The following is a 72,089-nucleotide window of genomic DNA, read 5'->3' as shown; positions in this document are numbered from 1 at the left end:
GTTAAAAATAATTATAGGGATAGTAAAAAGAAGGGAGGAGTGTGTTTATATTAAGTGTGAGAGAATCATTTGAGTTTGGAAAGTTGCTCAACTCTTGTACGACCTCGAGGTTGGGTTGATGACAACATGAGTTTGTTTATTCCATATTTATGTTAGATAATTGTTTTTGTTAGATTTTGTGATTATTTTGCCTAACTTCCCCTACAGTATGATGCATATTGATTAAGAATTCAAGAGCATTCGAAATAAGAAAGAACAAAGAAAGAGAACATAAGAGCTATGTATCAAACCGGTTCAAACTAGTTGAACAACCACCACTTTCCACAACCAACTTACCACCAATCAAAGACCAAACTATAACCATAAGCTTCTAGTTTGAGTCTACTTTGTGATTCAATCACTAAATCAACGTTTAAGTGAAGGAATTTAGCAAAGATTTGATAAAGGTCTAAACTGACCGGATAGAACACTTAGCACACAGCTGAGTATTTTGGGCATAAAAGTTTCAACTTTGATTCAAATGATCTAATTCCAAAAGGAGTACAAAGCTAACATATTTGTTTACATTGTGTCCAAAAATCAGCTGATTTGGACAACTATAGCTACGCCAACGAGGCCAATAAAATAGAAGAAATTAAAATTACAACCATTACAACACATCTCCTACAAACTAGCTTAGTTACCCTATTGGAAGTTACAAATCAGAAAAACTACCAATGGAATATTAAAGTACATATATTAAACTAAATATCCCCAAAATCTTGAGCCATTTGCAGTAGGAATGATTGTTGCCCAAAAAGCTTCAAAAGGAAGGCTGGTGGACACTGGAGCTGGGCAGATTGCTTTCCTTGGCATGAAGCACTCTCCTTTCATTTGCTATGGCTTCTTTCACCCATGTGAAGTTCACATGGCTTTATACACTTCCTTAAGTCTTCATTCAGATGGAGGTGGCATCCAAAAGGCGACAAAAACATCTTCCTAAAGCTTGCTTAGAACCGGATTACAAGAAGCTAAACTAGCTTAGCTCTTAAACATGATTAGCTTAGCTTAAACATGTAATTAGGCTAGTTAATCACTACTAAACTTGATTACCAATACATAATGATGATTAAGGTGTCATTAGTACTAGTTAATCTTGCTTAAGTAGAGATTAACAAATGATTAACCTAATTAAGATGCTTAAGTAGAGTTTAGGGAAAACCGAGCTTGTTCTTGCTCATTACCACTTGGAGTAGAGCAAATTAAGCCCTTGAAAACCTTTTTTATTCTCAAAACTAACCATAACCAATAATTAAATAAACTTATTAAAAACTTTGGATTGGTTAGCTTAGAGCAGCTAGATGCGTATGCATCATACTCCCCTTCTTGAAAGAAGATTCGTCCTCGAATCGTGTAAGTGCTTTTTGGACATCGAAAGCTTGAACTTTCACCAACAACTCAAAAGTGAAGATCAAGAATTGGAAGAAGATTTCAAATTTCCTATAATATTATCTGAAAATCTTGTTTTGCAGAACATATTGAAGATGAAAAGGGACAAGAAGAGGAGATTGTTGGTGAAAGTTCAAGCTTTCGATGTCCAAAAAGCACTTACAAGATTCGAGGACGAATCTTCTTTCAAGAAGGGGAGTATGATGCATACGCATCAAACTGCTCTAAGATAACCAATCCAAAGTTTTTAATAAGTTTATTTAATTATTGGTTATGGTTAGTTTTGAGAATAAAAAAGGTTTTCAAGGGCTTAATTTGCTCTAATCCAGGTGGTAATAAGCAAGAACAAGCATAGGAAGGAAGTTCTTTACAAGCCAGGTGATCTAGTGTGGTTACATCTAAGGAAGGAGAGATTCCCTACAAGGAGAAAGAACAAGCTAATGCCACGAAGTGATGGACCTTTCAAAGTGCTAGAGAAGATCAACAACAATGCATACAAGATAGAATTGCCAGATGAAATGGGAAACATCTCTGCAACATTCAATGTTGGTGATTTAGCTCCATATCTTGCAGATGAATCTGAATTACAAGAAGACCTTTTCGAACCTGAGGAGAATGATGCAGGAGCATCTAGCTTAAACAACCAAGGTCTTCTTCTACATGATCATAAGGAGAACATGGTGAAGGAAGTTCAAATAGAACAGGAACCTTGGCATGAAGCACTCTCCTTTCATTTGCTATGGCTTCTTTCACCCATGTGAACTTCACATGGGCAAAGAAGCACCAACAAATGAGAGAAGAGAGCTTCATTGCAAAGAACTCTAAGCTGCCAGCATCTCACGTCCAGCAGCTTCATTTTCTTCTGTTTTGGGCAAGGCTTTTTACTTCTCCAATTGGCTTCAAATTTTGAAGATATTTAGTTTAAGATATGTATTTTAATGTCCAATAGGTAGTTTTTCTGTTTTCCAACGTCCTATAGGGTAACTTAGCTAATCATTAGAAGTGTGCTGTAAGAGTTTTAGTTTTTGTTTCTCTTAGTTTATTATCCTAGTTGGCATAGCAAATGGCGTCGAAATGAGATGAACTTTGGACATGTTGTAGCCATATAAGTTAACTTTGTAATCATTTTGGAATGAGATCATTTGAATCAAAGTTGAAACTTTTATGCTCAAAATACTCAGCTGTGTGCTAAGTGTTATTTCCGATCAGTTTAGACCTTTATCAAATCTTTGCTAAATTCCTTCACTTAAACGTTGATTTAGTGATTGAATCACAAAGTAGACTCAAGCTAGAAGCTTATTGTTATAGTTTGGTCTTTGATTGGTGGTAATTTGGTTGTGGAAAGTGGTGGTTGTTCAACTAGTTTGAACCGGTTTGATACAAAGCTCTTATGTTCTCTTTCTTTGTTCTTTCTTATTTCGAATGCTCTTGAATTCTTAATCAATATGTATCACAGTATGTGAGGGTGGCATCATTGATACGCACCATAGTGTGGGATAAATGGTTCAAGAGGAGGAGTAGAAGGTTTATACTCGATACGACATTTGCGGCAAAATTATATAACTTGTACGAATGTAGTTGCAATTTTTCAATTATTTGTGACTCCATTATTATTTTTGAGATACGAGTTATCCAACATGGGGACCTATTAGAGAATGACAACTCTCCTGTCATACAAAGAGTCATTAAGTCATACACGAAACGCATGATGAGGACTAGCTACAAGAGAATATCGCATGTATGTGAAGTTGTTATTATAGTAATTTGTGTGTATTATACTAATTCATTAATATATTGTTATTGAGCCAGATGCCTAAAAATCTACTACATAGTTACAAAGCATGTGTAATGTATGTGCTGAATATTGATACTGAACCAGGTGCCTACAAATCTACTAGTTAAAGTGTTTTAAAATGTTGAAACTCCACTAAACTCCAAACTAAGTACTAGTACTAGTACTAGTCTTCTTTACTTCTGTTGCATACTTAAGGTATTATATATTTTCATCCTATATGTTTACTGTAAGTTTTGAACTTAGTATGTTCATAAATGAAAAGTGAAAAATGTTATCCATTAAAAATGTGTTTGTTTCCACGTTACGAAAATGTATGTTTTTGTTCCTGTACTAGAGAATAAGCATTGGTGGTGTGAGGCGTACTCTCCTAATAGGGAAGAGGTATTAGTGATTGATTCGATGGAGCCAAAAAGTGGTTCAGAATGTCATCATATAACATTGACAAAGTTGGTATGTGGTGTTATTGGAACATGTAAACTATGAAATACATTATATGTTTATCAAACAAATTTGTTGTCAAATGTAGGCATATGTAATAGACACGGTTTTTGGTTTCGTGGCCAGCTCGTGGGAACCGGGCCGAATTCATGATTAACCCACAGTTTCATAGGACATGATTATACAAGATGACATGTATGTTTCCAAATATAATTTACTATTTATTACTAATAAATCTCACGGTTTACTGAGTTTTCAATACTAATAAACAGACAAAGTTGTGGCGTTCATATGTTGCTTGCAATCAAAACGTGCGCGGATCGCTTTGTGAGAAAGTATACATGGTAAGATTCTTACATGTTATAACTAATATATCATATTGTTAGTTGCTCATATTGCTTGATGAAAACATCTGCTAACATTGATTGCAATTGAAAGGATAACATGTTTAAGGAACGACAACGACTATTATGCGAAGATGTAATATCAGATGAGAATGAAGCGTGAGACAATGTTATTGAACTTATATCTGGTAGTGGAACATAAGGACCGACTATGAATTGTATATTTTTTCCATGAAATTGTTACGTTAGGATGTGCATCTCTTCCACTACAAAAAGGAAGTTCAATTGTCATAATTTTTATTTTTTGGGGATGATCATCTATATAAATTTTGTTGTGGGGATTTCGGCTAAAGTTGTTGATCCAAATGAATCATCACATTTATATTTATTATCTCCAAATATCAGCTGTTGGGCCAAAATTAAGTCTATTACGCAAATCACAGTATTTCAGTCCATAACAATTTTCTTTAACTAAATGGAAATATATATTTCAACACAAACTGACTTAATGGGCTATAAAACTTTGCATATAATAAAGCAAGACCATAACAATTTTCTTTTACTAAATTGACAAATATATTACAACATAAACTGACTTAATGGGCTATAAAACTTTGCATATCATAAAGCAAGCCCATAACAATTTTCTTTAACTATATGGACAAATATGTTACAATACAAACTGATTTAATGGCTATAAAACTTTGCATATAATAAAGCAAGCCCTTAACAATTTTCTTTAACTAAATGGACAAATATGTCCGAATATGTTAGCTTATGAATAAGCGAACCTAGCTAAAATTGACATTTGACACATATGTCCAAAGCCCAAAAAAATTTGCTTCTTAATAATCAGCCATCAAAGCAATTTGCTTCTTAGTAAGCAAAGATAGTTAAATGGACACATATGTCCTTACAGTAATGCCTCTATTACACCGATCCAATTGTTACAACCACTGTTTTGTGTAATAACGTTCACTTCCCCGCCCCTACGTGCGGTGGTGTTAAGCATCATAAGTCCTCCACTTGGTTGTATTGGTTGCGCACAACCCTTGTGCATTAATTTTCCGACTGCTATCTTCCCCATAATTGAACTCGTTCTAGTGTTGAGTATAATACATGCCGAAATCTTGACAATTTCAGGCGGCTATGTTGACATGTGTCATTATTTTTCGACAAATCTTCTGGTCTCTTCACACTTTCTTTTTTTCTTAGATTGATTGACGATGCTGAGCTGCAAATAATATGTCCTTCCATCACAGGCGTCTGTTGTCGTTTGCTTCGTTGCAGCAATGGCGTTTATGGTTAAAGATGTTTCCTTCAATGGAACCCGCACAACAACCACCTCGTTTGTGAAGCTCCGCATTATAATTTCGTGTGAACTCGATTCCATGATAGTCACTCTTTCCCTCAATGGAAGGCCCAGTGGTAAACATATATCCATCAAGTGAATGTTGCTGACTATGTTCTCCCTATTTGAATTTTATAGCATCCATGATATGAATATCTTCTAGGACTTAGGCAGCAAAACCAAATCTCCGATGTCCGGACACGCGTATGGGAACATGACCTCGTTTGTGCCTATGTGTACCAGGTCACCAATGGAACCTAATTCTTCATTGTTTATTTTCAGCACTGCTGAAACAAAATCGCTTATAGTTATTGAGTGGATGTCTAACCACCTTTTTGAACTATTTAGTCACCTGGCCTTGGCGATGCTCTGCGCACCAAACGCCATGTTTGCGATGACGAATTTGCGACGTCTTGTTGAAGCTGGGTTGCCATGGGCAACCGCTGGTGACAACAAACGTCACACTTTGTGTTTTCTAATGCTTTCATTTTCTATAACCATTGTATTTTGTTTTAGTGTGGAGGGGGTGATTATGGAGGGATTATGGAGTGGAGGGTCGGGGTGATTTCATTTTTATAATGGGACCTTAATGTGGGGCGCAAAAAGTTTGGAAAATTTAGTTGGAAATTCTTTTTTTGGCGGGACACCACTTCCTTGTCATGCATATTGTAATAACATGTTCTTCACTTCTTGTTTAGGACAACAAGTGAAGTTCCTAAAAGAGTTCTTATAAGGAACACAACTAGAGCGATACCTAGGTACATCCTATGAGGAACATTGAATATGAAGTTCTGGAGCAGTTCCCGAGTGGGAGCAGCAATATAACGTTTCAGAGTTGAAACAAGAAGTTCCTGAGCAGGAACTATGAGTGCGAAGTTTCTTAAAGGAACTAGCACACGAAGTTCCAAAGGTGGAGCTATAAACATACCGTTCTTGAGTTGGAGCATGAAGGCAAAAAATATGAGTTTATTTTCTAGGATATGTAAGTATGTGGAAATGTGAAAGGTAATGGAACAAGGTCTAAAGGAACTCATAAGGGCAAAGAAACTCGTGGAACTTAGAGTCAAAAGTATTTAAGAGTCAATAAATCTGATGCATATTATCTTATAAGAATTTATTTAGAGTTTTTTCTTAATAAATCTCTACTGGTTAATATTTATAAATAATATGCATTGTTGTTTTAGATTAGTTTTAGTTAGAAATAAAGATAAGTTTTAGTTTTAAAATAAAAGATAAGTTTTAGTTTTAAAATAAAAGATAAGTTTTAAATAAATAGGTTTAATAAATCATTTCTTTAGGAATCTGATTTTAATTAATTTAATTTTATCTTTTCAGTTTTTGGAAATAAAAGCTAGATTTATAATACGTATAATGAGTGTTGTTAAAGAAATTGTTTGTTTGTTCCTCTCTAAGGAACAGGCGTAGTAGTCTATTAATCTAAGTTAAAGGAACTAACTATAAAAAGGAACTACATTTAGGATGAAGCATTACAACGGTACAGTTATGTCAGTTGAGTAAATTATGCCTAGATTATAGGTAATCGTTTTATTTAAGGAAAAATTGATTTTATGGAAAATCTTTTTAAGGAAAAGATTTTATTTTTCAAAGATAATAAAATTTTTTCTTTTTAGGAAAATTTAAAGATAATATTTTTATAAAAGATTTTAATTTGTATAATAATTAAAATGTTTTTAATTAAATCAGATTTTCAATTTAATGCTTAAAGTGGTTGCTAAAATTAAGGAGCAGTAACTTAATTCTCTCCCACGTTTAACAGTGATCATGGAGATCATGGGATGATAAGGAATGTGTTCCTCCGGGTAAGGAACATCATGGGATAATGGTTTAACCACTAACACATGATTAATCCCACGTTCATTCTAAAAGACTGCTATAAATATACAAGTTCAATTGAGTTTCAAATTGTCTGACTGGTGTCTTTCCATAGTGTTAGACTTATGTCATTCCATAAGTTTGGCTTAAGGAATAGCGTTACAAAAGAATTATATTTTTTAATCCTTGTTTGAGTCAGTTCCTTGTGAGTTTCAATTCCTACGAGTGCCATGTTCCTTTACAGTTATTCAGTTTCTATATACTAGATTAAACCAAATTATCAAGCGTCTGTATTTGAGTTTGGGTTAAAGGGTTTGAGTGAACTCTTGTAATGGGAACTTGGTAAAGGGTTTGAGTGAATTCTTGTATCAAGTTCGAGTTAGGAACTTGAGTAAGTTCGAGTTGGAACTTGAGTAAGTTCTTGTTTGTATGCTAGACTTAGGGTAAGTCTATCTAGGGGTGAAGGGTTTGAGTAAAGGTGTGGGAACTCTTGAAAGACTTAGAGTTAAGTCTAGAGTATAGAGTGGAGATTGTGAGAGAGTTGGAGTTCCGAGTGGAACTTGAGTATGTAATAGGTTGAATCATAGGAGATTTCCTATTATAGTGAAGAGTTTAAATCTGAGTAGGTCGTGGTTTTTCTTCTTGTATTAGAAACAAGATTTTCACGTAAAAATCTCTCTTGCACTTTCAGTTCCTTATTGCTTATATTTTAAATTCCGCATTATTTGGGCAATAAGTTCCACACTATAATTCACCCCCTCTCTTGTAGTGTTCCTAGTGAAATAACAAATTTTATTATTCGCAGTTTATTGATAGTATAACACTTGTTACAAGTGATAAAGGAAGCTATATTTGCCATTTAAACTTGTTAAAGCGTTTGATCACTTTCATCCCCTTCCTCTATACTCTCAAATATTAACATGGCCACTTACTCACCGATCAACTATGACCCCAGCAAAGGATGGGTTTTCACTGAACACCCTGACGTTGCCATTTACGCAAGTCCTTCCCCCATGAAGGTACCAAATTTTTTCTCAAATAACTGGGATTTTCACTTGTATCATGAGTGGTTTGGGTACATAGGATCAGGCCCTGAAGACTTAAGGATGCAAGTTCGATACTCTAACCAAAAATTTCCCAGCTTTAAAGAGTTCCAATCTTTGTATCATGGAGCGAGAAGGTGAGGAAACGGTGGTTGGTCATCTTCCTAACCGGTACAACATCGTTCAGGTGACGCCGACCTTCCATGTGTTCGTGGACCGGACTTTTGATAAGATCGACGAAGAAGGCTATGCAAGAATACTTCCAGATTCACAAGCATTATATTAGACCCAAGGCCCACTCTAATACATGCAAAGGTAATTCATTTGCTATGTGAAGTTAAGGTGAAGCTTGCAATAGGGAAGTACAGAGACGCGGTTCACATGATGCATGTGGCTTGTCCATAATTAGAAATAATTGTCCATGCATCATCATCCAGCAAGTTGTGAAGAACATTGATTTCAACTTCAAATTGGTAAGTATCACAGATAGTAACACTAACTTTAATCTATTTCCACAACATACACCTATTTTATTTTGGAATACTAAGGGGGCATCAAGAAAATCCTTTGCTCAAAATTTTAGAGAACTTGTTGGTCTGTTGCAGCCAAGGTTCATTGTTCTTTTAGAAACAGGAGTGAATGAGGTCGAGTTTAGTTCTATCCATAAGAGGTTGGGGTCGGATATGAAATGGTTTTATCTCGAAGCTGATGGGTTGACCAATGGAATCGTTCTGATGTGGTGTGAGAGGAAAGTGTTGCTTGATATTGGCGGTAGATACCCCGGGCTGAGGGTCGAGATCCAGGTTAACATGAGGGTAAGACTCTAAAAATTCAATTTCTAAATTTTTTTTTATGTACTTTACATATTATTAAGTTCTTAAAATTTAATTTAATTATTTAATCAGCCTAAACAAAGACCCCTTGGCCGGAAAAGAATGTATGGAGCATGAAGACGTATGTGAACAATGAAGTTATTAGGATGAGGATGGTCATCAAGTTTAAAATATGTTATGTAGTTTTTGTATGTTTCTGTATTAAGGTATCTTATTGATGCTGAACTATTATGATCCTCTATACATTTGGATTAAGTTATCTTGTATGTTGAACTTAACTTTTATGATCCACTAAATATTTGGGTTTAAGTTGCTTTGTTATTGCTTAACCTTTATGATTCACTAAATATTAGGATTCAGGTAGAAATATTATTAGTTTACTTTTCAGAAGTTAACAAATTGGGGGTTTAGGGTTTAGGTTCCTCTTAATAGGGAATTTTAAAAACAAATAAGTTCTTAATCAGATTAGTATAGTAATAACTAATAAGGTGGTATAGTAATAACAAATAAGTTCTTAATCAAATTAGTATAGTAATAACTAATAAGGTGATATAGTAAAAACAAATAAGTTCTTAATCAGATTCGTATAGTAATAACTAATAGGAAAAATTGTCAAGAATAAGTTAACCTTTGCGTTGACCGCTTTTGACAAGTCAACCTTCATTTATTCCAGTAGCAAGTAAAGCTTGTACATGAATTAGCTTTTAACGAGTTTTTTTTACTTATGACCTGAACAACCCCTACAATTTTGTTCAGTTTTAAGTTTTTCACGGAACTTTTATAAAATTCAAGCAGTGCAAATATGTTCTAGAGAACAATTTAATGAGTTTTAGAATACACACTTTTTAAAACTGAACAAAATTGTAGGGGTTGTTCAGGTCATAAGTAAAAAAACTTGTTAAAAGCTAATTCATGTACAAGCTTTACTTGCTACTGGAATAAATGAAGGTTGACTTGTTAAAAGCGGTCAACGCAAAGGTTGACTTATTCTTGACAATTTTTCCTAACTAATAAGGTGGTATTGTAATAACAAATAAATTCTTAATCAGATTAATTAGTATAGTAACAACTAATATGGTGGTATAGTAATAATAAATAAGTTCTTAATCAGATTAGTATAGTAATAACTAATAAGGTGGTATGTAATAACAAATAAGTTCTTAATCAAATTAGTATAGTAATAACTAATAAGGTGGTATAGTAATAACAAATAAGTTCTTAATCAGATTAGTATAGGAATGACTAATAAGGTGGTATAGTAATAACTAATAAGTTCTTAATAAGTAAAGTATAGTAGTAGCAAATATTTTATTGTTTCATTTTACTTACTAGTAGATTTGCAAAATCAAGTTTGTATATATAAATTACCTCTATTAATCAGTAGTCAACTTTACCTTTATTAAAAGTGGGCTGACACGCCTAGTAGGAAGGACGAGGTGTGTTGCAGGCGTCAAAACAGTTGTAGGAGTGCATGCCATTGTAAACCAATACACACCAACTAAAAGCTGAGTTTCTGCCTATATAAATGGCCCAAACCATTATAACTTCACACCAGAATCCACTGACCCAAAACAAATCAAATTACAACTATAATGCCATAATACAATCAAGTAATGGGAAATTATTTACAGTGGCCCATGGAAACATTGAAGCCCATTTTACCAATCAACCTATGTGCAAGTCAACAAAGATTGACATTAAAATGCAATTGTGTGGACGACGTGTTAAGAGGAGGCTTTCCTACTCGTGTAGTCTCCAAATTATTTGGGGAAAGTGGAACTGAAAAAACGCAAATGTGTATTCAACTTGTTGTATCAATCCAGCTTTCACCATGTCATGGAGGGGTATTTGGGTCTGCAGTCTTCATTCATAGCAATTGTCTTTTCTCATCCAATCGACTACACCAAATCATGACAAGTTTCAAAACTTTGTACAACGATCACCAACACAATTACCTTTTTATAGACCATGTAATTGTGAAGCGAGTTGAAGAGTCTAAGGCGTTTATAGATGCCATGCACACTTTAGTACTTTTATGCGAACAAGCGACAAATACGTCACGACACATCCGAGGAATTGTAGTGGACTCAATTGCTTCTATTTATTCAATGCGACTTCAACAATAACGGTATTGATTTGGTGGCAAGGTCAAAACTCTTGTTCAAAGTCTCCGCAAAACTCAGAGAAATCGCAATGAAGTTCAACCTCGCTGTCATTGTTACAAATGATGTGCGCGACTCTATATATGACATCTTGTTTACAACAAACAAGATTGTGTTGAGGTCCTCGAACTGGCCGATTGCTCCTGCACTAGGACTTGCATGGTCAAATTGTGTCAGTAATAGGTTCTTCTCGAGTATTGGATACTAGGGGTGTGCAAAAATATCCGATCCGAAATATCCGATCCGAAAATCCGTCGATCCGATCCGAAATTCCGGATATCCGATCCGATTTTTAGATTTCGGATTTTTTGGGATCGGGTATCCGGAAAAAATTTCGGGTTTTCGGATCGGATACGGATCGAGATTTTTCAAAAATGTCAACGAACACGATCCGATAATCCGGTATCCGATCCGAAAACCCGGTGATCCGATCCGAAAAGTTCGGATATCCGAAAATTTCGGATCGGATTCGGATCGCAATTCTCCGATCTGAAATTTTCGGATATCCGAATTTTCGGATCGGATCGGATCCGATATCCGACATTGAACACCCCTATTGGATACATGCATGATAAACGGGTAAGGACCTAGCTTCAAAGTTTTGTACTCTCCATATTTGCCGAATTCAGGGTGTCGATTTGTTATTGATGAGAATGGAGTGAAGGGCGAATAATTGTTTTAATATAAATGTAGTTTTCGTTATATGTCACATAATGTAGTTTTAATGACGCCATTAGCTTTAACATTTTCTAACATTAGTTTTCGCAATGTAATGTTTCATTATTATGTCACATAAGTACTCATGTTTTTTGACCATAATACAAATGAATTATACATACAAAAAAGTACGTGGCTGTTGTTTACATTTCAAAGCACCTGAGTACACTTTCATTTACTCCTTCATCATCATAAATCGAACTAAGACCACAATGGGCTCTCTACGCCAAGTCAGGCCACGCACTCATTGTAGGTGGGCCATTCCCATCATCAACATCTTCCTCGTCAACCTACAATAAATAATAGAATGAATCATAAATCAGTATATGTACATAACATACCAAAACACTATAGTTCTTCTCCATACCTTTTTGCTCGCAGCAGCAGCTACCTTCCCCTTCTTCTTCCCAGTTTGTTTCTTCTAAATGCAAGAAGGGATACGTTCAGAACGACAACCTTTTCTAGCCTTTCGTGGAGGGTCTTCAACATTTTCACGTACATGGCCTTCTTCCACAACCGAAGACAAGTTCTCGCTTGGAATGACATTCATGGGTTTACATATTGAAGGAGGTGTAATATTTCTATTGTTCGCTCTTACTGTGGATGATGGGGTACCAACATTGTTTGTTCCACTGGCCTTCATTCTCATGGCATGCCTCTGGTGTAATCGAACATCCAACAATTGTAAGGTTTCTACTACCTCTTCCACATCCCTATAATTTGTCGCTTTCAAACATATTGGGTCAAACATCACCATTATCTTATCTTAACATATAACCTCTTCAGTTTTCGACGGATCATGGTATGCAACTTTATTTATAGTATGCTTTCGAATAAAATCCTTTCGCCACCGCGTTAGAATGTATTTTTCTGGAATATCCATGTTGTTAAGCATATCACAAAGATTAATCACTTGTCTACAATGAATCCCATGAGTCTCGAATAACTTACACTCACAACATGCTTCGGTACTAGCCACGTCAATTCTCACTGTAGGGACTTCTTTCTTTGACTTCTTGCATATCACCCAAACTGTATCTGCAAATGTGTGCTCGTGAACATTGTCATCTACTTCTCTACTACCTTGTCAATAAACATACAACATTTTCATGCACTTTGATTGGACTTTTTTGAACTTAGAATCCGTATAGACTTTTTGAAATACCAACTCCGCCTTAAACTTTGTTACACGTTGTCATTTATATCGACAAGTATTAGCATCGGCCACCTTTTCGGAGTTAGTTCGACTCTCCATTGCGTTGCAATATTGCTCGACAAAATATTAGTATTCTTGTGTACATACCCGTCAAAAAAACTATTGACACTCTCCGAGCGCTGAGTTGTCTTCATCCCAACCCAAGACAAATGGTTCAAGTATGCTGGCACCCACATACATCTCTCCTCATACAGACCTAACAGCGACAAATAACATAACATCAATTATTTACTTATACAACCAGTAACTTATTATACACTAAATATATTACACTATTATACAACTACTAACAAACCTTTTACTTATTATACAACCAATTGCAAACCTTTCAATTGTTATGCTAACCTTACACTAGCACAAAAACCAACAAAACATATTACAATTTCATATTTACTTTATATCAACTTTATATATTTCCAAACACTTGTATATTACCCACAAAAATTATGTAGTTGATATACCATCCATAAATTTACCACTTTATCTACCTATATGCATTTTCTATTTTCCACACACTTACTTTAATTTTTAATATTATACCAAACACTATATAACTACTAAATTTTACCAAAAGTATATCAACTACAGAATTTTTCAATACTATATAATGTAAATCTACGGCAGTAGCTGACTAGCTATATACCAAACTCTATACAAGAATGCATCAATAGGTTGCTTACTCTATAAATTGTTTTATCAACAATATATCAACTACACCAATTTATCATTTACTACAAACTCTGCCAAATATGCAATAGCTGACTAGCTTCATATAATGCAAATACCATGACACCATGACAAGCAACTATCATGCACTAATATTTATAATATTCATAAATATTTATATTATTCATAATGTATTACCTTCAAGCCACGTATCTTCTCCAAGACCATACTTCTCAATAATATCCACCATGATATATCAAATTCTTCTTCAGACACTCTATCGTATATGGCTTGGTGAAGCTCTTCCTTGAATTCTTTGTACTTCTTATACATCCCCAACTTCTTACTAAAATTTGTAAGTATGTGCCATAAGCACCCCCGGGATGGCATGTACCTTGCATAACATTACCTAATGCCTTACGCATCGCCACATCTTGATCAATGAGATAACATTTTTTAGCTTTGCCTCCCATACACTTCAACCAAGTGCTAAATATCCATCTATAGGTTTCCGCATCCTCATGTGATACTAATGCACAACTTAATAATATGATTTAACCATGATGGTTAACTCCCACAAAGTTTGCAAATGAAAGATCATAATCATTTCTCAAGTAAGTAGCATCAAAGCACACCACATCACCAAAATAATCATAAGCCGCCCGACTTCTAGCATCTACCCACAAAACATCCTTCATTCTACCCTCCTCATCTAATCGATGCCTATGGAAGAATTTTGATTGTTGACCGTCATTCTATCAAAGTACAGTAACATAGCATTTTCATCACCATCCTTGAATTTCAATCTCCTCTCCTTTGCAACTATTTTACGCAAATCCCTCTCCGTAAACGACACGTTCTCCAACCCATTCCTATATGAAGCTATGAATTTGTGAATCTGTGAAATCTTCACCCCTGCGGCATGATCATTAAACAACTTTCGACAGATATCTGATGTTACTTCCTCTCGACGAAACTTGCTTATGTGCCTTATCTTCCTTGGCATCGGGTTATGGTTTTGATGTTCAAGAATCACATTCCTAATTTCCCATGAACCTTCCTCGTTAACACTTGCGTACAACATTACAGGACACTTACACTTCTTTGTCTTCCTAGTTGATATTTCAACTCCTTTTTTACCAACAGTTATCCTAGTACCATCAACCCTTCGCCTTTTATCTAGCACTACAAAAAAAAATGGCTACAGAGGCACATCATCTGGCTGAGTTGCCTCTGAAACCCCCTTTTAGCATCACATAAACATAGTTGCCCCTAAATTATATGGTTTTTAGTGTCAAATATATTCTGGTGCTTCTAAAGATACATTTCAGCATCAGATGTATGTTGGTTGCCTCTAAAACCATGTTTTTAGCATCACATGAATATTGGTTGTCTCTAAATCCATATTTTTAGCATCACGTGAATTTAGTTGTTTCTAAAGCCATTCTTTTTAGCATTAACTATAGTTAGTTGTCTCTAAAGCCATGCATTTAGAGTCACATGAATTTAGTTGTCTCTAAAGCCATTTGTTTTAGCATCAATTGTAGTTAGTTGTCTCTAAAACCATGAATTTAAGTCACATGAATTTAGTTGTCTCTAAAGCCATTTTTTAGATCATTAGGTGTAGTTAGTTGTGTCTAAAGCCATGTATTTAGCATCCCATGAATTTAGTTATCTCCATAGCCCTTAATTTTAGCATCAAATGTAGTTAGTTGTCTTTAAAGCCATGTATTTAGCGTCACATGAATTTAGTTGCCTCTATAGCCTTTTTTTCGGCATCACATAGATTATTGTTGCATCTAAAGATATTTTTTTAGTGCCACTTGAATTGTGGTTGCAGAGGAACTAACATTTTGAAGTTGACTTATTTTATATTTCTAAGATTATTGCAAAAAGAAAAATAAAAAAAGGAGAAAGAAGTCATGGAAAGTCGAATATTTAAACTGTAATCTCAAATATTCTCAATCTAGAATATGGGAAAATCTTAGAACAAACAATAAACATTAGTCCAAATCTTACAACAAACAAAGAGAAAAAAAGAAAGAAGGCACGCAGGCCTCTGACCACCAGCAGAATAATACACTAGTAACACTACTGCCATGTGAGCAAGTTAGGAGCAAAAAAAGAACACTCTACTGCCATGAGAACAGCAGAGCAGAACAACAGCAGCAGAACAACATAAGCATAACAGCAGCAACAAATCAATAGCAGCAGAACAACAGAAGCACAAAAGCAGCAGCAGAACAACAGCAGCAGCAGAACAACAACCCCTGCAAAACAACACCTCCATTCCCTGAGCCCCTCTCTTTAAAATGAGAAACCTAAGAAACATCTGTGCTAGATCATAAACCCGGCTGGAAGTTTGAGACCCCCAGCAAACAATTGATGATAAAATCATGAACATTACTTGGCTTTGGAGGTCCCATATCTCATTCCAATCAAACCATCTTACAGGGAAGGACAATGAAAGTAAGGAAATTAGAAGGCCAGATGTTATTCCTATTGAGGTGTGGAGATGCCTAAGTGACATTAGTATTATTTGGTTAGTAGGTATATTTAATTAATATTTGGATGACGAATGAGTACCACAGAATTGGAGTATGAAAACTTGTGTACCTATTCTATAAGAACAAATGAGATGCACTAAACTTTAAGGGATCAAGCTTCTGAGTCATACACTGTAACTGTGGGAGAGTGGTAGAACATATATTGAGAATACAAGCTTTTGAGAGAACCTTTGGGTTTAGGATGTTCTATTTTGAAGTCATCCATCTTACAATTTACACGACAAATAATGGAATATTTCAGAGACACGAGTAAGATATGCAAATAATATTCATTGATTCAGGAAGGATAATGACAAGGTACTGGGACACATGATTTGGTAATGACAAACAAAAGATATACCATGTTTCTTAGGAATATGTACTCAGATTTGGAAACAAATATCAATATATGCAGAGTAGTAAATGATGATTATCCTACCATGATTGGACTACACCAAGGAATCTGCATTAAGTAATTAAGTCCTTTTCTGTTTGCAACAATAATAGATGAATTAATATGGTCTATCCAGGATGAAGTAGCATATCTCATTCCAATCAAACCATCACACATGCACAACAGCTCAACCACTACACACAGATTCAATACAACATTTGACTAGGAGTCCTATCTAATTGTGAAGCCTCGTGTTTCATTCATTTAGCTCAGACTCTCAGTACACACACTAATGTAAATAATTGTCAAGTGTTTGAAGTGGTGCAGTGCGAGGCCACATGACATCTCTATCCAAAGATTGCTTATATAGTTCATAAACCAGCAATATCATAGTAGATTATAGAGTCACCAATGAATTTTCTTAAAAAAAAGAAAAGATAAGGAGAAACCTGGGTGCACCTTTAATAATGATATCTAAAAAACTTCTTTAATCGTCACCGAACTCTTCAACATCATTGTGTATTTTTTCAGACTTTTCAATTAGCTCTTCCTCATCCTCTTCATCGGTCCACTGTCATAAGTATTAATATAGAAGTTAATATTTGTAATTGTTAATAATGCACATGTGTTAATTTGTTTTGCATTAAATTAAAGTTATAATCTATGACATACCGCATCCATATTGAGATCGGACATGTTGTATCCAGCCAAATTCATGAAGGCTTCTAGGGCGCGTTCCATAAGTCTGGATTTCTTTTCGAGGCCTTTCACTGTATTACTTAGAGCTTCGTTCTTCTCCTTAACCTCGTTTGCTTCCTTCTTTGCCTCACTAGCTTCATTTTTGGATGCTTTAGCCTCTTTGCGAAACTTTTCTCCTTCACTAAATGACCCAAATAATGACGTCACTGAGGGACTTATCCCCTTTTGTCGATCACGTGCACTTGGCTTGCGTTTTGGCTTAACTGTTGCATAGATTTCTTCATCAGACATTTTTGTTTCTGAAGTGTTTCTTTGCTCAACTAGCTGCTTAATTTCATTTGCATAACGGAGAAGATCTTGTCAAGTAGGAATATACTTCAAATACAACCAAAAAAAATCCAGTTTGAATAATCTTACCATTCTTGTCCTTGATTTATACGGTTTTGTCGCTTCTGTATAGTCTCCTCGTAAATTCCAATAATCCTGCATTACCTTGTCACTTCAAATGAAGGAATGGCAAACAAAAACCTAAGTAACTATTCCAAAAATTAGGACAGAATGGTGAAAACACGCGTTACCATATCTTGTGCTTTTTGCAAAACTTTTTGTTCTGCCGTATGTCCGGCATAAGGTATGACCTATTCTCAATGTTTCTGCGACTCTTTTTTATTAAATTCAATATAAACAAATTACAATTGTGTGAAATGAAATATTGAAAATAAATAAAAATCTATGCAATTACGAGGGTGCATTAACCTGAAGTCTGGAGTGCCAAAGTATAATACAAGCCACTCCCAGTCTTTTCTAACACTTGGGGGCCTATTATCTTCTTTCAGTCTGTGTCATCATTTTCTTCAGTGTCATAATATTCTCTCTTCAAACGTGCACGAAAATTCCGATACTTCTTGTTCAAAGATGTCATGATATACTTTCTCTTATCTTTTCTTTTCTTTTCACGTTCTCTTGATCTTTAACATCATCCAGCCCAATATCAAATTTGTCATGCACATGAAAAATATTCTAATTAGAAAATAAAGTTTGTAAAAGATATTGAAGGATTATCATGCTTTGTGGAAGTATTGTTCTACCAAAATGAGCTTCCACATCTTTCCTTATTCTCTTGTGGAACTTGTGAAAATTCTTCAATACGATAAAGTGGCGCATTCAGAGATCTCTGACAGCAACCACAGTAACTTGACAGCTTAGCTCTATTGACACCTATTGGTTGACCACTGACATCAAAATCTACTTTTATCTTCTCACCGGGTCTCATTTTAGCCAGTTGAAAATTTCTTGTAGGACCTCTAGGTGTTTTGGTTTTATAGACTTCTTCGTTTTTCCCTTTCCTGACACAATAATTTGAATAAAAATAAATATTGTCTTAAAAATAGGCATAGGGTATGTCTTTAAATAAATGAGCCACACCATATCGGTTTCATTAGATGCCTCCTTTTCTCCTGTTAGCATGCTTTCGCCTTTGTTCTCCATCGAGCCTTTTGACCCAAATTTCAATTTTCCGTTAAATAACACACTTTACATGTTCAAATCAATTCTCTTGACAGCTAACACATTCATCAATCAAAAAAAGGAAAGAAGAGCAATGCTCTTTAAACACCCTTCTTGGTCAATTGCTTTTTGGATTCCTTGTATTGATTCCATCACTTTCTCGCTCATGAATTCACTATCTCCCACATCAACCTTCTCAATTTCATCGGACTCTTTCATTTCTGTGAGAAAATTAAACAATCTCAGACACTATAATGCCTCGAAGTACATAATTTCATTTATCATAATAGGTATTATGTTATTAAATCCTACATTTATACATATGGACAAGTATACCTTCATCGAAGTCCATCTTGTCTTCAACTTCCTCCTCCTGTTGACTAGTGATCGTTGTATTGCAGTGCTTTCGCAACTAAGATATTAGAATGAAACTAAATCTAATGACTTTCATAATCGGAATGAGTATGGTTTAAAAGGCGAACCTTTCTGTAAGACTTTGAGGGCTGCTGTTAGATGCACATTTCCCCCTTTGTTTCCTTTCCCTTGCAAGTTTTTGTTCTGCGTCAACAAACAGCCAACTGCACCCGGTAAAATGAAGTTTCTTTTTGTCCCCTTCTTCGTACAGTCCTTGTTATGTGCCTGCCATTTTGTTTCGTATAAGAAAAATAAAGCATTTGAAATTTATTAGCAAAATAAAGGGTTAGCTTAAGTTAAGTTACATTTCGAAACATGAATCGACAAGGCATTAGCAAAAAGTGTAACAATGAAACTATAACAATTAACAAGTAGTTCATAAGTTATACACTTCTTTTGTAGTTACAATTTTTTAGGCTGAAGACTCATTATGCTATGGTTATCACCTAATTAAATACATATAGAGAACTGTTAGCATATATTACGCAGCTAAACAGTTACAAATAGAAATATATCAACTAAAGGAGGCGCATATTTCCATAACATTCATAGGGATTTTCAAACAATCTTAAAACCAAATAGTGACACCAATGACAAAAAAGAGTATGCAGTAACATAAGTATCCATACAGTAACACAATAATATAGAACCTTGCACATCAATGAGAGAATAAGGTAGCATTAAGCCTAGCTTTTGAAAGTGTTTCTTAACTTGAGTAACAGAAACTGGGCTGAACTTGGGGTTCTAAGCAAGGAGAAACACTTCCCCAAAAAGCTCATAATAGTTTTTAGAAAGTGTAGAAGGAGAAGAAACTTGGCCGAACATAAGTAATACAATAATATAGAACCTTGCACAATAATGGGCTGAACTTGGAGTTTAAGTTCCTGATGATAAAAAAGAGTATGCAGTAACAGAAACTGGGCTGAACTTGGAGTTTAAGTTCCTGATGATAAAAAGGAGTATGCAGTAACATAAGTATCCATACAGTAACACAATAATATAGAACCTTGCACACTAATGAGAGAATAAGGTAGTATTAAGCCTAGTTTATGAAAGTGTTTCTCAACTTGAGTAACAGAAACTGGGCTGAACTTGGGGTTCTGAACAAGGAGAAACACTTCCCCAAAAAGCTCAGAATAGTTTTTAGAAAGTGTAGAAGGAGAAGAAACTTGGCCGAACGTAAGTAACACAATAATATAGAACATTGCACAATAATGGGCTGAACTTGGAGTTTAAGTTCTTGATGATAAAAAAAGTATGCAATAACAGAAACTGGGCTGAACTTAGAGTTTAACTTCCTGATGATAAAAAAAGAGTATGCAGTAACATAAGTATCCATATAGTAACACAATAATATAGAGCCTTGAACACCAACGAAAGAATAAGGTAGTATTAAGCCTAGCTTTTGAAAGTGTTTCTCAACTTGAGTAACAGAAACTATAGCTCACCTTCACATTCACTATTCCAGGTATAATTACGCCAAACATTCTCGTTATTCGCCTTACTATTTCTTTTCGAACCAGCAGCCCTAACAACTTCAAACCCCTCTTGTTTCCAATACTTAAAAAAACAATCATCTAAGTCTTCCCAAGATCCTACTGATGGTGCATAAACATAGTTACGAGATCCAACTCCTACTAATGTTGCAGACTCACTCAAATTAATCTCATTTTTATGATCAAGTAAAGTCAAATTCATCTCACTTTTATTGTCAATTAAAGTCATATTCATCCCAGTTTCATTCAAATTTAGCTCATTTCCATCAACAACTTCATTCAAATCAAATGTGGGGTTTACTTCACAATTTACATCCTCATTCAAATCAATGGTGATTCTTCCACTAATTTGCAATTACACAATTACCAAGTTTATTTACATTTACTAATTTCGTCAATTACATAATTACCAAGATAATCAATGAGTAACTATAATTTCACGTGAACTATAAAATCGTCAATTATAATTTCAACTGAACTATAATTTCGTCAATTATAATTTCAAGTAAACATATTTTTACTTCTCTTAGGGCAAATACGAAAACATATTTTTCGTGGATGTAATATTGGAGCAATTGAGGATCATTTATTGAATGTAATTTTCGTGAAAACCCCTAATTCTCTTAACTTAGCTTCTTACTACTTGCTTGAACATCATTCATTACAATCATTTCCTTCTACATAAATATCAATTATTGCCAATTTACACATATATAAAGAACTCATTTATTGCAAAACAAACTCATTTATTGCAGAATATATATGGCACATTTATGGATATAATAAAGAACAGTTTACATAACAAATACTTGTTCATCTGCATTACAACTCATGCTTTCAAAGAGGAGAGTACTCTTGATTCCCACAGATCTTTATACTTTCGAACTAAACTCTAACATTCACAGACATTAATTTATCCTTCTATTTATTCGTGGAAAATTATGGTTTCATTGTGATATTTTTTTTAAAATATATCCGACAATTCAGTTTTATATAATATTATACTCTATATAGTTCGTACAAAGTGATATACTTTAGTGAAGTTATTTTAATTTTACTGTTGTCTAGGTCCTGCTGCTAAGGATTTTGCTTCTACTGCAAGGGGTTTTGCATTTTCAGTTTTTTTTTTTTTTGTAATGTTAACCCCTGACCCTTTTATATGTTGCACTTAGTTCCTTGATAGAGGGCAATTTCCCTCTAATTGATAGAGGTTTATCACTCCTCCAAGAAATACATTTCTCGTACTTCTATACATTCTTGATTTTACTCTTAACGCATTATTACTTATTAGCACCAAAAACTCTTAGGTATAATGTAACACCTTGATAATTCTCTCTTTTCCAAAAATACTTTCAAATATAAAACTAGAGAATCATCAAAGTATTATCGCCCGAGTGATAACGTATCGGCTTATTCAGAATTTTGCAGCGGAAAACATATAACTAAACTTTATAATTGAAATATAATAAATAACAAAGTCAACTTTAAAACGAAATAACAATGTTAACGCTAACTCCAAACCAAACTTAAATATAAATGTATCAACTATAAGCAATAAATAAATCAACATGCTACACAAGCTCTCCATTTTCGAAACCCCATGATGCATCATCTGCACACCTGTAGATGTTAATGCACTAGAGAAATTGCTCACCAAGAATGGATCATCACATGATAATCAATAAGGTAAAGCCATGATCAACACATACAAACAAAGCACGTAGTCAGCAAAGCTGAGTACTACATAATAATGAATAAACATTCCTAACATGATACTAAAAAGTAGTAAGCAGGGATAAATAACAACATAACAATCTACATATAACTTGTACTGAACTAAACTTTAACAATATTTTTATTACTTTAATGGAATAGTCATTGGACCGAGTTGTCTAACTAAAAACCAGCCTTCTCTTTGGAAGACGATATACGTTCGCGACTCCGTATTCTCATGACCTACGATATCGATGAACCTTTTAAATAAAAATAGGAACGATGATCAATCCAAACCCAGAAAAAGTCATGGCCCGCTCACAATATACCCCAACTCCTGATTGTCCATCTTCAGACGTGCACTAGTCTAAAGTTTATTACTATCCAAGTTTCACTTTACATGATTTACCAATTATTACTCGTTATGACACACAAGCAACACGGATAAAATATAATCAAACATTCACAACTTTACTTTTATCTTAGGATTAAATAAGTGATCATACAACTTACAACCTAAGATTAATTCCTTCTTTAATCCAATCCTTCTTATTTGTTGAACCTAGCCAACAACCAACTTACTTTTCAAGATATAAATTATAAACTTACTAAATAAGGCCCACAGTCCTCATAGAGTAGTGAAAATAATATTAAAAATGGAACACGTGATTCAATCATGATCCAAACCAATAAATATATTAATTCCCCCATGTGAATTAATAAAATAAAATTCCCAACCAACATGCTTGTATAAATATTCGATACAACCATGATATAAATCTCATAATTAACATGTTCGCACATAGGCATGAAACATGTAAAATCCAACATAATAACAATCATATATGAACTCACAAAGTTCCTATACATGATACTGCATAACTTTCCTTCCTAAAATCATGATACTACATCAAACAACACATAGGTATAGTACGTACCTTGTGTAGATAAATTGATAGGCCACTTTAACAACTTTAGAAGTCGCGTACACAGAACTCTCCACCTAAAACAATCAATATTTATAATCAATACTCCAAATAAATTACAGCAATTTTAAAATACTTTAAATCTCCTTTAAAAAATATTTAAAAGTTGTTACATCATTAAAACTTCAATTACTTATACTCCCTAGCATAGTACTACCATACTAGTCATTAAAATCCATAAAACTCTATTAATAACAACCCTTTTAAAATTCCAGCAACATATAATTTATTAAAATCTATATAAACATACTTAGACATGCTTAAACTCATTAGTTTAATCAACTATAGTTTATAACATACTACTATGATTTTTCAATCTTTAACACCCTAAAAATCCATGCTTTGATAATTAAAAATCCGATTTAAACATAATAATCAAATCTGATTTTTTTTTATTTCAATACATACTTTATATAATCATAGATTCATCATTAAAATAATAAATTAAAGCTTCTAAAAATAATTAGTACTAAAACAAATCATAAAAATATAATCTTTAATTAAAACTTAAGGAGAGAGAAAAGAAATCAAACCAACACAAAGAAGGAATAACAAGAAAGGGACGCCGGCGTGAACTAAGGCAGCAGAGACGGTCACGGTGGTGGTCGGCAGTGAAGGTGTGAAGTGGAGGAGGATTTATTGTTGAGGAAGAAAGTGTTTCTTGGGTAAGCCAACACAATGAAATGGAACTTCTAATCCAACAACATTTTAAAACTGTTTTAACTTCAAATGGTGGAGGTGATGGTATACAATTACATCATAGCGAGGTTGTCGACCTAGTACTAAGAGAGCTTCATTTACCGGCTATCAATTCGCGGGACTATTCTTTGTTGCTTCAACCTCTGACTCCGGAGTAAGTGAAAAATGCTCTCTTCTCTTTGGCCGACGATAAATCGTCAGGACTTGATGGTTATAATGCAGAGTTTTTCAAAACTTATTGGTCCACTGTTGGGGAGTGTATAATGGCAGCAGTGCAAAGATTCTTTACCACGGGCCATTTCTTAAAAGAATGGATTCAAACGCTGCTTATCCTTATTCCAAAGGTTTTCCCACCGGCGGAGGTAAATCATTTACGCCCAATTAGCCTATCTAATGTTCTATATAAATGCATGGAAAAATGTATGGTAAATCGTATGATGTCCTTGCGGCCGTTATCAATTGATGATTATCAAAATGCCTTTGTTCCGGGACGTCATATGGAAGATAATATTTTTCGCATATGAAATTACTCATATCATTAACAAGCAACGTAGGGGTGTGAATCATCTAGTAGAGCTCAAACTGGATATGAATAAAGCATATGATAGAATAAGTTAGGTTTTTTATTAAAAGTGCTTCAAGATTATGGGTTTCCTGAGCACTGGATGAAGATGATACAGGAACGCATTTCAATAGTGACGTATATGATACTGATTAGTGGGACTGCTACAAAATCTTTCAAACCTACCTATGGGTTACGTCAAGGTGACCCCCTTTATTTCTCTGTATCTCTTCTTGTTCTGAATGGATATATTGTCTCGTATGACAAGCTTGGCTACTGATATTCGCCAGTTTCAAGGTATACGTATTGGAAAACAAGGTCCAACAATATCACATCTTTTCTTTGCAGATGACTCGATGTTTTTCTTTAAAGCCTCTTAGGAATCTTGTCGTGCAATGCTTATTTGTGCAATTTCGAGTCAAATTATGAATTTACAGAAATCCTTCGTCAAATTCAGTCGAAATATTTCGCAAGAGTACTAATTAATCTTGAGTATGGAGTCACGGAAGTCAATCGGTCTCTACCTAGGAATTCCAATTGATTTTCAGAATTCCAAAGTGCATCAGTTTACTCCTCTGTTGGACAAGATCTCTAAGCGCATTGCTAGCTGGAACCACTCTAAAATCTCGGAACTAGCAAAGATGATCATTATTAACTCTATCCCCATAGGCGCTATCATGCACCAACTTGCGGTTTTCAGAATTCCAACAACAATAACTAGCAAAATCGACAGAATGCTAGCTTCGTTATTTCTTCTAGAAGGATAATCAAGCGAAAGGTATTCATTCGAAGAAGTGCGATATCATCCATAGAACCCGAGGTCAAGAGGGATTAGGTATTTGTAACATAGGGGGTCTTTAACAAAGCATTATTAATGAAAAAACCATGGCATATCAAACAAAATCCGCACTTGCTTCTTTCAAAGGTGTATCATAGATCTCGACTTCCTGGTCATTCATCATTGCGTCGCACTTCGTAATCCTCCTGGGGCCGCAACGGTATTCTTATGGCCGATAAGCTACTTCACAAGCATAATCACTGGAAGGTGGGAGATGGGTGCAGTACTGGGGTCGCTACTCACCTCTGGATGAATGGCACTCAACCTATATTTCGCGATCAGACACCGTTATCTGAAGCCAAAAACTTAAAGGTGGGAGAAGGGTGGGATATTCGCAAGATTAACAGACTCTTCGAACCTCATTATGCTCGTCAAATTAAAGGTATTGAACTACCGACTACCCTGGATCAAAGGGACGAGGAATTTCGGTCATACACCAAATCAGGGAAATACTCTACAAAATCGGGTTACGCAATTTTCCTCCAACAACAAAATGATATATGTAGCATGACATCTACCTTGAATATGAATTTCTTTCGTATTCTTTGGGGATTGCGCATCATCCGAAATAGAAGTTTTTCCATGGAAATTGTGGCACAGTGGCCTAGCCACTAAGCACAAGTTATTCAATCGTGAGATTGGTAGTTCTAGTGAATGCCCAATTTGCTTGGTTGACATAGAGGACACACAGCATTTGTTATGTTGGTGCCCGCTAGCTACAGAGACATAGGATCGTCAACAGATAGGGTTGAATCCGACCGTAGGTATTGACTCTTTATTTCGAGACTGGCTAAGTTATTGGACAATTTATTTCCATCAGGAAGACGGCAGTCATGGTTCACGGCTGCCAAAGTTTGTGGGCACACTTTGGACCATATGAAAGTCACGTAATGAACAGTTGTTTCGGAATCGACGACAAACAATGCAATCGATAACTATCCAACTCTAGGATAGCGATAGTCAACATGACACCTTCATTGCTCCTATGTACGATCCAACTCGGAATCTATGGGATCCCTATACTCCGCCAGGTTTCCATTGTGCCCACCTTGGCCAACAAATTAATAGCGAATGCCACTCATAGTACAAGTTGATGGCTCGTGGGATAAGGTAACAAATGCAGGAGGCGTAGCTTGGGTGACTAACTTGGAAACAGATTACGCACAAACTTAGCAAGGCCTATTTTATTTTGCTCTTTCAGCATTATCAACTGAAAAAGAATGCTCCTATGATTATCCTTTCACAAATATTGATTTATCATCCCTCTGTGAAACCTAGGGGTGCTAACAAGTTAGGACGGCTCGCAAACTATTCGGATTCGGCTCAATAAAAGCTCTGTCAAAGCTCGGTTCGGAAGAGCTCGATTCGAGTTCGGGATCGACTCGAGACCTTAACGAGCTGAACCTAAGCCCGATGGAGTTCGGCTCGAAAGCTCTCAAACATATTCAATAAAACTTATATTACTATTTTATATTTTAATTTTTAATCCAACTTGACATCTACTCCATTAGGCACTAAAGTCCCACATTAGTTAAGAAAACAAGCACCAACCTTATTTTCTGTATAAATAGCTATTACACCTTACTTTAACTTAGAGTTTGATCTTGTACCTCCTTGGTTAGAAACAAAATTTATACTCTATTTTCTTCACAAAAGGAATGAAGTATACTTTTAAATATTTGATAATTGAACAATTAATAATAATTGATTATTTAAATGCACTTAGAGTCTCATTGCTATAAACTTGGAATTTTTTTTATAAAGCATGATTTCCAAGTTATAAAAGCATATGTAGTGTGAGTTTTTTCTTTATGAAAACATGGAGTGTCACATCGAAATTTTAGCAATGCTAAGACGGATTCCAAGTTATAAAAGCATATGGGATGAATGTGTTTAACTTAAATGAAATATGGAGTACCCCCACATTAAAATTTTAACAATGCTTAGAGAGAAACCAAGTTATAAAAGCATGTATAATGAGTTTGTTTATCTTAACAAACTATGGAGTCCTACATTGAAATTAAATCTCAGCAATGCTAAGAAGGAAACCAAGTTATAAAAGAATATGATGGGTGAGTGAACAAGCTCAACTACTTTCTTGGGCATACTTGGCCTATATGGTTGGATCTACCGCCTAATTGTAGCTTTAGTATTGACTTGGGCCTTACACAGTTAGGCCTAAGTCCAACTTTTTCAAATTAAGTTTCAAATCGACCCTCGAGCCGAGCTTGGACTTTGTCCTCTCGAGCTCGAGCCAAGCCCAAACATTTGAGGCTTATCGAGCTTCGAGCTCGAGCCGAGCTTGACTCTCACCATTTCGAGCCGAGACTGAGCATGTCCACTCTCAGTTCGGCTCATTAACACCCCTAGTCAAACCCTAAACATATAAGAAAAAGTAGGAGATAAACACACATGTGCGCGCGCACACTTAGGGAGAGAAAAGGAGAGAGAGAAAGAGAAAACTTGTTGCAGCTGTTAGGATCGTTAGCATACTTAATTTTGTATTCGCAAGCAATAATACTATAGAATTAACTCAAGAAACAACAATAAGGATCACACAAGAAGATTTAACATGGAAACTCAAGAACCTGGAGAAAAATCACGAATCAATGATGTGTATGATACGGTGAAGTACAAGTCTTCCAAGATCTCTATATCTTACATAATCACCCGAACCCGTGTTTACCAAACACCTCACATATTGGATTTTTCTCTCTCCAACACCTATGTTTGGCATGATATAACTAAAACAATATACCGCTACAACATATTTATACTAGGGTAATAGTTAGTAATCCTGAATCACTAAGGAAACCAAAATCAACAAAGAAAACCTGTAAAGCTGCAACAAAACCCACGCTTGGGCGCACAATAATCCGGTTGGTAGACAGTCTTGCTAGGCGTTGTTCCCGTGGGTGTGGGAGCCATGCATGTGAGCTGATGTAGACCATCTTCGAGCGCGGGCGCGGGCATGAGGACCTCTAAGGTTGTGGGTTGTTGTAACGATGAGCTTTGTCGTTGCTTGTTATGCATCACACACACACACACCTCTCACCTAACACCCTTACCTTATCAAGTAGGGGTGCTCATAAAGAGTCGATTCCATCCGATTTTCCGAATATTTGATCCAAATTTTTTTATTTTTAGGATATTTCGAATCGGATATCTGAAAATTTTCGGATCGGATACGGATCAGAAATTTCTATTTTCGGATATCTTAAACATGGAAATTTTGCGAATTTTTCAGATATCCGATCCGAAACATCCGTTTTCAAGGTCGGATATCCGATGATCCGATCCGAAACTAATTCTATGAACTTTTCCTTTGAAATTTTCACTTTTTTTAGTTTTCGGATATCTAACCGATCCGATTCCAGAACGGATTCGGATCGCATTTTTTCCGATCCGAAATTCCGGATCGGATATCCGAAATGAACGGAATTCTCAAGGCAATGCTTTAACCCTTCTTGTACCATCTTTACACATCATTATCCAACAGCACCGACTATATCAAGTAACCACATTCATGCGCAGAGGCTGAGGTGAGGGGTTGTGGCAAATATCTGTTTGTTTTTGTAATTATCAAAGATTATCTTTCATAATACTTTTTCTGTCCCATTTTATAGTTCCCGTATTTTATTTTAGGTGTCTCAAAATGTTGTTCTCACTTTCCTTGTTTTCATTTTTGAACAGCACTTTTTACTCTCTCCCTCCACCTTTTCACATGGATTTTTGATACCCTCATTTAATGTTATTTCAATCTCATTGGTTAGGTATATAAAAAATATTTTTTACTTTCTTTCTGCTCTTTTTACATGCTCACTCATTTAATGTTCTAATTATTTTTCATTTTCTTATGACCATAATTTTAAAAAACACAACAACTCTCAATGCAAGTACATAATAATCATGATTTCCTTAATTACCGTGCCCAAAGTGAAACAGAAACTATAAAATGGAACGGAGGGAGTAATTGATTTGCCTTTTTGCCTTCCTATTTTTACTCTAGCTTATATAGTATAAAAAAGGCCAAAGGTTTTTATTATTAAACACCTAGAAAAATATACTCCTCTACTCTCATGCAATAAACATATTCTCTTAGCTTACGAGAATCAAGGTTGGCCTAATGGTTGTAAGACCCTTCTTCCACCCCTGTGACAGAAGTTCGATTATCACCCCTTGCCAGAAGGATCCCCCAATTCGCCCCCTTCTTTACAAGGTAATTCTCCTTACTTTTAAAAAAATATTCTCTTAGCTTACATTATTGGGTCAGTGTTGTTAAATAATCTCTCTCTTTGTTATATACAGATCGCGAAGAAGTAATAGTTGTGCATCCTTATAGGATAATTGTTAAGAGATAGTGTGTCCATAACGTGCCAAATTCATCTTTAAGGCAATCCGATGCCAATTTCTTTTCCTAAATTATACGTATTTTTTTTAAATAGCGTATTTTTTTTAAATAGCGTATTTTTTTATATACTTGTTTTGCGGAAAAATATACTAAACTGTAATCCTGCAATCCTAATGGAATTAATATGAAAAATTTATAATGTAAAATTGGGTATTGTTAGATTTCTGAAAATATCTTATTCAAGATAATATAAATAAAGATAATGTGTATTGAAGATCCTAATAAAACAAGGTAACCATGAAAAATAACAAGATTTAGTACTCACTTTCTTCATTTGATAAGGGAACAAAAACAGACTTTGGCTACTGGTATTATTATTCATAACAAAAAGTACAATTCACAAACAGATTCACATAAAAAAGTAAAACCATCAACATGCAATGATATTCAACTTAAGGGAAAACAAGAAAAACAACTGCAGCACCAAAGTCCAAAGGAAATTACTTAAGCTTGCTTCAGCAAAGCCACGACCTTTTCCCAAGCAGGCCTAGCCAAGATATCCTTGCACCAAGCACTCACATGGGGGCGTTCATCAAACAAATGCTTCACTTTTGTACCGCTCAAATTATGCAAGGCAGGCAAGTGATGAAGATCAGCCAAAGTAAAAGAATCACCACCTAGGTACTTGGACGTTGCCAAACGAGCTTCATAGACATCAAGGACCTTAGCTAACTTCGCCTGGTTCTCCTCGACCACAGCATTGTCGATTTCGATGCCGAAAAAACTCTTATAAATAAGCTCCCATAACAGCTTACTTGCTGCTGGATCGAATTGGTGAGCTTCAACTTCCATCCAAATGCCAACATCTATCATTTGCTTTCCTTTGTGTATAAGAGAAGTTCCTTTGCTTTCATAGGTGTGTGCTATGTATTGTGTAATTGCCCTTGATTCTGATTAATAAAAATGATGCTTTTATTAGTTACCCACTTGAGAAAATAAATAATTTGTATAGAACTAATCTTGATGTATGTAGATTGATCATTCAAATTAGATAGTGTGTAAGTTCAGTATTGTTTTAGATGTTTGTTTTGGTAAGTGACTTACCAAAGAGCTTATTATCTCCATCTTCAAATGCTGGTATTTGACCAAATGGCTGAAAAAAAAATCAACGAAAAATCATACCTAGCTTAGATGCCAATCATTTACAAATCACCACTAAAAGCATAATTATTCATAATAATGAATTGTCTATATGTCCTCGTATACTTCTAAACTTTTCATGAATTTCTATTACCATCCATTCATTATTATTTTAGGATATTGATAAATAAACAATAAATTTTCTTTCCAGCCGCCATCCACCACCCATGAAAAGAAATATTATATAGGGCCTTCTCAATTGGCCATGGTTCAAACTTCAAATACCTTTCCTTTTCACTTTATTCTAGGCCGTGGACTTGGATTTATCAAAATAAAAGAAGAATGCCTTTGAGATTCAATCATGATGCACTTGGTATGTAAATAAATTTGTGAAGATGATTAAAACTATATTTTTTTGAGATATATTTCCATGATCCTGACCCATGAACATTGTTATTATGAACTTGTTTTCTTACCCCAATATTACAAAGAGAGTCTAAGCGTTAAAGACAAATTATACTACATCCGAATATCCGATTCTTTTTAATTGTTACACTTTGACATTTTACACCAACAATTTTTACTTTGACCATCCTTTGTAATTTGTACGATGAATAAAAATATAATCATGTGGGATCTTGTTAGATTTGTCTTAATATGAATCTTATTTGTATGTACTTTTTATAATTTTCACAAATACAAAATTAGAGATATATGATCTCAAAAGTTTTGCATTGATATACGTGAAGAGTAAGTGTAACAATTAAAATGAAAGGAGAGAGTATCATCTACCATACAAGTCGTACGTTGAATCTTACTAAGTTGAGAAATATAGCAAATTAAATGAGCACAACTTACGTTAAGGGAAAGAAAAGGTTGTTGCTTGTGAGCACCGGACTTCAAGTCTACGGGTACTAACTCGAAATCGAGCTCCTTCTCTTCAGCAGCTGCCAATACACGGAGGGTAGCTCCGGAGTGAGGGATTCCATGAATCTTGATTCCCATGATTATATTTATGTAATATAATGTAATGACTTAAGTAATAAGAATATATTGGAGTTTGAGAGTTGAAAAGAAATGCAGTACGTTTTGATTAAGTTTATTGGCTGATGAAAGCTCAACTATCCTAAGTAGAGTATTTATAGTTTCATAACTATAGTCCTCCCATTAAACTACTTCCTAGAATAATAGAATAATTCTCTACCAAAGCAAGGTGGGAATTGTCGACTATTCAGCATTCAAATTAGATGTATTGTCTACTTGTGCTTTCATACTGAATAGTGGTAGGTGGGAATTGTCGACTTTGACTTCGCTAACTACGTCTAATAATAAGTCTATAATGACGTGCAATGGCTTGGACTTTGGACTTTGGTTCGCGGAAACTTTCTTTCTGAGCCGGAAGATCAAGAGACTCTTCGCCAAAAATTCCCCCAACAACTAGGGGTGTCAATTCGGATACTTGGATTGATTCTAGATGGGCACTTATTAGATAAGATTAAAACGAATCACTTCAACTAGTTAAATCAAGGTAGATCGGATTTGAGTGAGACAAGTCAATTTAGCCTACCAAGATGGATTAGTTTTAGAGTAATTTCCAATGGTGAGCGTTAGGGACTTGCTAGCAAATAAAAAAAAACGTTAAGCAATTAGCCCAACCATTGGAGTGGGTAGTTGAAATTTCATTTGCTAGCCAATCTAGCTTAACCAAGTCTGTTTCTGCTAAGAAATTGAGGGTGATCACAAATGCTGATGTGTGCTGAGAGACTTGATGTGGGCCCCAAGAAGGTACACCTGAGCTCCGTTATCCGCACATCGAAATCCTGCAAAACAAGGTTAGCCTACCCCAGGGGTGGTCCCGGGATCGCCCCTCCGACGCTCAAGTCAGTCAATGATTGAGGTAGAGAGAGAAAGGGATCAATGTAAAGAGAGATGCTCTGGGTTTTGCAACTTAGAATTGCTTACCTCTGTCTCACAACAAGAATGTTAGGCTTTAGCGTCCGCACAAATCGGACGGTAAAAACGCAGGGTCAGACGCTAAACATATTAGCGTCCGCCAACGGTCGCTAAAGCTCTGATGCAAAACACCTGGTCGCTAATAACAGATTTAGCGTCCGAAAGGCGGACGCTACATTTTAGCTACCGCTTTTTCAAATTTAACGTATGCTTCTAAGCCAGACGCCAATTGGCGTCCGTTTGGGTGTCGGACGCTAGTTAGCGTCCGTTAAACCGTACGCTAACTAGCGTCCGACACACAAACGGACGCTAATTGGCGTCTGTTTGGACGAACGCTATTGGGAGACAACGGTCGCTAATTTCTCGACCTCTTGCATGGTTCAACTTACTTTTGGCGAACGTTAACTTCATAAGCGGACGCTAATTTCTTTTTTTTTTTTATAACAATGCTAATTGTATTTGAATAGTTTTTAACCTGTTTCATTTTCCAACAAAATATACTCAAGCTGTCCGCTAATACGTCGAATTCTGCACTAATGACCTGTTTGCATTAAATAGAAATTCATAAATACACTAATATAAATTCATACATACATAAACATAAGTTAACGGTTTATCCTAAATTATATGTTTTCACGTCCCGAAATATATACAAGATAGATAGTGTAAGCTAATGTAGGAGCCTAAGTCGCACACACATCACCACCGCTGGTGGGGGGTCTCGAGGCCCGATAGAGGGGAATGAACCACCACACTGGCTCATCATCTGGCTGTATGTCTCCATAGTCGCCCTCAACTGTGCTAGGTACTCATCATGCACCCTGCGATCCTCCTCTCTCTCCTTTTGCCTGGCGATGCGGTCCTCTTCTCTCTCTTTCTGCATCCGCTCACGTTCCCTTTGCAACTCGGCTTTCTCTTCCTCAAACCTTGCAGGCAACTGCGAAAACATGGATACTCATTATTATAGGGACCACTACTTATTCAAAATTGGGCATTTTCCTACATGCTATAACTAAGATAATGCTCAGATGAGTCATAACTTATATGGAAAATAATGAGCAAACAATTCACCAACATTCAACTACCCCTTATATTACATTGATAATGTCACACAAAGTTATATTAAAACAACAGCTAGCAACTATAATATCAATTTGCAATTACAGAGACAGCAAGCCACATGAAAAACTATGTTGCTCGTGGTACATGTCCCAATATCAAACTCTGACTATTTTATAAAAAAGGCATTTTTGTCTTTTCTTATTTATTCATTTTATCCTTCTTTTGTTCTCTTAGTTCTTGCGAAATTTCGTTTTAATCCAAAAGGACTTTGAAAACAGTACGCATCCATGTCGTAGTTTTGAGGATTCTACACAAACATGGAACCTACTAAAATCAAAAAAGTATCTCTGAAAAAAGTCTCACATAAATCATCTGGAAAAAAACCCTCAATTTATTCATATTTAACTATCAACCACAAGTTCACTTAACAACAACAACAACAAATTCAAACACCAACAACAACAACAAATTCACTTAACAACATCAACAACAATGCAATTGAAAACACCAACAACAACAATCATCTCTCACAACAACAACATCAAATCAAATATACCAAAAATCTCAATCAACAATAAGGAATTCAAGCCAAAAATTAACAAAACTAAGGTACAAGTTCATACCTTAAGCATTTGTAGAAGGGAGACTGACGACGGCGCTGGTGATGTTCCGGCAGGAGCAGCGGCAGGTGGCGCAAGAGAGGTGCAGACAGAATAGAGGTGCAAGAGAGGTGCGGACAGAATAGAGGCGCAAGAGAGGTGCAACCCTAAGATTGGAGTGGCGGTGGCGGTCCTCCGGCGACAATGGAGGCGCGGCGGTTCACCGAGAGAGTAAAGGTCGGCTGTTCGCCGGAGAAAATAGAGGGGTTAGGGTTTGGAGTTTCGTAGAAATGTAGTCGAAATGTGATTGCAAGGGTCGTGTTTGCTAATGTTATATCCGGGTTTTTAGCGTCCGCCTGGTCCCAGTTAGCGTCCGCCAGGCGGACGGAAATTTAGCGTCGGCCAAAAAACAGACCGTAAATCTCAAAAACGGACGGTACTTTACGTCTGACTTTTCGGCGGACGCTATAGTTCAAAACTCGGACGCTATTTAGCGTCTGCGAGAAGAACGGACGGTATTTTTCGGCAGACGCTAATTGCAATTGCTATAAAGACGGATTCTTGTTGTGTCTGATGAGACAACCTCTATTTATAGAGGATAGGGGCCTCAATAAATGAGGGTATTTTAGTCAGCTCCAGCTGGTGGAGGATTTGCTTCCCTAAATGTAGGGGTATTTTAGTAACTTTGCTATAGGTGGGCTGGTCCAAGAAATGGGCCCAAACAATTAGCCCCACGCTAAGTAATCAGATTGGAAATCGCCATTTTTAGTGCGGTTGATTGGCGGAATAAGATGATTGCATTTTTGCCGATATTGGACGGGACCCTCGAAACTTCATCCTGGATCATAGAGGAGGAAATCTTCTAACGCTAGGATTAACCAAGCACAGGGGTCTCGCTAGCCTAGCGACTATGCTGGCTGAGTGCCTCCATGGGCCTAGCAGCTCCACTGGCCGAGTGCCTCCATGGGCCGAGCAGCTCCCTTAGCCGAAGAGCTCCACTGGCCGAGTGCCTCCATGGGTCGAGCAGCTCTCTCGCCGAGTGACTCCCTTAGCCGACCAGCTGCTGTGGCCGAGCGAGTCTCCCGGCCGACCAGATACGCCGGGTCGAGCCGAGGGGGTGCCCTTGAGGCTGGCCGAGCTGGTGTTCGAGGGAGCTGGTGTCCGTGGCTTGCCGAGTGGGTGCTCTGGTTGAGTGGCCGAGCAACTATCGAGCTTTGCGGGCCGAGTCCGAGCGCGTGCCCGGGTTGAGAGGCCGATCGGATGCCTTGGTCGAGATACTCTCCTGACCGACCAAGTACCCTAGTCGACCGACTCTCCTAGCTGAGCGACTCCATTGGCCGACCAAATATACACCTTGGCTGAGCGGGTACCCAGGCCGAGTAGGACTTTGTGCGGATCGGACGCCACTCTGATGAGGAGCTAATGAGCCCCATTTTGTCCGAGTGGGTGCCGATGAAGTACTTGGCCATAATTTGGCTAAGTGTAAGAGCGACTCGTCAAAGGAGAGGGGGTCTCCTAGTGGCCGAGCGGGTAGGACGCCACTCGGATGAGGAGCTAATGAGCCCCAAGCTTGTCCGAGCGGGTGCCAATGAAATACTTAGCTTGAATTTGGCTAAGTATTTGAGAGTGACTCGTCAAAGGAGATGGGGTCTCCTAGTGGCCGAGCGACTCGATTTGTTTGCACTTAGCTATTTCGCTAAGTGATAGGGTACTCCTGGCATAGCCGAGGAGGTACCGCGATATATGCTCGACTCGGGAGGCTAATGAGCCCCAAGTTTGGCCGAGGAGGTTGATTTGTTTGCACTTAGCTATTTTCGCTAAGTGGTAGGGTACTCCTGGCATAGCCGAGGAGGTACCGCGCGAGATATACGCTCGACTCGGGGGGCTAATGAGCCTCAAGTTTAGCCGAGGAGATTGATTTGTTTGCACTTAGCTATTTTAGCTAAGTGGTAGGGTACTCCTGGCATAGCCGAGGAGGTGCCGCGAGATATACACTCGACTCGGGGGGTTAATCAGCCTCATGTTTGGCCGAGGAGGTCTTCCGACGCTACTCAGATTTCGAGTAGGTTCAATTGTTGATACTTAGCCGTTTCTCGGCTAAGTTAGTAGGTAGCTCCTCTTATGACTGAGGAGGTGCCAACGTTGGGGCTTCGCGACTCGAGAGGGCTATTGAGCTCCATGGTTCCCGAGGAGGTCTTCCGACGCTACTCAGATCTCGAGTAGGTTCAATTGTTGATACTTAGCCGTTTCTCGGCTAGGTTAGTAGGACGCTCCTCTTATGACTGAGGAGGTGCCAACGATGGAGCTTCTCGACTCGGGAGGGCTATTGAGCTCCATGCTTCCCGAGGAGGTCTTTCGACGCTACTCAGATCTCGAGTAGGTTCAATTGTTGATACTTAGCCGTTTCTCGGCTAAGTTAGTCGGGGGAGGCTTCTCGATATTTCAGTGCCGTTGGAGAATTTTTTTTTATTCAGGATTGAGATTTTTTGAAAAATAGGATTTTCGGATCGGATTGGATTGAGGGTAATTGGATCAAAAAATCCAATATAATCGAATATTGATATGCATTGTATTACGTATTTGAATTGGATTTAAGTGCTTAAATGATTTTTTATTTATAAAAAAAAGCCTAGCCATAGCCTAGTAGGCGTAGCTTTTCAAACCATCCCCTAAAACCTTAACAACACTTAATTCCTCATTTCTAAATCTACTAGGCTACTGCCTACTATTGTGATTAATTTATTTCATCGAAAAACTAGAGTTTTAGAAAATCGGATTTTCGGATCGGATCCAATCTAGAATATGAAAATTCGGATTGGATTGGATCGGATGCAAACTCTAATTGGTTTGGATTCGGATTGGAAAACTCAAATCCAAATTTTGTTCGGATCGAATTGGATTAGGCCCTACTCCAAATCGTACACCGAACTTTCACCCCTAACCATAATAAAGAAGAGAGTGAATAATTCAATCCCCATAACAAAGGGGAGACGGGAATGGATGAATAAAAAGGTTGGAGAAGGCAGTAATTAGAAAGAGATAAGGTTCAACTCGAGTATATTTAGATTTTGTTCACTAAATTATTATTAACAGAAAAAATTTTAGAAATAACTTTTTAAGGAAATTTTTGTCAAGAGAAACTTTAAACCTAAAAAGATTTGTCAGAAGAAACCTGATGATGTCATTTCGACATTGATCTATATCTTCCATCGTTGACTCTGTTAATGATCCAAAAATTTGCAAGAAACGACCTTTTACAATGCCTTTTTTTTCAGATGCAACCTTTTATAAAAAAAAATTGCAAATTAAAACCTTAAACTAATTATTCTTTTGTGAGATCAACCTTACCTATATCCTGACGTTGACCAAGCCATTTGCAACGTTGACCGATGAGAGAGGCACTTGACCCCTTTTTAGTGTCACCAAACAAACTAACCTGATTCATTCTCTCTTTGTTATTTGTGATATCCCTTTTTTTTTAGCTTCTCTTATCCAAATCCTCCGAAAAAAATCTTGGTTTTGAAATTCAAGTATTGTCTATCTCAATTCAAACTAATTCAAGTATCACTCACCTTGCAAAAAAAAATAGTAGAAGATTTTAACTTGCAAAAAAATTATCAAAGGTTAATTCTGACAATAAAAAACTACTTCTTCTGTTTCATTTTAGATGCTATACTTTCCATATTGCAGATTTTTAGGCAATTTTTCTTAAAAGTTAATAAGAAGAAAGAGCATGTGATTAAGTTAATTATGAAAAAGACATTGGGGCCAAAGAGGTTAGAAAACCACCGGTCTACCACCATCACATTACAAATCTAGCACCAACACCATCAAAAGCAAGCACCAGCACAACCATATTAAAAACCCAGGAACACCACGACTGAAAAAGCACCATGACAGTCAACATCACAAAAGCACAACACTACTACAATTCGGAAAAAATTACAACCACCGCCATGAAAAGAAAAGGCAAAACCACCGCAAACATCAAGTTAGAATAGATATGGGAAAAAAAGCAACACCACCACCATAAATGAGTAACAACATATGACCATCAATCATTCAATCTTCTTACGTGGCTGACGAAGCACTAAAAGAGCACCATCAACATGCTTGATCTAGACTTGCCAGTGGTTTTATCGGAGATAACAATAGCTTCATCAAGTTCACCATAAGTAGAAAAGAGTGAATTCGGAGAGTCCGTTGTTTTTTCAGGGCCGAGGCCAGGAACGAAGAGTTTACGACGAGAAACATCGAAATCAGCAAGCGGCGAGCGGAAGAGAGGACGTCGAAGTAACAGACGATGGCGGTTTGAAGAAGACAAAGGAGCTGGTCAAGGTGGTGGCTGGTGGTCGTGGTTGTTGATTGTGGGTCGTGGAAGAACAGAACGAGTAGTTAGGAGAAATATTAAGTAGATTGATTGTTTTAGATTATAGTATATAATCAAAATTAATTTTATAAAAGGTGTTTTAAGTAATTTTACATCTAAAAACTTAATAAGGAAAGAAAAAAACATCACATCTCATTTGAAACAACTCAAAAAAAAGAATAACATCTAAAAAAAACTAATAAAAAGTTATCGCTGGCAAATTTTTAATTAAGTCAATGAAAATATTGATCTAATGCCTCATCAGGTTTCTTCTAACAGTATATTATGTTTAAGGTTTTTCTTGACAAAACATTTTATGAAAGATTGTTTCTTACAAAAAAAACTACTTATAAAAAGTTGTTTTTAACAAATTTATCTTACAAATATGAAAAATGCCCATCATTGTCTAACAATGAATGCTCCTGTAATTGTCTAACCGCCCTTTCACAGATATTAATTTATCATTCCTCTGTCAAACCTTAAACAAAAAAACAGAAAGTAGGAGATAAACACAGAAGAGGTGCGCGCACACACATGGAGAGAGAGAGAGAACAAAAACTGAGACAATTGCCAGCTGCTTTTTCTTATACCAAATACAACAGTTTCAGTTCATTCATTACATCCTCTTCTTTCCATCAAAATTCACTTTACAGATACGAGGGTAGAAAGAAGAAAATGGAGAAAAATGAGGAAATACCCACTAACCTACATCTTATAGCCTCTTTTTATAAATCCTAACCTTCATAAACAATGAAAAATACCTTACCAGTCACTCAGTAAAATCTAGCACAAAACTTCAACTAAATAAAGGCTTTCAAATATGACTGGGAAGATTTCATATACCAACAGAAAGAAAAAGAAAAAAACCTGCTCTGCTGCTCATATCACTCCAAGCTGGCTAATAATAGTAATATTTAGTCAATGGCAGATTTCATCCTATACCTGAATTCAGCACCCCCCGGAAGACACCTTTGGCTACTCCTTCGGCCAGCCTTTATGAAGTTACATCCTCACATTCAATCTCCTATAATCATTTTCAACACTTCCAGCATTCCCATTACATTTCCTGGACAACCCCAACCATTTAAAGGATATCGTCTCGCTTACGAAAATGGCCACTCACTCCAGATCAGTAGTTATTTGGCCAGTTGATCTGTGCATGCTGAGGTTGTTGATAAACACTAGCTGTTGCACCAACCATATCAACAGCCCCAGGCATGGCTTGGGACTGTTGTAGAAGTGGATGCATCGTTGCTGCTGTAACACCTTGAGCGGGATGGTAGAGGCCAGCAAAGGTACCTTGGCCAGCCTGCGTAGGTGCAAAAGTCACATGCTGACCTTGAGGAAGATTGTAGTAAGAGTTTGCTGGTAAACTGGCCATCTCACGACCTGGTGCAGGAATCCAGACTGCTGAACCTTCGCTCTGCAACATAATAATATTTCAACTCGCCAAAGAGAACCACTAGGAACGCAAGACATGACCAAGCAAATTTTTGTATGACAATGAATGGAGACGTAACACAGTAAACTTAATATGAAAAAGGACATGAATAATCACTTAAACCCATTCACACCAATAAAGGATAGCTTATAGTAATAGACATAATGTTTTAGTCGTAACTAATACGCACCCAGAACAAGGTGCCAAGCCAACATTAATCGTACCTTGTACGCACCCATAACAGAATGCAGCTCCAAACTTTGATGTATCTCAGGGAAAAGCATACAAAACATGCAAGCTAATACACGCCAATACAGAGCTTATTGAAATAGACATAATGTTTCATTGAAAAGCAACGAGTAGCATCTATAATAGAAATTGACTTCGGCATAGAATATATACAAGATTATAGCACAATTTGGCCCAGTTAGTAATTCTCTCCTCTAGGCACAAGATTGAGGACCTTGATTACTTCTCTCCCCCACCCCCACCCCCACCCCACCCCACCCCCACCCCCACCCCACCCCCCAATACTTCCTAGCATAGACAACATCTTACTAGATAAGTTGTTCTAATAGTAATTATATAAACCAAGAAGAAGAATAATAGGACGAGCAAGCTAACCTGCTGTCCAGTGAGATACATATTACTTTCTTTGAACTGGGATGCCGCAAGATCCTCATTTGCAGTTGAATTTCCAGCTGTAGTAGCTGAAGCAGGATTGTAACCAGCTGGTGAAGGCCCATATGGCCCATAACCTCCACCTATACCCATGTGCATAGGGTTTACGGCGTTACTTGCTGGCTTAAATTGAGACATTGGAAACTTAACTGCTGTAGCGGCAGCCGTTGCAGCAGGTTGCCCTGGATATACACTGCCTGCCTGAGCCTGCTGAGGGAATGCGTTATTACCAAGAAACTGATGCATGGCAGGAGGTGGGACATAGAATGGAGGATAGTAATGGCCATAGGGAATGTAATTTGGAGGGTAATGGGGAATATGAACTCCGGCAGGCTGGCGGAAAAGAGGCATCGGCTGTTGAGTGACGGCTATAGGGTTTGGCATCAACCCCCCAGCTTGAGTTGCAAGAGGAGTTTGAGCCGCAGTAGGCAATACCATAGAATTTCCACCCTGCAAATGAGACAAACAACAAGAAACTGTGTCAATGCGTTATTCAACAGAATAAATTCAGGAAGAAGTTATGAATCTGATAGAATTGATCGTAAATGACTGGTGTGAACTAACATGGGCAATGCCACAAATTAAAGGGGATATACTTGGTTTCATAAAAATACAATATGTATAACAATTTCGCTTATCTACTATTTGCAGTTTGCACTACATTTGAGAAGAGCAAGCACATATGCTGCTTATTACTATCAGTTCATAAATTCCTCCACTATGTTTCTACATCGCAGATAGTGAGTCCAGACTCCAGACAACTCACAGGCTACTATAAATTGATGCAGTCGAAACCTACTCAAGAATGGTTTCAACCAAGGCTGAAACTGACTGAGTCTAAGTTGCAAGGTCTCAAGTTCAGCTCAACTTGACACTCAGAATGCCTCTACGTACACATTAAAAAGAAGACATAATTACATGACATAAATATTGCATGTACATAGATCAAGAATCAAGATGATAGTTTGGAAAATTCATCAGAAACAAAATTGAAATTACTTAAGGCAAAAGACTCCAAGATCTAAGAAAGGAGACAGAACATTAAGTAGGAGAAAGCATTATAGTAGTTCAAGGAAAAAAAATGAAAGCTAAGTGCAATTCATTAAAGCCCTGAAGCAGCAACAGCAAACAAAAGAAAGAAGAAAGATTCGGAACAACAGGGCTGTTATGCTCATTACTAAACTTGTTGAAGAGATGAAATATAACCACGGTATATCTTTTTGATCAGAGGTTGAATCGATCATCAGAAGAAGAATTAGGCCAAAAATTAGGATACATTCTGGAAAAATCAAACTTCCATCGAAGAGAAGCAAAAGAGTTTGGATTTTGGAGATGTAAAATTAAGTTAAACAGATAAGCAACATCTTAGGTATCCTCTACCAACAAATTTCGGAAACCTCGAATCAGAGGGCTGGCAGTTCACCAACTACGTAGAAATGGTGATCTCATCAATTGGAAAATCAAACAAGCAAGGGGAGACATAACATAAAACGAGCACGAAAAAAACTACTTCTAAGAGCCTACAACGGACTCCTAGTACATATATTGAGGTCCCAGATTCAGAGAGAATCATCATCTCTGTTGCTTAACAAGGGGGTCCAATGATCAATACAAAAAAAAAAAAAAAACTGGCATGTTGTGTTTTAAGATTCCACAAGCAGAGTTCTATTCATGAGATCCTTTTATAAACACTGAAGTCAGCAAACAAACCTCTGTGGGAGATTGTGAGGTCTGTGAAGACATGACTGCAACACCCCCACTGTACTTGGAGGCAACTCCATGAGCTTGAAAAGGCGAAACAAGGCCATCACTATCTGCTCCAGAACGATAAAATTGGGCATAGAAGCTTGAAGGATCCACTGGTTGCTGTACCTTGACCAATGAACAAACATCAATAACCACATTAAAACTTGCTTAACTGACAGATGAGAACCAGGAACTGTAAACATAATATAGCAGTAAAATACATGATATAATTGTTTTTAATTCAATACACACCAATGACCGGCCCTTACATGTTACATCTGCCAGTCAACTAGTTATTAAGATAAAGCATGCGTTTGACTAATAGATCATACAATCAAAAAATAAAGCACTTACTACAAAGCTAGAAACCCTGGAAGCATCACGTCCTTGCGTTTCAGACGCTTCTAGAGATCCTAAGGGGTTTCCCAGCATTGGTGGCAAAAGACCAAAATTATAGCCAGTAGAAGAATGGGCACTGGAATGCTGAGGACCACCAACTGTCTCCTTCGAATCACTGAAATCTTGTACTGGATTAGCCAGAACACCAACATCACCAGATGCCAAGTTCTCTGCTTGCTTGCTTGGTTGTGACTGATCAACATAATCAGCTTCCTCTCCTGATGCCAATGTGCTTTGACTGCAGCAAAGAGAATCATATAGGGAATAGTTAGGCAAGATAAAATGGACAACATGATCGACAATATATCATCTCTCTACACAAAAAACTTTACATGGAATTCAGCATGCACATGTAATGTGTTAGAATGATAGTGAGCAATGCTAAGGAGTGGCACACTGGTCATCGGGGTTAAGTATTGGTCAGGTCACTTAAAATTGGGCCTGTTTCGGGCCTGTCTATATATGGGTCGAGTCTACTTCAGGTCTGTGCAACTGGGTCGGCAGACTAGGCTCGGGTCTGTTTCAGGTCAAGTCAATATTTGAATTATATATATAAATTAAAGTAAATATATTTCAAGTCAATAATTACAAACAACATACTTCCTCCGTTCCATAATAAGTGAAACACTTACTATTTTAGAACGTTTCAAAATAAGTGAAACATACCCTAAATGGAAAAAATAAAGTGACAAAATGACAAGAGTACCCATCATAAACTTGTGTAGTTTGCTTTTCTCCCTCCTACTTTTGATAACATAAAAGGGTATTTTATGACTTTTTGGCTTTTGAAAGTGATGTTTATTAAATCTTGTGCCCAATGCCTATGTTTCACTTATTATGGAACGGAGGAAGTATAAGAGAGAATATTAAAGTAAATAAAAAGAATTAAAAATTAAAAAATTAAAATTTGGTTCAGCTTTTGGTAGGGAAACATAGTTGACGACATAGTTCAGGTTGCTTAGGGTCAGGTCATTTTGGATCATCAGGTTCAGATCTGCGTAATTCTGATCGAGTAGGGTCATTTCAGGTCTCCGGTCAATTTCACGTCACCACTTTCAGATCTGATGGTGGTCTCGGGTTGGGTCAGTTTCACCAAGTCTAGCCACGTTGTTATAGTAACCCAAGAATTTGTGAGCACACACTTCATAGTGTTTCCATCCTAGACGTAGCACATACTCCATAAGATATCTAAAAATCTTTAAGAGGCAACAAGATAAGGACCAACCGACCAATGCTTTTCTTTCAGAAAAGGTATTGGTAGCTATACAAGTTTGTGCCCAAAGTCTAACCCCCCAGTGCCACTTTCACAATCAAGTGCAGCAGCAGGGTGTCATTGTTCTTAAAATGTGCTTTAACAACTTAGTTGAAATACAAGATAAAAGGTGACTGTAATTTCAGTCTTTGTAAAGTGTTGCAGCTATCATTTATTATCAGGAACAGCAGTAAGAACATTCTAAAAACAGTAACCAAAAAAAAGGTGGCATAAGGTTGTATATGAAAAAATGGTACACCAAATCGAGCCCCCAAAAAGCTAAAATTAAGGTCAAAAGTGAAGAAGGCCTGCTATTACTAATGGCTTGATATGTGAAAAACAAGACCTCAAAATATATGGAGGTTTAATTGTAGATAAAGAAACAGGCACACCTCCTCCTTCCCCTTTGTTAACAGAGTAAATAGCAGGTTAACTTAGATAGACAATGTCAATAACACCAGTTGAAATAACGCCAGTGCCACAACGCAATGTTATTTAGGTATATACAACAAATATGGGGACGCGCTTGATAGTTGCCCTTTTTTTATTCCTGAGGGAATTTTGTTCATACGAATATTAGGATTGTGGTACGCTGTGAATATTTCAGTATGTTGTCATGTTTTAACATATCATAAGATCGGAGTCTACTATAAAAATTAAAGCTGTACCAATTTCTCCACAAATGCTGATAAAATAAATTCACAAACTGCACCAATCCAAAAAAGAGAGAAAAATAAAAACCTCAAAGCAATCAAGACCATTTCACAAGTTCAACAAATTCTGAACAATAGATGATCTCACCAGATGACAAACAAAAAAGTTAAAACTCAAACTGCAAACAAGACGCAACCTCTTCCAGCCCCAAACAACCTCACCTTACTACTCCAACCCCTTTATTCTAATCTAAACCAAAACAAAATGTATCAGTAGGACATGGGTATGATGATACCAACTATGACAATCATGGCAAAGCAAGGAAAAAACTATAGTTTGCTATAGATTATATTATTTACAATAATACCTATACCTATCAACCACCTCCACGTCTGTGAATTTGGCATCTAAATATGTGGACACTTATTTAGTACTCCCTCCGTCCCATTTTATTTGCCACATATACTTTTTGGACCAGTTTTAGTAAAGTGAACACATAGAGAGAAAGAAGTGGGTGGGTAGGGCCAAACTATACAGAAAAATATTGCTGAAAAGGGTATGTGGCAAGTAAAAAGGGACAACCCAAAGAGAGAACTGTGGCAAATGAAATGGGATGAAGAGTAAAAAGTTTTCCTTCACAATGAAAGGTAAATAAATAAAAATATACCTCCTCTTCACAGCAAAGGGATGGGAAAGATATATATAATAGAATAAAACATGCATCTATGACAAAACACATATAAAGCCATTATTATCTCTCCATAAAGAGCCACAGCGCATCGCATGGTGATAATATCTTTGACAAAACCCAGAGGCTGAGGTTCCACTAATTAACTGGTATTCTGGGGACAAAGAACACTTTATTGATAGGCAGAATGGCAAATATAGGCTGAAAATAAAGGATTACTAAATTCACTGCGTTTTTAACATAAATGCATACAAACCTCGTGGCCTCTTCTACTGTTTCTTCAGTCCCCTGTTCGATCTCAGAAACAGATTTTGAGTTCTCAGTGTCGGCTTCGCTGGAGTATTTAGAGGCGATAACAAAAGTGGCATCAAAGCTTCCAAAACTCAAACCAGTTCGCACAGCATCAGGTACATGGATGTGGTTTGGAATGATAACATGCTGTGCGTCTCTAACATGTAGACCTTCCAACTCCTTCTGCAGATTGTTGGTAGCACAAGCTAAATCAGTTGTGCTTTCCACAGACTGAGTGCTTGCACAAGTTTCAGCTGGAATAATGGAGCCTTCAGATGCGGCTGGTGTTTTAAGTCCTTCAACGGTGTTTGTGTTGGTCACTTTTGGTTTCCACTCCTTGTTGGGGCCCACTAAAAACATAACAGGATAGTGTGTGAATAATGCAAAGCACAGTATTGAACACCCATAGACATCAAGTAGAAAATAAGACATATCAAGTGATATACATATACAGGAAGAGGGGAGGAAACACATGAGAAGAATACGTTTGGTGAGGAGACTTTCAACCATTATCATCCATCGGCTGTAATCCATTACCCTACAATAACTACAGCTTTAAACCAAAGAAAAAAAAAGAAAAATGCCCGCTAAATGTGTATAAGTTTCCACAAGAAAATATGTGCATCGTCCACCATACACTTTTTCTAATAAGTCCACATGATCTTATAATCCCCAGTGCCTCCTTATCTTAAGAAAATTGCAACATTTCAACAACACACTGCAGGAAGCAAGATGATCCAACCCTTGAACCTAGCCCTTGGACTACAGCCTTTTGAAAGATAGCAGAATTACTTTCTACCGTTAAGATCCCAACAATAGATACTCATTGTTTCCCTATTTTGAATCTTGCAATAACACGTTTAGTAAGGATTTTCCAACAATACGCTCTTCCTTAGTTGATCCAAGACAGAAACTATTTGCCGGCAAAAAATAATTTGATGCTCTGATTGGATCACAGGGGACATCAACCAAAAAAAAAAACATAAGTAGATGAAAAAAGAAAATTAATGGTGAAAAATGTAATTAAATCTCGTACACTGATTTTCTATCCCAATGCTGATCTTACCGTAAACGTTCTTCTCATTTAAGCCATGTTGAGAGGGGGGGGGGGGGGGGGAGAGAGATGGGACTTCTTACTTCAAGTCACAACTGCTCTTACTTCTTACAAGAAGGATAGCCTTCTGTCAAACAGTAAAAACTTTTCCTCAAACAGCAAACACTTGTGACAATTTAGTTCGATTTCTTTCAATCTTTCCACTTGAGTACTCTAGAAAACACTAGCAGCCTTAGCCTACAAATAGATACTAATATACTGTACAAGTATTCCCATCCTACGGCAAATTACATGACAAAGCGCCAAAGCGGCTCCCTGGAAGATGGACACATTTGGCTCTTATCAATATTCGTGAATACCAGAGAATTGCCACATGTATGTTTGCAGCAGAGCAACTCCTCCTCCTTAGCTCCTCCAGAGCCCACAAATACATCAAAACATACTTGTAACAGCTCAGCACAGTACAAGGGAAGGCCCAGGAGTCTCCATGCACAACAAAATAGCCTTCTCCACAGATTATGTCACCTAACAGTGAAAGAAAAAGATGCACGCATAACTCTGATTGATTTCACAGCAATTCCAAGTGTCCGGCAAGATAGGTGACTTAATCTTCACTTTAGCAGCCCATCATTGGTGCTAACTCTATCCAGTGCCTAAGTCCACACAAAAACGCTTAACTAAAGACATACCCAAGCCTTCCAAATAAAATAGGCAACTGAGTAAAAAAGAGGGTGCAGACTGCAGAGAGACAAGGTCAAGCAACAAGGGAAAGAAACTACAACAGAAGCTCCCAGATGGATCACCAATCCAAAATCTGGAACTGAGACAGTTAAAGGAGTCAGAACTTAAACATCAAAGCTCTTCTATGGCTCTTATCTCCCTGTCATGAAGATGCTTCCATAAATAAAGATCACACATTCATCAACAGAACAACCAGCAATGCTCACCAAGTGGTACTCCTATTCAGAAAGGCAGTCAACCTTTTTATTATATGATGACAAAGGGTATCTAAGAATAACTTTTTCTTAATCTCTTTCATTACTACACTCCCCTTTCTTTTGCGTAACAAAAGTGACATGATTTGTATAACATATTAACAAATCAGGATAAGTCAACTAATTTCTTAATTAGTAAAACATCCAAGTGATGTCATTACAGGATGGAACAGTGCACATTAATCCAACATTTTTCGTTCCATTAATATGATAGTCTGGCCATACCTCTCAAACGAGAAAGAACAGAAAACAAACTGTCACAAACGTTCCATGATAAAAATTTATGTGAGCAAGAACAAAATTAACCTTTCTGAGATCCCAAAGCTTGCTGTGCCCGGCTACCATAGTTAGACAAAGGTCGACTTGATGAAGAGCTCCCATGACTCAAGGATGAAGACTGCAAGATATCTGCAGGCTGATTCTTCCCAGCTCCTCCTAGTCCCTCGCCGTTCAACTTACCTAGCATCAAATTTCACACATCAAAAGCAAAAAAAAAAATTCCAATAAAACACCTCAGCTTCCCAATTAAAAACAATAACAATTAAAAATCAAAATAAAAACAATTTAAAAGCTATATATTGTTCCATTCGAGCCTCCCTCTTCCTTCTCGTTCTTCTCTCTCAAAACCCTAGTTTCTTCATCAATCTAGGGACAACCACCACCATATAATTCTATTACTATTTCCTAATGTCATGTTTACCATAAAACTCCATTCTCCATTGGAGAGTTTTCCTACGCATACATTATGACATATCAAACCATACATTGGGATTCATCTCTCTCCTTGTTAGAGTTTTGGAAAATTTGTTCGTTGGTTTTGTTTTCTATTATGACTTGATTCGTTGATGAGGAATTCATGCGGTGTTGAGACAAATGTCAATTCTTCGTCTACAATCAATTTCATTAAATCTAAAAACAATAATAGATTGATAGACCCCCTCGTGGAAGGTTGTATCAAAAGCAATATGAAAGGGGTTTTCCAGAGGTGTCTATTCAATGACCGTGGTTTTGCCATAGTAGAATTATATGTGATTCAATTGGATAAAATATGTCAGTTTTGAATTCTATTGTAGATGAAGTATGATTTTAGACTAATAAATTAATTCATTTCAAAGATGAGGAAAACGGTCAATACCAGAATTGGATTTGTTTTCAGGAGGTATATTTAGATTAAGCTCCACAAGGGAGCATGGGCTTCCGACGTCAAGTTTGACAGCGCCAACAGCAGTGGAGACACATGCATCATTAGGTGGAACCAGCACAGGATCCGAAGCTGGGGAACCAACATCTGAGAGCGATGCTGTCAATATAGATTCCACATTGACTCCAGACATAATGTTGGATCTCTTGTTTCCACCACTACGTATATATGGCTCAAATTCCTTTGTAACGCTTCCAGATGAAATATCTGAGATATTGGCGCCTTTAGTACCCTCTGAAGCTACGTCAATGGGACCATTGGGCATCTCTGTCACAGAGCTGTAAAAGATAAACAAGAGTATAGACATACAGATTAAAAAGATACACAAAGGATTTGAGACCAGCAACAAAACATCATGTGAATAGCTTCTTAAAAAGAAACGATTCAACAAAAAATCACCTTCCATCATTTGTTCTCTTGATATCCTGAACAACCGGGGAAGATGAGATAGAACCAGCTCTATTCGAAGCATGACTGATTCCATTCTCCTTACCAGGAATACTTCTTCCCCCACCAGCATCTGACAGAGTCGCCAAAGAGGTGATTCATAAGTGCACATCATATGCATTAAGAATGCCAACAAAATAACATGTATGAAATCTACAAACAAGACATTCATATTGTCCTCAGACACAAATATAACTTTCAAAAAAAAAAAAAAAATTGATTCAACCTTCTCTTTCTAGACTTGTCCACTTTAAAATTCTATATACTATTAATAAAGTAAATAGAATTTATATTTACATAATATCCCCAGTTATTTTAAACATAACCTGCAACCTCAAGGAATAAAAATCACAACCATTAAAAGCGAAGCCAAATTTGGAAAAACAAACAATTTCTAGGACCGATTGCTGCTAGCAGCAAAAAGAAACATATCATGCAACTTTAAACTAAGAAAGCATTATGCACGGTTGTCTATGTCTGGAGAAAGAATAAGAGATGAATAATTTCAAAGAAGAAAACAGAAGTCTTAGTTCGAATTGGAAGCTAATGACCAACATTGACAAGAGCCCTATACAGAATAGTTTCAACTCACCCTGAGCTGGATAACGAGAGGAATAGTTCCCCCGACCACCTCGACCACTACGTCCTGGAGGACCTGATCTCCACCGTGAATCTACAGCATCTCGGTTGGTCGAGTTCTGAATTGAATGAACACAGTAAGAACCAGAAATACACCAGCTGACGAGCAGGTGCAGTAACCAATCTTAAAGTAAAAAGGAAGTTTGACAAACTACAGATCTAACAAAAGGGCTAGAGAAAGTGAAAAGATCATACATATTTCTTGCAAAAAGAATGTAACTATTGTAGCTCAAGTAATTGCAACCACCAATGGAGACGCTATAAAATATAAATAGCAAGATTCCTTCTGACCTACAGACCAAGACCCAATATCAAGTATAAATTTCTGCTGCACAGCATATTCTATCAAATAGAACTTCATTCCCCCCTCCACCCCATCAGAAAGCACCATGCCAATTGGAGGGGCTATCCAGCAAAATACAAAGCAAAACATATATGTTCTTAACCACGAAAACATGTATTATTAACCGCCCTCAAATCCTATTTCATCTTCTCACTGCCACGCTAACATTCCATCCAAAACATTAAGATTAAAAATTCCCAATCAAATCCCTAATGTATATTGTCTACTTAATTATCTCCTTTATTTTTATCTAACTAGTATATCCTTCCTCTGTCCACAAATAAGTGTAACACTTGCATTTTGGTGATCAAACTTTATAAAATTTACAATAGTTCTCTACAATGTATACATCAAAACATGTCATGCGGGATCTTATTGGATTTTTTTTCAACATATATTTTCAAAATATCAACTTTCCTTATTTTTTACTAAAATAGAATCGTATAATTGGCCAAAAGCGCATAATGAAGACCGTGATATATATAGAGAGAGAGAGGGGGGGGGGGAGGTCAAGATCACATGAGAATGATATTTAGATGAAAAATGAGAAATAATGTGGACCATTAGCTCTAATCAAAATAACAAATTCATGGCTGAGATATGTCCTTCATTAGACGTGTTTACTCGACTATTTTCGCTCTTGTCCAGATTAAAAGTTTTTTCCCACCTTTTTCTCTCTCTTCCACTCAAGAACAAATCGGGAAGTTACTCAAAATTACACATGTAACATAAATTTAGTTCGAAAGTACGTCGTTGTCAAAATCAATACCAAAAAATGGAAGAATGTCTGAGCAGTTGCTCACGAATTTGGAGGTCAACAACCCAGACAAAGATGAAATAGTCAACTAAGAGAGAATTCATCTTTGTCGTTTGGATTGTTTATGCTTTCATAGTTTTTTTAAAAAAATTTACAACCTAATGTTCGAATTACTTTGATGTTACTGAAATTGATTTAAGCATTTGCAGATTTTTGTGCTAAGGAATGTTGTATTGTTGTCAAACAAACTTGATTAGCTTTTAGAGTTATACCAATGATTGTTTAGAGTATAGGAATTACTTACTAGAGTTATACCAATACTTATTTAGATTTGTAGTAAGTACTAATTGGAGTTACAGCAATATTTGTTTAGAGTTATATGAAATATTAATTAGAGTTGAATTATAGTAATTAGAGTTATAACAACATTTCTTTAGAGTTAGAGGAAGTACTAAACAGAGTCATATCTATACTTATTTAGAGTTGTAGTAAGTACCAATTAGAGTTACAGCATTATTTATTTAGAATTATAGCAACATTTGTTCAGAGTTATGGGAACGAGTACCCAATAATTATACACATGCTAGAGTACTAATTAGAGTTATAACTATGTTACTATACTTTAATAGAGTTGTATGAACTACTAATTAGAGTTATAGCGACATATGTTTAGAGTTAAATAGTTATTTAGAGTTGTAGTAAGTACTAATTAGAATATAAGAAATAACAATTAGAAGTATATAGCAACGTTTGTTTTGAGTTATAAGAATTACTTTAGAATTATAGCAACATTTGTTAAGAGTTACAAGAAGTGTTAAATAAAGTTATACCAATACTAGTTTAGAGTTATAAGAAGTTTTAATTAGATTTATACCGATACTTATTTTGTTTATTATAGCAATGCTTCTGAATAAGAATATTGTTTAACATTTGAGAAATTCCTCCTGGAGTTCACGAAAGCAATTTAGCATTTCTTTGAAAGAAAAAACAATTTAGCCGAAATCACAGAAAAGCTGTGAAACTACTATAACTCCTCTCTTACAGAAACATGTAGGGCCTCAGAGGTGAGTAAAGAACTCTGAATCCTGTACTTTTATCAAGTACATTTTGACAATGTTAGTCTTTGTTTTGTGAACCATGGAGAACGATTAGCCGGTCAGGTAAATAACCTAAAGGAACGAGAGGAAGGAGAAAGAATGTGAGGAGAGAGAAAGAATGTTTATGCTTGAGGATGGGAGATTGTTTTGGACAATTGGTTTCTTTTACTTTTTATTCTGGACCATTAAATGAACCATGATCTAAGGGATGGTATTTTTTCTCAATTTCTATGTAAAACAACATTCTCCCCTGAACTCAATTCTAACTATATATATATAGTTGCATGTCTTTGTGAATATGGCTAAAAACACAATTAGGCAAACATAATTAAAATCATTTAGTTCCACTTAGAATAAGACCATCACAGCAACCACTGAAACCAAATTTGTTGATCAAAAACGAAATACATGATTAATTAGCAACATTGATTTCAGGATGGCATTAAGGTCTTTCACAGCTATATTTACATATTTCAAAACGTACCTCTATTTTTCGATATCTTCTCCTTTTGACTTCATGGAAGGTATCTAAAGAACATTAAACAGCTCGTCATATGTAAGTATGCAAAGGGTAAAAGGAATGTTTAATAATGTACAGAATATGAGATTGTAGCTATCACAAAACGTGCTCCCTGTCAGCTTTCGATACATGAAATGTTAGGAGGCTGGAGGAAGAATTTTATTTTTTACTCTTGATACACTATCACTACCTCTCATTTTTTGTTCTCCATTCGTTGTACAGAATATCACTACCTCTCATTCGTTGTTCTCCAACCGCACACTTTCTTTGTTTTTTTTTACTCTTTATACACTATTCCTAATTTTTGACCCAAAGGCAAATGTGCCAAATAATGCAGCCATAGAGGGAGTGCATGCTGAGTGTATAACAGCTCTGATAAGTTATACTAAAGCCTAAGCAACCTCCTAAAGCCAACCAAAAGTTCAGCACATTCTTTTAGATGTTCGATCCAGTCTACTCCAGTCTTTCGGAAATTGCACCAAGGCAATAGTGTGCAGAAGTTGGGCACAAGGGAAGAAAACAAGCCAGGCACCTTGGTAAAGCAGTGAACAAATATTTTCAGTCAAACATAATCACATACTGAAAACAATAAGGTACATAAGCAAATTTATATGGCCTTAGTGTTTGGGATGGTTTTCTAGGTATTTGGAGAAAAGGGGAAAATTCTGACAGAAGAAAATTTAAAAAATTATAAATCTTAACTACAACAATTAGACAATATAAATGAAGGAATAAAATCGGATAAACTAAAATCAAGAGGAAAACATGTTGTCAAGGGTAAGTGCACAATCATGCATAGATGCACAAACACCCTTGCAACTTTTCTCCCAACGACTTTGTTGACTTCAAAGTGCAACTAGAAGAATTTTCTTGCAGGCCTTAATCTGCCTTGTGCACCACTTGTGAATCTCCTTCTAGCTTTTGATCCATCCACTAAAAGCTGACCTCCCTTATTTATAGATATTAGGGGTTCCACCCAAAAAGACTTACCCTTAGAACCACTACACAAGTCTAAATGTCCATCCAGGCACAAGTGGCTTTCCTATCTTCACCTTAAGAGGATAAGAGGCTAAGAGCTTCTTCCCTTTCAACATGGATTCACCCGCACCATCTCTTTATCAATGTCATTCTCTATGCATGACGCCGATATTTATTCTATGTAGAGCACTACTATACATTGATTCCTATCTTATTTAATCAAAAGCTAAGTCAAGCTAGTAAGGATCAAGAAAATGATGATCAGCTTACTATTAAGAGACTGGGACGCAGATGCAAGGGTAATGCTTTAAGTCGAAGCTCCAACAGGATCTCAATTCATCCCTTGAGCAAGTATTTTTCAGTTATTCAAAAAAGCAGTAATTAATATACAAATTCAGCATTGTATTAAATCTCGGATGCATCACCGCAACAAGAAGGTGATCTGGGTTGGTTGGTGGTTGTGGCGGAGGGGATGTGGATGGAACGTGATAGCCGGTGGCAGAGGCAGTAGTAGTATGAATGAAAATTGCGTGCAATGGCAGAAGGAGCAATAACGATGGTGCCAAGACTACTGAAGCTAACTGCTGCGTCATTGGCGCCTATGAGGGTGGTTGTATGTAGGTGGTGTTGGCATTAAAAGTGAAATGTTGTGCTCCCTCTAATGGATAGGATGAGTTGTGGAGTTATAGTGGTCAGAATACACGGGATCTTAAGGAATTGACATAGCTTAAAGGGGGTTGGGATATCATTGTATAGGAGAGAGGTAGATTGGGAGCCTGTAAGGACTTACGGAACACTCTAATGGTCAAGCTTCTTTTGTGCTAACCTTGGAATGGAAGTTATGCAAGATCATAATGCTCATAACTTCTCTCTACACTTAGCTGCTGTGAAAGCTCCATCTACAAATGGATAAAATTTCATTTTTAGTTTATTGTATATAGGTTATCAAAAGTAAAGGGGCAACGCCGGTTTCTTGTTCTGTCAAGAATTGGTTATTGCTCCTTTACTAGCCAAGAATTAATCAAAGAAAAGAACTAATGAAGAAAAGGGCAGATGTAGCCAAATGGCTCAAGGTCAACAAGCCTACTTTTGCTTATGTGCTTGGGAAGGCTAGGTACTTGGTTCCCTTTACAATATTAATTACCAAATAGAAGTTCCATAGACTGAAAGTTCATAAAACATGTTGTTTAGTTCCTCTTCTTGTGTACCTATCTACTTTTAACTGGCATTGATTTAAAGTGCATTTCCTGAAAAGTTGAAGCCCAAATATATCATGTCAACAAGAATTATTGCAGCAAACAACTACAAACAGTTATCTTCTTCAACAACATGACAACATCAGAATCTCAAAGAAGAAACTTTCAACTTTTTCAAGCTACAACCGCCAACATAAATAATAATTTAACAAAACAGCAGGACATAGTACAATTATCAACAAACTACGATGAGAATTGGATGTGAGATTGACAAGAGGCAGCTTTTGTTCTAGCATTATCTTTTCCAAGGTACATTTGTGCAGTCTTCTCATACGATAGATAGAGATTCATGGCATGTATCTAAAATATCACCTTAACATGCTTGGCATATAGCTGTTCAAGGGTCCAAAATAATCCATTTCTAAACACCATCAAGTTCACAATTAATGCATAAACTTCCAACACTAAATTAACAGAAATAATCCAAAAGTAATCATAATCTAAATTGGATCCACTATCTATATTTGTCATCTAAATCTTGTTCAAAGTCCTGAACTTCGCCGCCACAATAACCACCCAGCATAATAATCACAGTATCACACTGAATAGAGGTCCAAACTCCAAATGTACGCCGCCTTTGCCTTTGCCTTATCCTTACACTTATCCTTACCCTTAATATATATATATGAGAACCCTATCAAAACAATCTAGCTTGTGCACAATTCTAAATTCAAATTCGTTCCTCATGGCAGCTAAAAGTGCTCCAAAATGCTACAATTTTCTTCAATTGCATGAAACCAAATTGTTATAATAAAACACCGCGACACCGCAGTATAACTAAAAGGAGATGAATGAAAAACCAAGCAAGTAAATGAAGACAAAGAGAGTAGAACATAGGAACGAGGGCGAAATCGAGGAAAAGAAAAACAGATCAAGTGAGAGTAAAGAGAGACCTTGAAGAAGGAGCTTTTGAGCGGTTTCGTTAGGATCCATAGAACAATCCTTAAGCATTGCATAAATGTCATCATCACTGTGATTTCCAGTGATCTCTTTGATGTTTTGGATCGTCTTCCTCACATTGTTAGGGATTGTTGACGCCCTAAACCCACCGCTCATCTTCACAAACCCCTCTTCCAACGATGAGAGAACGAACGAACAAACAACTGCGCTAATTCAATGGAATCAATGATTCTGTCAGTAGGAAGAAGATGAAGAAGAAGAAGAAAACCCTAAAAAAAAGGGGGGAAATGAGTGTAATTGATTTGGTTAGTGTTTATGATTGGGAAAAAGAGAGACACTTTGAATTGATCTACGAGGAGAGAGAGAAAGAGGAGGGAGAGAGAGAAATGAAATGAGGGAGGGAAGAAGAGGAAGGAGCAAATTGGAGTGTAGGGCTTCTTTTTTGGTCTTTGTCACTATGTTAAGTTTTTCTTTCCTTCACCTCTCTTGGGGAGTTTGGACCGCTTTTTTCAAAGGTACGGAGTAACTATTATGGGCATCTTCGACAATAACTTTTGAGGTATTATTTACATGGTTGATGTAGTTTTTGAAGTAGCTTCTAACTTTTGAAAAATTATTTTAGTGTTTGATGAAAAAGTTTTTGGAGACAGCTTTCAGGTAGCTTATAGTTTTTGAGTAGCTTTTGCTAAAAACTAAAATTATTAGCTTTTGAGTAGCTTTGCTAGAAGTCCATTTTCATATATTATTTACACATCAAAATTTTATCAACAACTATTTTTGCAGAAAACTTTTGTGTTTGGAGTAGCTTTTGGTGTTTGAACTAGTTTTTTGGAAAAGCTATAAATATTAGTGTTGTAGCCTAAAAATCAACGGCTATGAATGTGACACGTGGCTCCATCACAGCCCTACAGGTGGCACTCTCCTATTCTGGTAAAGTACATGGGTCATAAGATTGTATGGACTAAAGTACACCTTTTCTAATAAAAAGGTGTACTAAAACCCTTCTTGTGGCCCAAAATTGTACTTAGGTCCGGTAGAGGTAAAACACATTTCTATGTAAAATTGTGAGGTGTCTCCTCCAATCAGCACTTGCCACGTGTCCCAGCATTATTGCTTAGCCAATCAAATGCCCCCAAATTAGTGTGACATCAAGGTACATCAGACATCTCAGACACTATAAATAGTCCTTGAAATCAGGGGAAAGGTATGTTTTTCAGAGCATAGTACTGTTATTCTGCCATAAATTCTCTCTCTATACTTTCTCTCTCTAAAAGTTCCTTCATATCCCTGATACCTGACTTAAGCTTCGGAGGGGGAAATACCAACCAAACCTCCAAGGTGGGTCCCTTTTGCAGGTTTCAAGGCAGAGTTCAGGTTCGGGATTCGGGTCCAGTTATTGTTGCACGAGTCTTTTAGTTTAGAACCTACTGTTGGGGATTGTAGTATTGGTTTACGAATTTAACGCTACGTAACAATTAGCATTTGGGTTAGAACTAGCTTTTGGAATATCTTTTGAAGATTGAATATAGTTTATTTTTATTATTTTTTTACACTAAAAAGTAGTTCACCGAATACTAATTGTCATAAAAGTTATTTTCACAGTCAAATTCTAACAACTGATACCTGATAGCTGAAATCTAACACCAACAGCTGACCGTTAATTCTACAACTAACAACTACCGCAACAACTACTTTTGTCGAACATGCCCTAACTATAAACGAAATTTGATGACTCGATATGTTAACGTGTGATGTTATAGGAAGTAATATTTGGATTTCATCTTGATGTTCTTGATCTTCAACCAATAAAACCAACTTCTCTTATTTGTTATCTTTTTCGTTTTTAGTATTTTTTTTAAAACCAAAACAAATATATGAAAACCAGCTAAAGTAATTTTCAGTTATTTTTGCCAACTGTCGAAATTGACATGGTTAGTATAAGTATGACTAGTTTTAGTAAGCCCCTTATATTATATGACTTTTATATTTATAAAACTAAAAGATATAAACTGATAGTGATGTCGAACTACCTTCGTATGTTGTATAAGCAAAAAACACTAACTACGATTCTTAAGGTGAGATTAGGTAAAATAAAGGGAGAATTTATCCACATGAGGAGGAAGAGTTGTTGAAAATAAACCAAAAACTAATAAATCTTAAGATTAAGGCGACAGAAATAACAAAATTTAGGGGTTTCCACCGATAGAATCAATTGAAGCCTTTGCAAATTCACTGATGAGGCATGGATTAAAGAGAGATGCTAGTGTTTTTTTTTTTTGAAATTTTGCAAATTTAGGGATTGATCAAAAGTTATTTTGATTAGTTGAAGTTGATTTTTAAAAAGCAAAAGTTAATTTTAGAGATTAAAAGTGAGATCGTGTTGATATTATAGTGTTTTTCTCTTACTAAATTTATATCCTAACCTCCATTTACATATCATTAAGTATGAAGTCATGTGACCAGTAAAAAAAATTATGTAATGGAGATATTTTTTTCGTAAACTCTCTAACTAAGCTTTTATCAATACTAATGGTCGTATGGTGAGAAGCTACAATAAACAGTAAGAGAGAGTTTGTAGCGTGCCACTCATTTAGCAGCTTAAACCAATCCTAAACATACTATTTAATATTAATCGATAGTTGAACCTCCAAACGGGGTAGTTGTTACTTGAATGACTCCCCCTTCCAAGGTGTGGAAGTGGCAGTTCATATGTTATCTTTGCAACTTAGAGAAAAACAAACTTAATTACTATAACTTAGTCAAAGTATTATATAGTTCAAAATTAGGAAAATAGATTCAAACTTAACAGAAAATTATACATGATCATTCACCTGCAAAACTTAAACTGTACTTTATATTAGAAGAGACGATTATTGGCTTTCTATGTTTGTCCCTCTTTCCATGTTACCTGTTCTATTCCATATTGGCCCATAATATTTTGTTTAATGATATTCAATGTCTCATAATTTGTCACACCGATCCAGTATCTTACGGGCATTCCTTGGTAGCCTAGTATATCATTTATTTCTACTATATCATATTATAACACATGAGATAAATCATGCACATGTTTCCTTATTTGAGATAGGTGAAAGACATTATGCACTTTTCCAACTCTGCAGGCAGTCAACTTCACAGGCTACTTCGCCAATTCTCAAAAGAATTTCACATGGCTAATGAAATTTTGGATGAACCTAACTAAAACGCGATTATTGGAAATGTTAAGCTATATGTGCGTGGAAGTATCATCAATGTGTGCCATCATACATCTATAGTATATCAACCGGTGTCTATTTTACCAACTAAAAATGAATTGAAACTAAAGAGTTGTTTTTAAAATGAGTTAGTAAATTCTCTTTTTTTTGTTTATTCTCGTTTTTGTTTATTCTCTTTCTGTACCATATAACAATAAATATTTAAAACTAAAAAACATCAAATACGCGTAGTAGATTTCGTGTATTAAATTATAACAAAACCAAACACTGTCGTTCATGATATATATTCAAATTCACTTTCCTTATTAGATACTTCGAATATATGAAAGGAAAAACTATACTGCATCTAACTTCCTACTAAGCATAAACATAATCAGAAATACAAAATTACCTCAACTATAAATTTGATCCCCATTCTAAAATTGTGTTGATCTATTCAACCCTCATATGTAACCAAGTCATTTTCTTTGCGTCACAAATCTTTCACTCTTCAGTTGGTATCCATTTTCAGTCAAATTAATAGCTTCATACCTCAACTAAGACAAACACCGCCAAATAAAATCACAAACTTTTCATACATAGTAGCGTATGTTAGAGTTATCTCTTGATTCAAATATCTACAACCATAGCTTCTTTGAAAGGGTGTGGGGAATGAGAGTGGAGGACTTTGAGGGGGCAAGGAGAGGACAAAAGGTATCATTAAATTGAGAAAACAAACAAGCAAAGGAATCAAGTAATTTGATTGTCTTACCCTTTCCAAAAGACCACCAACCAGATGTCGCCCCTTTGAAGACTAAATGACAATATCGAAGCAGAGCTCTCTAATTAGGAGTCTAACCTCATTAGATTTCGACAATATTTCTTTGTTAGTAGTAATACTTACCAGCAGACCTGGTTATTCGACAGGGTAGTCGAATGGCTAATGGTTTATGGTCAAATTTATAGGCCATTTATTCGACAGGTCTTTGATGGACAGGGTCATTATTGGATAGGGCATTATAGGGCCAATAAACTTTCTCAATAATTTTAAGCAAATAAATTAGATATTATAAAATTAATTACATATATGGATTTATATTTAATTATATTCACTATTGTCAATAAGTTGTAAGCTTTCTAATATTCTTGTACGGTATACATTTCTCTCTCTTTCTTTTGTCTCAAACTCTAACCTCCCCTACCCCTTTTTCACCAGTTAGGGGATGTCATGTATGATTTCATCCATGGTAAGCCCCTTTCCTCTTTTATTATTCAGTTTTTAGTTCATTTTCTTATTTTATTGAATAAATTAGTCTCTCTTTATGAGATTTTTTCAAATTCAATTATTCATTTTAGTCTTTATGTGGAGATCCTCTTATCCCCCATGAGAGTTGTGAGTTTGGTTCTTTTGTCTTTAGATATGAAAAATTGTTCTTATTGTTTGAAGTTCGAGACTCAACATGATGGTATTAGAATCTCAGATGCGGTCAACATGGCTCGATCAATAATAATCTTCCCAAACTACGTCAGAATGATAGACTTTCTCAACAATAGTTGCGTGATTCAGCAAATACAAGGGGGCTGCACTATATTGCTCGATCTGGTTTATTGTAGTTTCTTTGAAGACGAATTTGATTTATTTTGTTTTTCTTTAATACCTATTGTAGATGCCGATTGACATTCAATGAATGAAATTTCTCCTATTTTTTAAAAAATTCACTATTGTCTCTCTCCGTTTATTATTTTTCTTACCCGGTTGTCGACCCGTCCATTATCACTCCGCAAACCGCACTGACACGACCCGCTAGCACACTCTTATGAGGTGACCCTTCATGACCCATACCACTTCTGTCTCACGCTGATCCCGACTCGACCCACCTAACCAGGTCTAAGTTACCAGTCAAAACCCATTTAACACCATCCACGTAAAACGATACATACCTAAAAGGCTAAAACATAGACAAAGAAAAATTTAAACAACAGGCAGAGTCGGTCGAGAAAGTTCGCTGGTTTGTGTTTTGTATTTATCTCCTGGCACAACCTATTCTATCCTTTCTTCTCCTCATCTTCAAATAAACCCCAAAATTCTGCAAACCCTAACTTCTCTCCTCTGCCCTAATCTTCAAATTACTTCTGCAATCTTTCTCATCTCTGCTAAAATTTCACCATGGTTCCAAAGAAATCCGGCATCAATGAAGTCGACGGCGCCAGTCCTGGGTACACACACTCTCTCCTCTCTTTCTTTCTCTCTCCAATTCGAACAATTTAACCTAATATAAGTTTTCTGTACTTTACTTTTTTTTCCAGCAAAATCTTCATCGGAGGCTTAGCTAAAGAGACATCTCTTGGTAATTCTTTTCGATTTCTAATCTTTTTGGGAGAAATATTTCGCCTTTTTTTTTTGCTGATTTTGTCGATTTAATTTCACTGGAATTTGAGCAGATACGTTTACGAAGTACTTTGAGAAGTACGGAGAAGTGATTGATAGTGTTATTATGAAAGATCGACTCACTGGAAGACCAAGAGGTTTTGGGTTCATCACTTATGCAGATCCTTCTGTTGTTGACATTGTTATTAAAGAAGAACATATCATTAATGAAAAGCAGGTAATTATTTTATAAGAATTAATCTTTGATTTTGTAATTTACTTAATTAGAAGGGTAATTTTTTTTGAAGGTTTTTTGGATTTGTGAGATTTTGAGATTTTTTTGTATGAATTTTCTTAGGATTTCATGAAGTGTATCACTTACGAAGGTGTTGCAAATATTTTGGATTAATTGTTTGGTGTGTTTATGATGGTATCTATTTGTATGATGTTTTTTAGGAGATTTTTAATGAACGTAACCATCATTCATATTTCAACGGAATCCATCTTCTTTTAGACTGTGATATATTTTTCTATGATTTTTGTTCTTCGTACATATTTTCTGCATGTTTCTTTATTGAAGTTTCTTGCTTTTAGTGATTTGGTAACTTAATGGAAATTCAGCGAAAGCTTTGGATTATTCTCGGCCATCTCAGTTGCTGGTTGTTCTTGTATAGTTCCTAATGTTCTTGTATAGTTCTTTCCAGTTATTACACACAATAATATTTCCTCGTGATTTTTTTCTTTTCATTTATATATTGTTGAGGGCAAATCTTTTGCTCTAGGAAGTGGACTTGTTAACCGAACAGGAGGCCATGTTTGGTTGCCTGTTAATAGCCATGGGTCCTATATGTTTCATGTAAATAGAAATCTTGAAGTGTCATTTAAGAAAAGAAGTGGTTTTCCCTCTTATTTTGGATGATCAGCTTCCATATAACTTAAAAGAGTTTATTATGTGTAGTTTACCTCTCCTTTTAACAGGTAGAGACGTAGAGTCCTCTATGGAGGGAGGAGTAGGTGTGTTGTTCACTCTGGAACTCTTTTTTTTGACATTTTTTTATATAATTGGATTGGTGGGTTTCTGATATCTTATTTATAATTTTTCTTAGGAGCTTGTGATGAATTTATTGAACATTAATATTCCATTAGAATCAAACATCCTTCAAATCTTTCTTTTGCATAAGCGAGTTTGAGTCTCATTATGAAAACAATAAATGACGTTTATTGTCTTAAATAGCGCTCTTTTATTACTATTTGTTTCTAAATTTTAGCTCCTCCATTTGAGTTGTATTTCTCCGTTTTGTATGAAATGTAATATATAGGGTTTGTAAACTTTTTAAGGAAGCCATTTGGAGAGGATAGAGATAAGAAGCAAGTAAGAGGGACCTATGTTGTAGGAGAAAGACAAAGAGAATATATTAACAAATAAGTTTATGTTGCAATTAATGTGAAATTTTCAGATGAGGAAAATGTTGCAAATAGAGAAAGTACCTGTTAGATGAGAATTATGCTTAAGCTTGTTGAAGTATTTGTATCAGTAGATCATTGGTTTTCATTGAAGTTCTATTTTACTATCTTGACAAGTACTTTCAATTGCTTTTGTGCATGAAAGTAGAAAATGGAGGGGTGTTGAGTGGGAAGGGGTAGGACCTAGGGGTCGTACTCTGTTAGTTGTCTAATATACTAACTTGATTTTGCCCAGCCAGATAGCTTGTCTAAGTTTTTGCATATTTAATAGGATGCCTAAGTGCAGCTAATCATAACTTTGTTTCCATTGACCAACATAGTGCTGCTTTTGGTTACTGCATCAGGTGGAAATCAAAAGGACAATTCCTAAAGGTGCTGCTCAGTCAAATGGTTTCAAGACCAAGAAGATCTTTGTCGGGGGAATTCCAACAACCGTCACTGAAGGTCTGGTTTGTAATTGGTTATGTTTTCTTCTTTTATTGAGTATTCCTCCTCAAGAATTGGTCGATTTACTATATCCTGCGTGCTGAATTCCTGATATTTTCTGAATAGATGAGCTCAAGGAATTCTTCTCAAATTATGGTAAGGTTGTTGAACATGAGATCATAGTTGATCATGCTACTAAGCGTTCCCGAGGATTTGGATTTGTTGTGTTTGACAATGAAAAAGTTGTGGACGATATTCTGGCTGATGGAAACATGATTGAAATGAATGGTTCAAGGGTGAGTTTAGTTATTTGGCTCTTTCTTATAAGGATTGTGTATCCTAGCTCACCTTTGTTAAGATCAATTAAATTACAGTGTAATTTGCTTTTTTTCCTACATTTGAAATCATCATTTATCAAATTTAAGAACACTTATAATTACTATCTGGCTGCATCCAGCATTTTTCTTTTTAATTATTGGAGATCATCACAGGTTTACTCTCTTTTCCAGCCAGGCTCTCAGGTATTAAAAACCATAGGTTGACTTCATTCTTTGTTGTAGGTTGAGATCAAGAAGGCTGAACCAAAGAAAGCCTCAGCCTCAGGTTCTGCTTTTGGTAGTGACTCTAGGGGACGCGGATATGGAGATGATTTCAGAGGTTACCCTGATACATATAGTGGTTTTGGAAGTGGTTATAGTCCTGCATCTTATAGGGCATATGGAGCCTTCCCTTCTAGGTTTGGTGATTATGGGGGCTATGGAGGTAGTGATTATGGAGGAGGTTATGGTGGATTTGGTGGAGCTGCTAGTGTTGCTGGTTATCGGGGTGAATCATCGTATGGCTACTCTGGCCGTTATGGCTCATATGGTGGGGGTTTAGGTGGAGGATATGGTAGTGGCCTAGGGATGTATGGCAGAGGAGATGGTTATGGTGGTGGTTCAGGTTCAGGTGCTGGATATGGTTCAGGTCCTGGTGCATATGGTGGAGCAGGAGCGATGTACGGAAGTAGGGGAGGCTATAGCAGCAATAGTCGTTACCACCCTTATGCACGATAGACATCAGTAAGAGCCTTACCATAGAGTGTTTGCTCATTTCGCAGCATTTTAAGGACTTGGAGCAGGAGGAATTACAGCTATTTCTAGATCAAGATTTGTGAGAATGCATTAGTATCATCTGCATCTGGTTCTACATGATAGCGTGGACATTGATTTAGCAATTGTCTTCTGTTGACTGATAGTATTTAGTACTGTCTTGTCTTGTATTCTTTAGTTGCGTAGTTAGTTAAGATTGTGATTGACTATTGACTTAGAGCATTGGCATCTGGTTCTAATATTATAGTCGTAGTACAAATTTTTTTGTGATGTTTGAGGTTCTTTTCTTTACTAAGTGGTTACTCAGGAAATAGATAAGGGATTCTTCTTGCCCTTTGACTCGCAGGCTAGTAACTGGCAAGTTAGTCATGTCACGGTATAGTGAAGTTATTAGCTGGCTGGCTGTCCATGTTTGTGGTTCCTGCATGTTGCTTGGAGGCTCAACTTATGTTGTGTTGGCTCCCTTATAGGAAGCTGCTTTTCATACATTTTTACAGATAGTTATTACTCTGTCCAGCACACCTCACTCTGACAGGATAGGCTTCTAGAGCAAGAGGATTTAAAAAGTTGTGTTAGTGACAGAGATGATACGCAACTAAGCGATCTAGGAATTGTCTTCATAGTTGAGGAAATATAGGCAAATTCTATGGTGGAAATAAATAATTATTATCATTGAAATCTAGTAGTTTAGAATGATTTTAGGTTATAGAAAGTGGGCCTAGAATCATTCTAAATCATTAGATTTTCATGGTTATATTTATTATGGTCGTCATAGAAGTATTGTGGGCTTGTATAGCCTTTCGACCAGAAGTTGATGCCTTCTCCCTCTCTATATTAACAACTGAATAATAACTTGTTTCAGATTCATTGTCTCTTGCTGTTTTGTCAAAATTATCTCGTATCTTTCGTTTCTTTAATAAATGAAAAGCTTCGTTTTGAGCTCTAAAATCTTGAAAACTAAGTGAGCAAGCTCATAAAAATTGCATTCAACGAACAATTGTTCAAAGTGAGTTTTAAAAATGAAAAGATCTATAGAACTTGAGTAATGTGGTAGCGTTTCTCTTCAGGGCCATGTTCCACAAATTTTTAGATTCTCTCGATGCATTCTTAAGTGTAACTTTTTTATTTTCATTTTTGTCATTTATTTTGTAATGAGTAAAATGTAAAACGTGAAAAGAAGCACCTAGTTTTTGGAAGCAACTATGGAATGGGTACTGGTACTCCAATATCAATGTGATGATGATGACAAAGGTCCATGAGCTTCGAGCTTTATACTTACATACCAATGTGATGCTGATGACAAAGGTTAATGAGCTTCAAGCTTTCCTTACATATCTATGATTTCCTCGTATCCTTGTTTTCTTATTTAACCAATAGTCTATGCCAGTTCTACCTCTACCTTTTCGGTTTAGGGAAGAAAGAAGTTGATTGACCCGCTTCCGCCACCTCGTCTTAGGTTTCTTCTAAATAATCGACAGAGAGAAAGAAAAACCTTTATAAAAATGCAATAATTTGACTATCTATATAAATATATTAAAAAGTGTGCGAAAGAAAATTTATGTGTCACGTGGCATTCTCCTCAATTTCAAATGTAAATACTTTATGTTTATGTGTATTTTTCAACTTCTAAGAGAATGTGTAAGTGCAAGGTATCGAACACGTGACCTTTAAAATGAAAAGTAAGAACTTAATTATTAATGCGCTATGACTTTATTGTTTAATGTATCAAATAATAAAGTCTTATAAGGTCTCTACCTTTGGAGTAGATGATAAAGGTTCTGTACAAGTGTGGAGACCACCGCCGAAGTCGGACTCCCTCATCGACCTTTTTGGCGCGGGAGACCACCGTGACGCAACCCTTCGCTGTCGGCCTTTCCATGCCCTTCACGGGGTCCTTTTTCTCGCAGCCATGGTCTGCTGTTGACGCCACTCCCTTGGGTTTTCCCAGGTTTTCGTCCGCCCTGCACAACGCCGCCTCATCGGCCTCCTCGTCGCGCGCCTCGCCGCGGTTTCCACCGGGTTTTCCGACCACCACAACCGTAGTTCACCAGCCCTCCCCTGTGTCGACGCCATTACTCTCTTTACTGCAAATATTTGTCCCTAATCTCAGTAATTTGGTAATTGTTACTTTCTCTTCTCTTGAGGATTATTTATTGTGGAATAATTACCCGTTTGCTTCTTTCCCATCAACTGCTTGGTATGGTTGAAGGCACTGTTTGTATTCCTCTTGCTACTGTTATTAATGACCGCGCTGTTTCGATTCCTAATGCTCATTTTTATGAATATATGCGTGTTAATCAACAAATAGTGTCTTGGATTTTTGCCACGTTGTCTCGCGATGTCTTTGTTGATGTGCATGGTTTATCCACCTCTGTGGAAATTTGAAATCGTTTGCACGGATTTATGCATGCTAGTATAACTAGATCTATGGAATTGAATGGTCATCTTACTCGTATTAAGAAGAGTGATTCTCAGACTATGGAGGGTTACTTGAGTGATATTAAGGTTATTGCAGATTCTTAGCTGCTCTTCAGTGCCCTGTCTCTAATCAGGATTTAGTTCAGCATACATTGTTTGGTTTGGATCGTGATTCTGAGTAGGATCATATAGTTACCACTCTGCTGCAATATCCCTTCTCTCTTAGTTTTGATGAATTGCGCCCTAAGTTGCTTCTTCATGAACGTCTGAAAAATTCGAAGGATGTATTTGATTTCTCCTCTCATGATGCCTTAGTTACTGTTCAGTTTTCTGGTACTGGTTCCTCCCCTAAACCTAATTCAGGAGGGAGGAATAGGGGGAGAAATAACAGAAATAGAGGGGGTCAAAATAATCGAAACAACAACAACCGTGGTAATGGAGGTAATAATAATTCCCGTGGTTCAGGTAACAACAACAACAACAATGCTAATCAGGGACTCAGATGGTATGAGTACATATTCTAACTTGTCATCCTATAGTATTTCTTGCATAGACTCTATTAATAATGATTTGTTTTCAGTAGGGAGTAATTTTTCAAGTAGCAATGTAAACTCTACCCCTACTTTCGATACTTGTGGTCTTTGTTGGTTTCCAGGTCATCAAGCTGCTTATTATCCTCAAAGATTCAATTCCAGCTTTGTTCCCTCTTCATCTGAAAGTGTCACTCGAGCCATAGCTGCACTGTCTGTTGTTGGTGAAGCTAATGATTCAATCTGGTACCTGGATTCGGGAGCTGCATCTCACATGACCCCTCAGTCTGGTACGTCTCCAGTTATCATCTGTCTGTCATGTTCCTAACTTGAAACATAATTTATTATTAGTGAACAAGTTGTGTCAGCCTGAGGGGTCATGTGAGATGCGGCTCCCGAATTCGGGTACCAGACTGAATCAGTAGGTTCACCACCAACAGACAATGCAGTTATGGCTCGAGTGACACTTTCACATGAAAAGGGAACAAAGCTGGAACTAAATCTTTGAGGACAATAAGCAGCTTGATGACCTGGAAACCAACAAAGACCACAAGTATAGGAAGTAGGGGTAGTGTTTACATTGCTACTTGAAGAATTACTCCCTACTGAAAATAAATCATTAGTAATAGAGTCTATGCAAGAAATATTATAGGATGACAAGTTAGAATATGTACTCATACCGTCTGAGCGTCCCCGATTAGCATTGTTGTTGTTGTTACCAGAACCACGAGAATTATTGTTACCTCCATTACCACGGATGTTGTTGTTTCGATTATTTTGACCCCTTCTATTTCTGTTATTTCTCCCCCTATTGTTCCCTCCTGAATTAGGTTTAGGGGAGGAACCAGTACGAGAAGACTGAACAACAATTAAGGCATGATGAGAGGAGAAATCAAATACATCCTTCGCATTTTTCAGACGTTGTTCATGAAGAAGCAACTTAGGGCGCATTTCATCAAAACTAAAAGAGAAGGGATATTGCAGCAGAGTGGTAACTATATGATCCTACTCAGAATCACGATCCAAACCAAACAATGTATGCTGAACTAAATCCTGATTAGAGACAGGGCACTGAAGAGCAGCTAAGGAATCTGCAATAACCTTAATCTCACGCAAGTAACCATCCATAGTCTGAGAATCACTCTTCTTAATATGAGTAAGACGAACATTCAATTCCATAGATCTAGCTATACTAGCATGCATAAATCCAGTTTGCAAACGGCTTCAAATTTCCACAGAGGTGGATAAATCATGCACATCAACAAAGACATCGCGAGACAACATGGCAAAAATCCAAGACTTTATTTGTTGATCAACACGCATATATTCATAAAAAGGAGCATTAGGAATCGAAACACCACGATCATTAATAACAGTAGCGAGAGGAATACAAACAATGCCTTCAACCATACCAAGCAGTTGATGGGAAAGAAGCAAACGGGTAATTTGAGTCTTCCACAATAAATAATCCTCAAGAGAAGAGAGAGTAACAATTACCAAATTACAGAGATTAGGGGCAGATGTTTGCGATAATGAGAATAATGGCGTCGACACAGGGGAGGGCTGGTGAACGACGCTTGTAGTGGTCTCACGCGCCGAAAAGGTCGTCAGGATGAGGGAGTCCGACGCCGGCGGTGGTTGGACGATGGTAGCTGCAGGGGCTGAAGATGAGGTCGTAAGATCCATCGCAGGAAAGGGATTAAAAATTTTTGAGGGGAAAATATTATTTTTTTTTTAGAGAAAAACCTAGGCTGTGATACCTTGTACAAGTGTGGAAAATAATTGTGTTAACCTGATTATTTTAACCCTGGAATCCAATATATATAGTGTTTACAATTCAGACCTATGACTAGTAAAAGTCCATTCCATCCTTTACATATAATGTTACTCTAATAGGTTTGTTTCCATAGCACGATGGGTATATTTGACTTAAGGGTACTGAATAAAAGATGTCTTGCTTACCTGTTGTTGAGAGAGATTTACACTCTCCAGGTCGACTGGCTCTTACTGATTGTCTATGTTATTGATTGCTAGACCTCTCATAGTTTGAGTTAAGATTTTGTACAGTTCGGCGTCAACTTCTAGTTTATAAATATTAGGAGCGAACCCACACTGAAAAAGGTATAAATTTTAGGAGCGAACCCACACTGAAAAAGGTAGACTATACTACAAGTAGGGGTACATCTTCTTATAAGTGTGCAAAATGCCTGGACTTCCTACTCAAAAAAAAGAAAAAAAAAAGAATTAACAACATGAAGAAAGTTCTTATGGCCCGTTTGGTAGTTGGTTATAAATGGTGGTAATGAGAATGAATTTGTGAGTAAATTTGTGAAGAATATTATTGTTCATTCTCATGGTAATGCTAATTTATCCTAAAGTGTCCACTTTCCTTCTTAAATTTTCATTCCCATCCAATACCACCTTGTAGGTGGTAATGAGTGGTAATGAAAATTGCTTCCCCTTGGAGACAAAAACACAAGCTTAGGGGTGATATCACTTGCTCATGGAGAAAAAATACCTCCCCATGGAGATTTTAAGGGTGCTTATCTAATAAAATTACACTTCAAATGCATTCCCATTACTGTAATTTATTAACGACTACCAAAGGGGCCGTTAGTACTATAACTAATCCTAGTTGGAATGTAGTAAATAGTAATCCGAACATATTGCGTAATTTAATCAAAGGCAAAGAGAAATTACACCAACCTTCGCTCACTAATCCTATCAAACAATTCGAGAGTATCCGGAAGTTTTCTCTAGTAATCCAACTCTTACTACTACCGAAGAAATTATATAGGTTTCGAAAACTAAGAAATCTATCGAGGTTTACCGTATGATCATGGAGATGACAAAGGCACCATTTATTGATCACATACTCAAACCTATAACAAGTATAAAGGAGATGTCCCACAGTTATATGATGTCGCTTTATGCCCGCACAAGCAGAATGTTTAGTAAGGGATCTCCGAGTGCCTGAGAGTTAGATGCACTAAGAAACTTAAGAGATAGCCTAGGATTAACCTTAACAAAAAGCAGTCTTTACAGCGGCCCCTTAGGCCCTTACTCAAGTTAAAGGGTCTTTCTGATTTAGTTGCTAATCAATCCCCCTATGCTAGCATCTCGTGTCTTGATTGAAGCCATAACCTTTCATAGTGGTTATTACGTCGGATTCTTGGTTCTGGTTCAAATGGGGCTTGGTTGTACCGTATGGTATGGCTTCGTTCAAGGCGATGGAATGAATATGTCTACTGAGGCGTTAGAACCCCTGTTCTCTCCTATTGAGAATTATGATGCGTTCTTTACTAACCCCGATTTTCATGTTCAACCAGGTTTTAATAAGATGACTTTGGCGGAAGGGGTTAAGAATTCTGTCACACCACTGGCATATGCCTTTATTGAGGAGAAACCATTTATTGATATCGAAATTCCTAATACGAAGAAATCTCTTCTTGTGGGTGTTAGCTTACGGTGTAGTTAACTAAAAAGACTTAACAAGTATATATTCCTTTCGTTTTTTATTGCTATATTATTGTATGCACAATAATTTATGCGATGTCACTTTCAGGCTTTTTGGAGTGTACTTTTTTTTTTTTTGAGTGTACTTTTTGATCCATTAAATATAACATAATGAGAAAAAGTAAAAAAGTAGTATTTTTGGATGAAAAAAGAGAAGAACAAATATAAAAGTAGGAAAATGATAAACATAACCCTTAGGGCGATGTATAAGGTGCTTAAAATGAAAATAAAATATTGAATCAAGCATTTATTACCTCAGTGGATGTGAAAATGTGTCTTGAATTCTTAAACTGTTTTCATTTAAAGAAATGTATTTAATGCTTATATGTAGCCCTTAGGGCTACATATAACATTACCCATAAAAGTATTACTTTATGGCGGGCCAAGTACCCCAAATAAGAAAAATGTAGCAATTAAAAAGAAACAACTATTTAAGGAAAATGTAGCAATTAAAAAAATGGAGGGAGTACATCTTTAACACTCTTATTACATAACTTACAAAAGAATATTGTTTTAAGGTATTGTTTTCAAACTCAAAGCTTTCAAAATTTTTTTACTTACAATTTTTCAATTTCTTAATAGAAAAAAAA

At 36.5% G+C, this 72,089-nt stretch overlaps 3 protein-coding genes across 5 annotated transcripts; 1 reads left to right on the top strand and 2 right to left on the bottom strand.

Annotated features, from left to right (window-relative positions):
* Positions 1 to 30,328: 30,328 nt before the first annotated feature.
* Positions 30,329 to 32,332, bottom strand: LOC104902957 (glutathione S-transferase). The gene is made up of 3 exons (XM_010690907.4): positions 32,029 to 32,332; positions 31,135 to 31,183; positions 30,329 to 30,980 (listed from the first exon to the last, which is right to left on the bottom strand). The coding sequence occupies exons 1-3, from the start codon at positions 32,173 to 32,175 to the stop codon at positions 30,535 to 30,537; spliced, it is 642 nt and encodes a 213-aa protein (XP_010689209.2). The 5' UTR covers positions 32,176 to 32,332; the 3' UTR covers positions 30,329 to 30,534.
* Positions 32,333 to 39,712: 7,380 nt separating this feature from the next.
* On the bottom strand, positions 39,713 to 56,952 carry LOC104902958 (GBF-interacting protein 1-like). 2 transcript variants are annotated; one of them, XM_010690908.4, is made up of 11 exons: positions 56,486 to 56,952; positions 53,323 to 53,366; positions 50,595 to 50,700; positions 49,955 to 50,075; positions 49,490 to 49,833; positions 48,661 to 48,813; positions 46,271 to 46,655; positions 43,376 to 43,658; positions 42,986 to 43,147; positions 41,219 to 41,725; positions 39,713 to 40,576 (listed from the first exon to the last, which is right to left on the bottom strand). In XM_010690908.4, the coding sequence occupies exons 1-11, from the start codon at positions 56,646 to 56,648 to the stop codon at positions 40,283 to 40,285; spliced, it is 2,562 nt and encodes an 853-aa protein (XP_010689210.1). In that variant the 5' UTR covers positions 56,649 to 56,952; the 3' UTR covers positions 39,713 to 40,282. The 2 variants fall into 2 exon arrangements, with proteins under 2 accessions (XP_010689210.1, XP_010689211.1); XM_010690909.4 differs by having other exon boundaries at positions 42,986 to 43,141.
* A 4,709-nt stretch (positions 56,953 to 61,661) lies between these two features.
* LOC104902959 (heterogeneous nuclear ribonucleoprotein 1) lies at positions 61,662 to 65,305 on the top strand. 2 transcript variants are annotated; one of them, XM_048635944.2, is made up of 6 exons: positions 61,662 to 61,903; positions 61,994 to 62,034; positions 62,129 to 62,292; positions 63,839 to 63,962; positions 64,071 to 64,240; positions 64,505 to 65,305. In XM_048635944.2, the coding sequence occupies exons 1-6, from the start codon at positions 61,854 to 61,856 to the stop codon at positions 64,997 to 64,999; spliced, it is 1,044 nt and encodes a 347-aa protein (XP_048491901.1). In that variant the 5' UTR covers positions 61,662 to 61,853; the 3' UTR covers positions 65,000 to 65,305. The 2 variants fall into 2 exon arrangements, with proteins under 2 accessions (XP_048491901.1, XP_010689212.1); XM_010690910.4 differs by having other exon boundaries at positions 61,665 to 61,903; positions 63,863 to 63,962.
* The last annotated feature ends 6,784 nt before the right edge of the window (positions 65,306 to 72,089 follow it).

Source organism: Beta vulgaris, chromosome 9 (assembly GCF_026745355.1).
Source record: "Beta vulgaris subsp. vulgaris cultivar EL10 chromosome 9, EL10.2, whole genome shotgun sequence".
NCBI classification, from domain to species: Eukaryota; Viridiplantae; Streptophyta; class Magnoliopsida; order Caryophyllales; family Amaranthaceae; genus Beta; species Beta vulgaris.
Note: the sequence above shows the minus strand (reverse complement) of the source record. Positions and strands in the feature narration are given on the sequence as shown.

Excerpts from the sequence above, each read along its gene's own strand:
- LOC104902957 (XM_010690907.4), bottom strand. The coding sequence starts at position 32,175 with ATGGGAATCAAGATTCATGGAATCCCTCACTCCGGAGCTACCCTCCGT. Across the intron at positions 31,184-32,028 it reads AACCTTTTCTTTCCCTTAAC|CCATTTGGTCAAATACCAGC; the intron begins GTAAGTTGTGCT and ends TTTTTTTTTCAG. Across the intron at positions 30,981-31,134 it reads TGGAGATAATAAGCTCTTTG|AATCAAGGGCAATTACACAA; the intron begins GTAAGTCACTTA and ends TTTATTAATCAG.
- LOC104902958 (XM_010690908.4), bottom strand. The coding sequence starts at position 56,648 with ATGAGCGGTGGGTTTAGGGCGTCAACAATCCCTAACAATGTGAGGAAG. Across the intron at positions 50,076-50,594 it reads CTCTCGTTATCCAGCTCAGG|ATGCTGGTGGGGGAAGAAGT; the intron begins GTGAGTTGAAAC and ends CGACTCTGTCAG. Across the intron at positions 40,577-41,218 it reads TGTATCTCACTGGACAGCAG|AGCGAAGGTTCAGCAGTCTG; the intron begins GTTAGCTTGCTC and ends ATTATGTTGCAG.
- LOC104902959 (XM_048635944.2), top strand. The coding sequence starts at position 61,854 with ATGGTTCCAAAGAAATCCGGCATCAATGAAGTCGACGGCGCCAGTCCT. Across the intron at positions 62,293-63,838 it reads ATATCATTAATGAAAAGCAG|TGCTGCTTTTGGTTACTGCA; the intron begins GTAATTATTTTA and ends TGACCAACATAG. Across the intron at positions 63,963-64,070 it reads TCCAACAACCGTCACTGAAG|ATGAGCTCAAGGAATTCTTC; the intron begins GTCTGGTTTGTA and ends TTTTCTGAATAG.